The 72,089-nt window shown below is 35.9% G+C and overlaps 1 protein-coding gene and 2 non-coding genes across 3 annotated transcripts; all 3 read right to left on the bottom strand.

Annotated features, from left to right (window-relative positions):
* Positions 1-15,455: 15,455 nt before the first annotated feature.
* Positions 15,456-21,773, bottom strand: LOC133788340 (inactive glucose-6-phosphate 1-dehydrogenase 4, chloroplastic). Its single transcript, XM_062225796.1, has 12 exons — positions 21,528-21,773; positions 20,896-21,148; positions 20,510-20,697; positions 20,209-20,303; positions 18,025-18,139; positions 17,732-17,937; positions 17,487-17,595; positions 17,328-17,365; positions 17,115-17,235; positions 16,849-17,051; positions 15,953-16,153; positions 15,456-15,826 (listed from the first exon to the last, which is right to left on the bottom strand). Exons 1-12 carry the CDS (start codon positions 21,624-21,626, stop codon positions 15,589-15,591), a joined length of 1,866 nt encoding a protein of 621 aa, XP_062081780.1. The 5' UTR covers positions 21,627-21,773; the 3' UTR covers positions 15,456-15,588.
* Positions 21,774-51,297: 29,524 nt separating this feature from the next.
* Positions 51,298-51,404, bottom strand: LOC133792986 (small nucleolar RNA R71). The gene has a single exon (XR_009874451.1). It is a non-coding gene; the product is annotated as a small nucleolar RNA R71 (small nucleolar RNA).
* Positions 51,405-60,093: 8,689 nt separating this feature from the next.
* Positions 60,094-60,200, bottom strand: LOC133792985 (small nucleolar RNA R71). The gene has a single exon (XR_009874450.1). It is a non-coding gene; the product is annotated as a small nucleolar RNA R71 (small nucleolar RNA).
* Positions 60,201-72,089: the final 11,889 nt, after the last annotated feature.

The raw sequence follows: 72,089 nt of genomic DNA, 5'->3' as shown, positions 1-72,089 counted from the left end.
TCTGAGTTCGGATCGTTGGGATTTCAACTTCTATGGGCAACATTGCCTCGCAACCGTATGCTAGAGAGAACGGGGTATGTCCTGTCGAGGTTCGAGCCGTTGTCTTGTATCCCCAAAGGACTTGGGGCAATTCTTCGGGCCACCGTCCCTTTGCTTCCTCCAACTTTTTATTTAGAGAACTCTTGAGAGTTTTGTTCATAGCTTCGACCTAGCCATTCGCTTGAGGGTGGGCCACTGATGAAAAACTCTTTATTATACCGTTCTTTTCACAAAAATTGGTGAATAGGTCGCAATCGAACTGGGTTCCGTTGTCGGATACGATCTTCCTCGGCACTCCGTATCGGCACACGATGCTCTTTACAACGAAATCAAGGATCTTCTTTGAGGTTATAGTTGCCAGCGGTTCAGCCTCCGTCCATTTTGTGAAGTAATCCACGGCGACTACAGCATATTTCACTCCGCCTTTGCCAGTCGGGAGAGAGCCTATGAGGTCGATGCCCCATACCGCGAAAGGCCATGGGGATGTCAACATGGTCAGCTTGGATGGTGGGGATCGAGATATCGTGGCGAATCTCTGGCATTTGTCGCATTTCTTCACATACTCGAAAGAATCCGCTTTAATGGTTGGCCAGAAATATCACTGGCGTATGATCTTCTTGGACAGGCTGTGCCCCCCAGTGTGATCTCCACAGAACCCTTCATGAATTTCTTCAATGACTTTCTTAGCTTCGGGAGGGGTTACGCACCTGAGTAACGGCATGGAATATCCCCTTCGGTACAACCTTCCATCCAAGATTGTGTAACGGGGAAGTTGATACATCAACTTTCGAGCTTGGTTCCGATCTTTTGGAAGAACTCCATTTTCGAGATAATCAACTATCGGGGTCATCCAGGTCAGCTCTGTTTCGATCATACACACATCTTCCTCTTCTGGCTCGTTAATGCTAGGCGTTGATAGGTGTTCTATGGGTATGACATTCAGCTCTTCATTTTCGGCGGACGTAGCGAGTCGAGCTAAGGCATCTGCGTTTGAATTCTGCTCGCGGGGAACCTGTTCGATTGTATAGAATTCGAAACACTCTAACGCTAATTTTTCCTTCTCCAAATAAGCTGCCATTCTCGTGCCGCGAGCCTGGTATTCACCCAAGATTTGATTAACCACTAGCTGGGAGTCACTGTAGCAATGTATAGCTTTAGCTTTGAGCTCCTTAGCTATACAAAGTCCCGCGAGTAAAGCCTCGTATTCGGCCTCATTATTTGACGCTTTGAAGTCAAATCTTAGGGCAGAATGAAATCTGCTTCCCGCGGGGGTAACTAAAATGACCCCTGCCCCCGCTCCATTTTCATTTGATGAGCCGTCGACGTAAAGTTTCCACAGCTCGTGGGCCGTGGTTATTACCTCGTCGTCGGCTATACCAGTACATTCCACTATAAAGTCCGCCAATGCCTGTGCCTTAATGGTCGTTCTCGGGTGGTAGGTGATCTCGAACTGTCCGAGCTCAACAGCCCATTTAAGAAGCCGACCTGAAGCTTCTAGTTTAGACAGGACTTGCCTAAGTGGTTGATCATTCAGTACATGGATGGGATGTGCCTGAAAGTAGGGGCAGAGCTTACGGGATGAATGAATTAGACTGAGCGCGAGTTTCTCCATCAATGGGTACCTTGACTCTGCCCCCAGTAATCTTTTACTAATGTAATAAACGGGTCTTTGCACCCTCTCTTCTTCTCGGACGAGCACCGCACTTATCGCGTGTTCGGTAGTTGAAAGGTATAGGTACAGTATTTCTCCCATTTCAGGTTTTGACAGGATGGGTGGTTCCGCAAGGTGCTTTTTGAGCTCCTGAAAGGCCAGCTCGCATTCCTCTGTACATTCAAATTTCTTACCTTCTCTCAGTAAGTTGAAAAATGGAAGACCACGATTTGTAGATTTCGAGATGAATCTGCTTAGGGCTGCCATCCTGCTAGTCAGACTTTGGACATCTTTGTGCCTTCGAGGCGAGGGCATGTCAATCAGGGCCTTGATCTTGTCGGGGTTAGCCTCGATTCCTCGAGAGTTCACAATAAAGCCCAGGAATTTTCCTGAAGATACCCCAAAAGTGCACTTCTGAGGATTTAGCTTCATGTTATACTTCCTGAGCACGCCGAAGCACTCTTCGAGGTCATTAACATGGTTCTTGTTGAGTTGAGACTTTACAAGCATGTCATCAACATAAACCTCCATGTTGTTCCCTATTTTCTCTGAAAACATCATGTTTACGAGCTGCTGGTATGTGGCTCCAGCATTCTTGAGCCCGAATGGCATGACATTATAGCAATATAGCCCTTTATCCGTGATGAAGCTCGTGTGTTCTTGGTCGGGGGCATGCATGGGAATCTGGTTATATCCAGAATAGGCATCCATGAACGACATCAGGCCATGCCCCGCCGTGGCATCTACGAGCTGGTCAATCCTTGGTAACGGAAAACAGTCTTTTGGGCAAGCTTTGTTGAGATCTGAGTAGTCAATACAGGTTCTCCACGTCCCATTGGGCTTTGGGACCAACACCGGATTGGCTACCCAGTCAGGTTAAAAGGCATCCCTAATGAATTGGTTTGCCTTTAACCTGTCAACCTCCTCTTTTAACGCCTTCTTTCTGTCTTCATCCAATTGTCTTCGCTTTTGTTGCTTCGGGGGAAAGCTTTTGTCTATGTTTAGTGCGTGGCTTGCTACATTTGGGCTTATCCCCACCATGTCTGAGTGCGACCATGCGAAGACATCCTGGTTTTTCTTCAAAAAACAGATTAATTGCTATTTGGCCTCGTCTTGGAGGTGTTTTCCAACCTTCACCTTCTTCGAGGGATCATCTTCCTCGAGCTGAACCTCTTCGAGCTCCTCTAAAGGTTCGAGGTCAACCTTCTCCTCAATCCTCGGATCGATCTCTTCGTCAACCTCTAAGACCGTTCCGTCTTTGTTTTGTATGATGACGAGTGCTTGAGCGTTCGTTTGTTTCTTTCCTCTCATGGAGATGCTATAGCATTCCCTCCCTGCCAATTGGTCTCCTTTCAACGTCCCGACTCCGCTAGGGGTCGGGAACTTAAGGGCCAGATGCCTTACTGATGAAACTGCCCCCAGCCCGACCAGGGCGGGTCTCCCGAGCAGCACATTGTAGGCAGATGGTAAATCTACTACTACGAACTCCATTATCTTGGTCACCGAGACTGGATAGTCTCCCAAGGTTATGGGGAGCTCAATGGATCCCATACAGGCAATTCCTTCTCCTGAAAAACCGTACAAAGTAGTTGCACATTCTTTCAGGTCGCGAAGGGAGAGTCCCATCTTCTTGAGGGTTGCTTTATAGAGGATGTTGACTGAGCTCCCATTATCTATGAGAACTCGGTGGACCCTTTTATTGGCCAACTAAAGAGTAATAACCAGCGGATCATGATGAGGGAATTGAACATGGGAGGCGTCTTCCTCGGTGAAGGTTATTGGTTGCGTTTCAATCCTCTGGCTTTTTGGTGCCCTGGGTTCGGGTTCATAAGGAGACCCGTCCCCTGTCTTCAACTCGTTAACATACCTCTTTTGGGCATTCTTGCCCCCTCCTGCGAGATGAGGCCCTCCCGAGATGGTTATTACATCCTCTCCATCTATCGGCGGGGGCCTATCTTCTTCCCGAGATCGGGAGTTATTGTTTTGTGTGGTCGGAGGCGCAGCTACTCTCTGGCCCGCGGCCGCCTAACCAGTATTCTGGTTTTTTACATAATGCCGGAAGTAACCTCTCAAGATCAACCCTTCGATCTCGTCCTTCAGTTGTCAACATTCATCGGTTGTATGTCCGGTGTCTCTGTGGAACCGACAATATTTACTGGAATCCCTCTTGGATTTTTGATTTCTCATCGGGTCCGGACGCCTAAAGGGGACCTGGTTTTCATTAGCTAGATATATGTTCTCCCGAGACTCATTGAGCTTGGTGTATACTTTATACACGGAGAAATACCTCTCCCCTTTCTTTTTCTTTCCTCCCTCAGCTTCGGGGTTACTTCCTTCATTCTTTTTCCTCTTGGATGGGTTCTCCGAGGCAGGCTTTGGTGTTGCTGGGTCCACCGAGGTTGAGGCAGAGTTGATGTTTATCGTTGTAGTTTCGGACTGGGAGGTCGCTTTGAGCGTCGACCTCGCTTCCTCTACATTGACAAACCTCTGCGCTCGTCTGTTAAACTCGGTTATTGACCTTACCGGTTTCCCTTGCATGTCGTCCCAAAGGGCACTTCCCGGTAATATGCCAGCTCGGATAGCCATGAGGTGTCCACTGTCATCCACATCCCGAGCTCGGGCTACTTCCAGATTAAATCTTGTTAAGTAACTCTTCAATGTTTCGCTCGGTTGCTGCCGGACGTTAGTTAAGGTGGATGCTTCTGGTCTGACCCCTATCATTGCTCTGAACTGCTTCTTAAAGTCTTTAGACAATTGCTCCCATGAGGTTATTGAGTGTCTCTTATACTTTTCGAACCAACTTTTGGCAGGTCCTGCCAATGATGTTGGAAACAACATGCACCTGAGCTCGTAACCCACGTTACTGGCTCTCATGATAGTGTTGAACGTGCTCAGGTGACTACACAGGTCGGTCTTTCCTTCAAACGTAGGGACGTGGGGAATCCGAAAACCTTGAGGAAATTGAGTGTCAGAAATATGGGGAGCAAACGGCTCAAGCTCCTCATCAGAGTCCTCATATTGACCATTTCCTCGTTCATTCTTTAAAAGCCTAAAGGCTCTTTCGAGCTGATCGATTCTTTCTTGGACTGGGACAGTAGGAGGTGCTGTCTGGAATTGACTGTCATTGATAGTGATTCTAGGCTCGCGTCTCTGCAAGGGATCTCTACGTTTATTCAAGCGATCCCTCAGGTCTGGATTTGTTTGATCTCCATTCCCCCGACTCTGATTCAGATGATTTCGCAGGTCGGGACGATTCTTGCGACTTCCAGTATTCTTACGACCTCGGTCGTGTTTACTGACGGACCTGGTCTCTCCAGACTCATCACTGGTGAAACTCATTGCTCGGTTATTTCGCGATGGATTCTTTCCACGTTGCCTCGTCTCCGCAGTGCGAGACTGAGACGTCTGACTTCTCTCAGATGGAGCGCCTCTTCGCTCCTGGAAAGTCTCTCTGTTTCCTTGTCTTTCCCCCGCACGCCCTTGATCCTGATCTCGAACAGGTTGAGCGTTTCTGTGTGGGGGCGAAGGATATCTTATGGGTGACGGAGGGAACCGTATAGGCGACAGTGGCTGCCACCCTTGTCGCGGCCTAGAGGGTCCAGAATTTGCCCGAGATGGGTCAGTCGCATTCGGTGCGCTCCCAGGTACCTGAGTCCGAGCCTCTGCAGGGGTTCGGTTATTTTCAGCTCCTGCAGGCACTTCTACAGGCGGGTTAGCCGGGGCCCGAGCTCGAGTACTCCTCTGGGGCCTAGGTGGAGCGTATGGCTCTGCTGGTGCCGGAGGTTGAGTCGGCCTCCTTGTGGCAGCATCCTTTCGCGGACGCCCACGAGGCCTCCGGGGAGGAACATGTACGTCCCTTGGAGGAGGGACTTGGTTTTCGCGCGGAGGCGGGGGCTGAACCACCTGCGCCTCTGCGGCTATCCTTGTCAACTCCTCATTCCGTTTGTTGGCTTCTGCCAACAGCTGCTTCAGTTGTCGGTTTTCAAGTTCCACAATAGGAACGTACCGCTCAGGATTGTAGTACATATCCTCATCTCTTGGTGGAGGAGGTGGTCCCCGGGAATCAGAGGACCCACTTCTCTCTTCAACATCTGGGTTCTCCATTGGTTGTTTTCCAGGACGTCTTGGGTAATTTTCCTCAGGGGTGTTCTGATTGTTTGTGGCCATGATTTTCTCAGGGATGAATGCTTAAGGCTCTCAATGAAAGCACCAAACTGTTGACGCCGTTTTTCGTCAAACAATGAAAGAAGAGCACATAAACAATAACTGATGATGGCCAATTGAAGTAAGACAACTCAAACACACGATTTTTACGTGGTTCAGCAGTTAAATCTGCTTAGTCCACGAGTCTCTGTTATTAAGCTCAAGATTATCTCTGAAAAATTCTTCAGCATGAATTCTTCAGAGTTTTCTCTCCAGGTTCAAAATTTCGGTCCTTTACAATGGTGCATGGCCTCTCTATTTATAGAGAAGATCGAAGAATACTATCCCACATATTTTGGGTAGTTACTCTTTTTGTGTAAATCAAATAAATGGCTTTAAATGCCTATAATCAGATATAAAAGGAAACGTTCCCTGAAGACCAGGGGACGTATAACTGACCAAATAATATCCTACGATTCTAGGGGATTTACAATAATAAATGAGGATTACATTTCGTATAGACATCACTTATATATATTCAAGGTGGTTATCAGGTATCTCCAAGGCTTTAACTTCCCAGGTTTCCCATCATCTTTCGAGATCGTATGTGCGTCGAGCTCGGGACCTCTGATCCGGGGTCATCCCTGAAGGTGGATGCGTCTCCGGAGCTACCTTTTCGAGATCATGAACACTCCGAGGTCACCATATTCGAGGTCGTCTATGTCCTGCAGGCTCGATATTTAATCCTGGAGCATATTTCCAACCTTATGAGTCCACTTGTTTGCGAATCCAAATTTCGAGGTCATATTTAACATAGCTCGAAATCTGAGTGTAACACTTCTATATAAAAAGTGTGTTAGATAACGGAGATTTTGGTTTTAACGGTTTTTTATTTTTTTCCGTTAACTTTAACAGAATATTCTTATATTTAACGGTAGGTTGTGAGCATGACTTAAACTTAAATAAAATTAAATAAATGAATAATTAAACAAATTAAAATAGAATATTTTTTAGATATTTTACAATGATAATTATTCAAAAACAATAAAACCATATATTTTACAACTTAAATAAAATTTAATTAAACTTAAACTTAATATTATATTAAATGTATAATATATATAATATTTTGTTGTTACTGTCAAATTCAAAAACTAGAACAAGCATAAACTTAAACAAAAGAAAATTAATTAATTAAAATAAGATGTTTTTAATATATTTTATAATAATTTAAATAATTAAATCATATTTATTTAAAAATAATAAAGACATGCATATTATTTTTTTTATCTTATAAATTTGTGTAATAGTTTATTTTTTATCAAGTGATTGGATCTCTTTTTCTTCATCAAATTTACCAAAGAACATTGTGAGATACATTAGAAACTAAAAATAGTTTATGCATGTATATTTCTGTCTACTACTATCGACACTGACTTTTTCTATTCTTATTTTATTTCTAATATTAACTTCTTTTTAAATATTATTGTATTTTATATATATATATATATATATCATATAGCCATATAAATATATATTTATGACAACGTTGTGTTTAAATGTCATATATGTAGAGATTATTAATATAAATATTTATATATTCTGTAGATCTATAATTCATTATATTATATATATATATAAATAGTGAACTAATTTTTATTAAAATTATAGACAATGTTTACAACTTTAAAATTAAGCAAACGTACATTGCATGTTGCTTCTAAACACGTATATATATTATTTTATACCACTTGAATAATAATAATAATAATTTATAATATTTGAATTTATATTAATATAATTAGTAAAAATTTAGGATAATATATTATTATCATAATAATATTTTATAACATTTAAATTTATATTAATATAATTATTAAATATCTATTTTTATATTATATATAATTATAATAATCATATTTTATAACTTTTGAATTTGAATTTGAATTTAAATTTATATTAATATAATTATTATATATATAATTTTATATTAAATATTATTATAATAATAATATTTTATAATATTTAAATATATATTAATATAATTGATAAATATTTATTTGTAAGTTAATTTTAAAAATATATTAAGTTAAATTTAACAAAACAAACTTATGCTATGTTACGTTATCTGCACACTTTTTATATAGAGGACATATAATCAGCATGGTTACAATAAGTCATAAAAGCATAGTACTCAAATATTGGCTAAGATATTTTACAATTCAGAACTCATCAGAAGCCTATCGTAAAGTTAAATTTGTCAATTCTGTATTGTTAAGGATTGTGACATTTGAGGACTGTAACATGTCAGCATCACCAAAATTGAAGATAAGTTGTTAGTTTGTTATTATGCGCTCATATGAATAATCAGTTATGGTACATGCAGTTGTAACATTCACGTCATAATTTGACAAAATTAAATATCCACCACTTTCAGACTTTTATTTAAATACTATTAAAGAATGGCATCTGCAAGGTACTTGCTAAATTTAGTTTCTAATTACAGTATAAATGTTATAGGAAATTCTTCTCTATTGGCATTAAAAACGCTATTAGCATAAGGGTATTTTCATTGTTTTTATTTTAAGCCCAATGGCATAACGGAGAGTGCATAACGGAGAGTGCAATGCACTCTTGCACTAGGCGCATGTGTGCGCCACACGCGAAGGAGAAAGAGAGTGGAGATGAGAGCTGATTTAGTGGGGCCAGGCGCAGAGAAAGGAATTGACATTTGTGTGCGACACGTGTCACGAGCTGAAGCATTGACATCTCTTGGGCTGTATGGGCCTGGTTGGTATTCTTTGGACTTTGAGGTTACACAAATGCTAATTTTTATGGTTTGGATCTCAAAAATGTCATTTTCTTTATTTCTTTTTCAATTTTGATTCTTTTCTGATTCTTATTTTCCAAATTGTCACAAATGCACTATTTTCCTAAAAAAAATAGTCATAAATTATATAAGAATTAAATATTTTTATTTATAAATATTAACACATATTTATTACTATTATTTAGCATTTATTACTCTTAGGGGTTGTTTGGTATATGGTAAAATAAATGTGGGAATGAGAATTTAAATCTCTTCTTATGTTTGGTTCAAATTTTAAGTGAGTAAAGTTAATAATTTGTGTGAACCCTACATATATTTTAAGGGTAAAGTGGACCATTTTGTACACAAGAGTTTAATATTACCTCCATCCTAAGTCCCTCTACACTTTCCAAGACAATTCAACTACTCAAAACAAACACTCCCTTAGTTGTTTCGGTTATATTCACTAAGACTATAAACGTATTACATTTAAGATATTTGTTCTTAATAGTATATTTAAGATCTTAATAGTTTAGGTTTAGTTTCTCACCATATTGTAGGCATAATTGTTTTTATTTAAAGTGGTTTATGGCAGAACAAATAATGTCTATTTTATTCTATTATACTGATTGTGACTTCATTATTATGGTTCTTTTTTTTAGCAAAGTTAGAAGATTTTAGATAATTTTAATGAGTTTATCTCACTTTTTTTAATCAATTTTAGAGCGAAGAGTCTCATCATATATCTTCCTTAACAACACTTTTTACCTCCATACTTTTTTTTTGTTTACATTTATTTAGTTCTTTTGAGTTTTATTTTCACCAGTTATAGTTTATACTTTAATTAGGCACAATTAAGATTGGAGAATTTACATCTCCTATGATTTTTTTCCATTTGTTTATTAATTTGGGATTTGTAATTTGTTATTGTTGCTATGGCTTTTTTTTTTAATCTTTTGAAATATGTGGCTTTTTCTTTCCCATGTAATTAAAAGTTTTGGAAAATAAACTATAGTTATAAGTTAGTGACTTATTTAAGCTGTAATATGTTTAATGGTAGTTGATTTATTGTTATATTTTTTATTTGTTTAAACACATATTCAAATTATGTTTATATTTTTCACAATTTTTTATATTCAGTTAAAAATTTTAATTTAATCAATGAAGTTTTTTTTTTTTTTTAAATTACATGTTTTTCTCAAAAAAAATGAAAATTCAAACATTTTATTTTGTTATTTTTCCCACTTGTTTTACCCATTTTCTTAAACTTTGTTATAATGTCATATTTCTACAAAGTAAAAAAAATGTTCAAAAATGTTTTTACCCATCATTACATCACATAAGTAAAAAAAAATTGCCCAAATGTATAATTATACCACAAATTATTTGTTATGCCGAATTCCATAATTTGTAATTATTCTTGAGGAAAATTTCTCAATCACGAAAGCATATTTTATAATGTAGACACACAATTGAATTTGAAGTCTAATACATACAAAATAGCTGTATGAGGAGCAACTCTATACTGCATTTCCTCAAAATAAATTATTTAATTTACATGACAAAAAAAATACTTGAGAAATATAATAAATTTGATAAATAAATTTGTACCTTTGGAAAATGCAAAAAAAAATATATTAGGCTTTCATTTCACTGGATTGTGTTCAACTTCCTCTTCATTCCATTGGTATACTAAACACATACATGTAGGCATAAGCTTTGAGTAGAAAATTTATTACAAAGTTATTTCTTAAGAAATAAGTTACTAATGAAAAAGAGATAGAGCAATAAAAATGTTAGAGAAACTTAAGAATTTAATATTATGAGACCCATTTGTATTATTATGTGTGTTACTTAACACTTGTGAGACAAACTAGTTAAATACAATATTAAAATCATTTAATTAATTGATGTTATTATTTTTATTATCTTGTTACTGTAACCAGTTACCTTTTTACAGTGGTCACCAATTACAAAGATTCTTAGTTTGAGAGTGATAATGGGTTAGAAGTCTGGAACTAAAAAAAATCGTAGACTTATAACCCGTTATTGCTCTCGAAATGAGAAACGTTGTAATTGGTTACAAGTTACTACTTTTTTCATTGTAACTAGTTACGGTGACATGATTTCAATATATATATATATTTAAAATGACTATTTCATATTTAAATTCAACTTAGAAATCAATTGTCAATCTCAATTATTTTAATAGAATTGTATAATGACTAATAATGATATTGGGTAATATAAAATTAATCAATTACAATATTTCTTAGTTTGAGAGTGATTATGAGTTACAAGTCTAGAGCCAAAAGAAAAAAAAGTTTTTGTAGACTTGTATATCTTTATTATTAGAGTCCATAATACAAACAATATCAAAAAACCTCTAAAGTATAAAGTTTCAACTCCAATATTCTTCACAAGTATTGGAAAAAAATTTAGGAACCTCGACCGATGTGTCTACAACAACAATTTTCAACGCGGTAATATGTGTGTGCAGTTTGCAACCAAACACCACCTTAAAACCTTAAAAGACAAGTTTAAAATGAAAAGTTGAAATTAATAGATATAGAAAATCCCTCGAAATTAAGGGTAATTGTTGAAAATCTTAGTTTAATTATAAGGTATATTTATGTTCCCTCTATGAGAAAAACCAAAGTTAATACTATAGTTGGAAATCTTTTACCAATAAATATACTTAAATACAATAATACAAAAAACTACTAAAATATAATTAATATAAATAAAATGGCTTTAAAACATATTGAATAAAGAAAGGTTAGGAATTTTAATTGTGCCTAATAAAGTATAAATTATAACTGGTAAAAATAACATGAACTAAATAAATGTAAAAAAAAAAGTGAGGAGGTAAAAGGTGTTGCTAAGGAATATATATGATAAAAAAGTGAGAGAAACTCATTAAAAGGATCTAAAACCTGCCAACTTTACTAAAACATAACCATAATAATGAAGTCACAATCACTACCATAGAAAAAAAATAAGACGTTATTTGTTCTGCCATAAACCACATTAAATAAAAATAATTAAGCCTGCAATATGTTGAGAAACTAAGCCTAAACTATTAAAATCTTCAATATACTATTAAAAAGATAAATATCTTAAATGTAAAATATTTATAGTCTTAGTAAATATAACTGAAACAACTAAGAGTAATAAATGCCAAATAATAATAATAAATATGTATTAATATTTATAAATAAAAATATTTAATTCTCATATAATTTATGAATTTTTTTTTAGAGAAATAATGTATTTTTTACAATTTGGAAAATAAGAATAAGATAAGAATCAAAATTGAAAAAGAAATAAAGAAATGACATTTTTGAGACCCAAAACATAGAAATTAGCATTATTGTAACCGCAAAGCTCAAAGATTACCAATCAGGCCCATACGGCCCAAGAGACGCCAATAGGTTGCGACACGTGTCACACAAATGTCAATTCCTTTCTCTAAGCCTGGCCCCACTAAATCAACTCCTCTCTCCACTCTCTTTCTCTTGCGCTTGTAGTGCACACATCGGCCTAGTGCAACAGTGCATTGCACTATCCATTACACTACTTGGCTTCAAATAAAAACAATGAAAATGCGCCAATACTAATGGCATTTTTAACGCCAAGAGAAGAATTTCCCAAAAATTTATTAATCCGTATGCTAAGTTATCAGACAGATTTTTTAATAATACAAAAATGTACATATCATCAATCTTCTATTAAACTTATAATTTATTGAAAATATTTTAATAAGTTTAAAATATTGAATATATTATCATCTTGTTTAAATATTTATCATTAGTAATAAAAAAACAATCTGTATATTACAATTGACATTTCTTATTTTGTTGATTGTATTGGATCATGCAAATGAAGGTTGTTTTTAAAAATATAAATATTACTGCTCATATTTCAATGTTTAATTTTTTTCTAATAATTTTTTTGATGTATTCTTGAATTGTTTTTGTAAAATAGTATTTCAAGATTTCTTATTTTAATTTTTGTTACATATTCTTCTCATAAAAAATAACTACAAAAAAATATTTTCATGTGAATAATTTTATGTGTTATTACCGTATTTCTATTAAAAAAATTAATATTATAAAACTCATGTAAGTCGTATATTATTATTTTTTTCATCTCATACGCCAATAAATAACTCTAGGATATTAATTTTAAATGAATGAAATTATTTCTAAGAAATAAATATTGAGTAAATTAGAATCTTATAATATTTATTAACTTAAATTAATTCAAAGACTATATGTATATGTTTTTTTATACATTCTCATCTCTTTTTTAATGATAATAAATAAACAAATTATTAAAAATGTGGAAGAGTTTTGGAATATGTAGGAATTTTTTATTTATTTTTTATTTAAAAAAACAAATGTGAAAATTCACTTATATATGTGGTTTTACAAAGTAAAAACAAAATTAAATAGATATATTATTTAAAAAAAACTTCATATGTATATATGTGTACAAACTAAAAACAAAATACAAATTTAATTATTGTTTGGAAACAGATAAAAAAAAGAACCGAATAGTACAAAAAGAAGAAGGGGTATTTGGCAAGAAGGAAATTTGGTACTTGGGCAAAATGCTTGCAAAAAAAAAAAAAAAAAAAAAACAGAACAATCCAAAACAAAAAAAAAAAATTATAAATATACTAAATTTAACATTATATATTTTTATTAAAACATAAAAAGTAAAGGTTTTTTTCCTTCATAAATATACTTTTTTTTTGTTTTTTTACTTTATTACGATCCTGATTTTTTTTCTTCAAAAATACTACTTAAGTTTTCAAAATCAATTTTTAAAGTTTTTTATTTATAGAAATACGATGTCAAAAAAAGCAATTAAAAAACAACTAGACATCAGCTCACTGCACACTAATACATTCAAAAATAACAATTGGACAACAACTAAAAGTCACCTATTGCACACTAACACATTTAAAAAAAAAATTCAAAATATATTTAAAAACAACTAAACATCAATTAGACATCAACGTAACAATAGAATAACTATACATAAACTTAAACAACTAAAAAAGAATATAAAAACAACTATACATATACCTAAACAACTAAAAAAACAACACAAAAACAACAAAAAACAAGCAAAATCCTAAAAATGTAAAAAATTTCTTAAAATCGTAAAATTGAAAAGAAAAAAACTTGCCAGTCCATAAAAATGTAATTTTTTTGGCGAAATTAAGTGTATTATGTAAACTTCTCAAAAGTAAAATATAAAAAAAGAAAAATGATAAAAAGAGAAGAAAAAGTGAACCAAACTCACACTTATTATATTTAGTAAGTATATATATAGAGGACAATTCTTCTATAGGAGCTTCACTTTAAGCCCTACCAGTAGGGCTTTCAGGGTTTCTCGACCCGTGAACAGTTTTCGGCGCGACTTTTTTTTTTATGACCGTGTATATTGTAGCTATTTAGAACATCCTGCAATTTAGAAAATTTCGAATAGTTTACAGTACCGAAAACTAGGTTCAAACATGTTGTTTTCCACGCGCATAAATTTTTTTTGTCACGTGTGCAACATGTTTGAACCTAGTTTTCGGTACTGTAAACTATTCGAAATTTTCTGAAAATTTGCAGGATGCTCTAAATAGCTACAATATACACGGTCATAAAAAAAAATCGCGCCGAAAAATGTTCACAGGTTGTAAACACTGAGAGCCCTACCGGTAGGGCTTAAAGTGAAGATCTTATAGGAGAATTCCCTTATATATATATTTATATAGATACACCACACAAAAAAAAGGTCTATGTTAATTACTAAAAGAGTAATGATATGTGCACCAAAATTATCCACCAAAACATTACACCAATTAACGTGTCATTATTTTTTAAAATAGTGAGTCCCGTCTAAAACAAATGTAATTGGTTAAAAAAAACTGTCACGTCAGTTGGTGTAATGTTTTGGTGCACATATCATTACTCTTATTAAAATTATACCCTAAGGGCATCTCTAATGGAGTGCCAAAAAGTTGGTGCAATACCATATTTAGAAGTATGACTCCAATAGTGTTCCAAAAAGTATGCTAAATTTGACACATGCTAAAAGTTGTGTCAAATTTAGCACAAAATATAGCATGGACCAAATTTGGCACATCATTAAATGTTATTTTTTTTATTTAGCATATTACCACTAATTACTATAATTTAGTAGTTGATAATTAATGACTAACCATATATCATTATTTTTGGAGTACATAATTTGAATAATACAAAATAATAATAAAACAAAAATTTGTATGTTATCAATAAATATTGAATGAATTATTAGTTTTTTTTTTGTGTTAATTTGTATCTTGTGCATTGGAGCGCATTTACAAATATTGGGCAAAATATAACATTAAATTATTTTTTTTTTGCTAAATTTGTCACAAAATTTAGATGTTGCAGTGAGGATGTTCTAATAATAATTGGATGGACTTGTTATGGAGATGGTCTAATAATAATTGGATGGACTTGTTGTATTAGCGTGCTGCGTGAGAGAGTGATTGTCTAATTTCATTCCAAGGTTGGTACTTTCTTTTTTTCCTCAAACCATGGTTGGTATATCATGGGAAAGCATTTCTTTGAGTTTTCATTGAGGATAGGGTCTCTTTAAATTCACTTTGACTTGAGCTCGTAACATAAATGGCAGGGACCAAGTTCACAAATGGGGCCAATTTTGCAATTGCGGTTCCTAAATATGTTCCATTTTCTTTTAATATTCAGCTTATCTATTTCAAAGATAGCTACGATTCTTGGACTTGTTACAGCAAGCAAATGAGTTGAATCAGTGGTTTCAATTTATTTAAATAGATAATGTAGTTTATTTGTTTTCTGGCAAGGAACTTTATCAACTTCATGATGTAATATTGTAGTTCCATGGATTTAGTTGCTCTTCAAAAAAAATAACGCTAGTCCTCTGCCCACCGAACTCCATGTTTTGCCCACAAATAGTATGCACCAATTGGACCTCTTCCCCCCAATTCATACAGCTCTGGTACTATATTGTTCTTGTCTATTTCCTGGATGACTGGACTTAGAATATTCCACGCAGCTGCAACCTCGTCGCTTCTCATGAACAGATGATTGTCACCGTGGATGGCATCAAGAAGAAGATGCTCGTATGAATCGGGTATGTCAACATTGTACCTGCATAGTTAATGAACAGATAATTAAGTACCTGGATGAAGCTAAATAGAAAAAACGCATTGGCATTGTTGTGCAGATATCATTTTTGAGGGAGTGGTTGCAAACTATCTGCACTCATGAGCTTACTTGTCCTTGTAAAGCAAATTCAATTCTGGGGAATCCAAGTACAACCCCAGTCCTGGGATCTTATTATTGACCCTGATGAGGATGGCTTCATCTGGAGCATCTCGTAAAATCAGCTCGTTGGTAACAAGGTCAATATTATGCCCCATTCGCTCTCGATAAATGTTTCCTGGGACATGATGAAACTGTATACGTATCTCCACCCTGCATAGTATAGATCAGTTATGAGAAGATTTTGTATGGTTTCTACATTTGTTGAGATCATAGTACTTTTGTGGCCATTGATTATGAAATCAATGTTTTGAAATGGATGCATGCTCCAAAACCTATCATACACGTTAACAGCTTGTTTTCAATGAAATTCTGAATGAATCACCAAGTCATTTGTCTTGTAACTACAATCCCCATTGACTAGTGAAAGAATTCGAATAAGATTCATGCTAAGCATTGTCAATTCATCTTCATCCAAGTTCCAATCCTTGATGGGTAAGTCAACTGGTCAAACTCATAGAAGAATTCCACGAGGTCTGGGATCCGATTTCTTATGAAGACTACCTAGCACTATGCTAAAGTTTCCTACCTCTCCAAAACTAAATGGTTCAGAGGACATAGTAATAAAAGAATAATTTTCATCATCGACCGTAGCTCTATCTCCCTAGAAAATTCATTCTACATTTGTTGACTACTAGAAACATTCTTAGACAAAGAGAGCATAAAAATAAAGCTCAACTCTCATACAAAAACTTCTTCGGCAGTTCCAACTACCCGGAAAATTCTAGTGTGTTCATCCTAAGAAAATCTTTGAAGAAATTATGATATCGGTGCAATTAAGGAATCATAAAAGTTTTGACGGATATGTACAATATGCTAACAGAAAAGGTTCATAAAATATATCTCACCTGTGTTCAATGAGTCCTATTCCAGTTTTAATCAAAAAAGGCACACCATCCCAGCGTGCATTGTCAATATACATTGCAGCAGCAAAATATGTGGGTGTCAGACTGTCTGTATACACATCAACTTTATCCTCCCTGCCTGCTTTGTATTGCCCAAGTATAACATCACTAGGTTCCAATTTGCGGATCGACCTCATAACCTTGACCTGGAAAAGAGCTATTTAGCAGAGCAACTATAGTTTTAAAATTTCCATGACAAGTAGATATACCTTTTCGTTTCGAATATCTTCACCATCAAGACTTATAGGAGGTTCCATGGCAAGCAATGCTATTGTTTGGAGTATATGACTATGTACTATGTCTCGAATTATCCCATAACCCTCAAAATACCTGTGGAAAAGAACAAGAACACAAGTTATCCTATTAATTCTCTGCTATTGTATTTGACCCTATGCAGCAACCACAACGTAGCACATAATTACCTTGATGCGTACACACACAGGTCTTCTGATAAGACAATCTGAAAAATGTTTCAATGATACAGCATATACTGTAAGGATCTCGTATAAGGCACAGTAGATTGCAATATAGATAAAATTAATAAAAACAATAGTTATAATAAATAAATAAAATATAAGTACCTGTACATTTCTTATGTATTTATGACTCCATAGTGGCTCAAAAACTAGATTGGAAAATCTTAAAACTGTAAGATTTTCAATAAGGTTCCTGCCTAGGAGATGATCAATCCTGAAATAAGATTGATCAGCATTGTATGCATATGATTCAATTATTTCTTTTCACAAATCTATAGTATAATGTATAATTCAGCTGTACTTTTGTGTTTGCATGTATTATAGAGGTAAATAATAGTGTGGCCAAACACCTGTATATTTGCCTCTCCTTAAACTTGGAAAGAAGAGACTGTGTCAACCGAAGAGATGATAGTAAATTGAAGCCAAATGGTTTCTCAGTTATTATACGGTTCCAGCCCTTGATGGTTTGGGCATAATCGGCAAGAGAAGAAGCAACATCTATAAGTGCTTCTTGTGGCACCGAAAGGTAAAATATTCTGTTCGCTGCAGATCCCCCCTGAGGTAAGTAAGTTGTTTCCTTCAGGATCAAGTACCACAAGTAGAAAAAACTTTTATTGATAGTTTTGAGTTATTTTCATTTTACCTCAACATGCTCCATTAGGGCATTAAGCTTTAGCATCCCTTCTCTGTTATCATAACCGCCATTAATGTAATATGTCCTACTCAGAAAAGTATCCATTTTGTCTCCACAGTCTTCTCTGAAATTTGTTAGTTAGTTTGAAGGTTTATTCAAACTTCAATGTTTTGGTTGCATAAAAACCTTATGGATATTGGAAACATGCATAAATGCCGCATTGTATTGTATAATTCACAAAAATCTCATGCAATGCATCATTCCAACTGAAGTTTTCAATCAGCTTTTGGGCATCCTAGTTAAATAACTTCAATAATTACATGCATATGAACTGTACCTATTATAAGGAAAACTATACAAACCTTTATATGGATTGTGGAAAGAAAAGAATGCGGTGCGTTAGCCTCACTAATCAATACCTTCTTTAAGGCCTGGGATAATTAATCTAATGGAAATGGTGGGCAATATTGCATGGTTTATATCACAATACGCTGATCTGTCTCGGACTAAGCAGATAACCGTGGAATCTAACTTCAGAATTGATTGGCATACCCTAAACATTGCCAAAAAGGATTTCCAAGTAAACCTTGGAACTAAGGTGGGTAACAAAAGGGACCCTGACTATGATAATAACAATGTTTGGGTAGACACACATCCTAAGGATGTAATAGACATCGATGGTCAATTTTTCGTAGGGGGTAAGGAAGGTGCCGAGGTCAACATAGAAAGGGGTTGATAGTCCCGTCTGCTAGGCTTTTCCGAACTTCCCTTCGCCTTTCTGCCCGTGAAATCCTTTTCTTTTGCTTTTTTGCAACGATATATCCCCATTCTTTAGTATTGAAGCATATATTAGTTCTAGAGAATCATCCGAACATTCTGGGATACGGTTGTCAAATGGGGGAAGAGGAACGAGAGGTGTCCCTAAGCTTTCCGGCTCACTAGTAGGTGACGAGGGGATTTCTAAAAAAGGGATAATTTCATCTGCCGATGCATTTGTTCGTTCGGATACATTCTTCCTTCTTCACCTTTTCAACCCACCCAACCTAAAAAAGCGAATTTGCCTCCTCCTGGTAATGAATTGAGCGGCAGCGAGGGGGTCCGATTCCATAGTGATTTCGTCTGCTTTTGGAACTTCGATTCCTGGGGACAAAGAAAGTGACTTCGGAGTTTTGAATTCTCAGAACCTCCTACTTCCAACAGATGGGGGTAGGCATCTCTCTTCGAGCGGCAGTGCAAGCTTGGATGGTGTTAGCGCTGGCAGAAGGTCCTGGATTAGTTTGTACCGGTGTAGGTTCCTGAGTAGTGACTTGCCCCCCTTGATGTTGTGGCATTGGATTAGTATAGATCCCCATATTAGTAGCTTCAGTAACATTGGCGGCTTTAATTAAGGTATGCCTTAACTTCGTTCCAATTGATACGATTTTAATCATTCATGTCATAGATGACATTACGCAAAGTAGGACACTCTTCGATGGTATGGCCTGCGTATCGGTGAAATTGACAGATTTTGAAATAGTCGAGACCAGGAGGCCAGGGGAGTGGTTTCTCTCTGGGCAGAGAAATGGCTTTCCAGGCCAGAAGGATGGAGAATAGGGTAGGAATGGATAGGGGGTAATGGCGGATAGCGAGCTCTATTAGGTCCCCAGGGTCGCTTGGGAGCACCTTGTTGCTACTGAGGATCATAATTGGCCGGAGGCGCTGCGTTGTTATAAGCGGGTCTGGGCGGAGCTTGCGCTGGGTTTTGCGGTAGCGATTGGGTAAGGAGGGTTTTGAGATTTTTGAGTGGGTTGCCCCTTGGATGGCTTGCTGATTTTGGGTGCTCTGTTGTCTCTGTGCATTCAGCTGTGCTTGAACTGCATGAATTAGATCCGGAGGTAACCTCTTGAGTTGGTTGTATGCAAAGCTAATCTATGAGCAACTAAAAAAATATACTCATAAAAGTTCTCTCTTCTCTTAATACTTATTTTCGCTTTCCCTAAATAAGAATTGGAATATATAAGCTCAAGTGGTTCTTTGTCAAACACATAGTAATCTGCTTCTACGAGTGATAACTTAAACAGTCTGCTTACATAGTAGGGCGTGCAATCCATGCGAAGATTGTACTACATAGTTCAACAAACTAAGAACTTTCTATCTTAAACTTTTGAAGTGGAAGAAAGAAATCAGCAATCAAAAGTAATAAAAGAGTCATACTGATGATCAACACGGCAAGTCAGAGTTGAAGCTATTATTGATCTTAGATCTTCATCTGTCAAATTCTTTCTCGAATAACCAAATATTCCAATATTCTGCACCCAAGGACAGAAATTTAAGAGATGTGTTGGATCAAATTTTGTAGACACCAAATGGCCCAAATTCATTTGTAAAACATTACCAAACTAGATTATCAATTTAACTGAGATTGTTGCTTCTTTTTCATAAATAAGCATAAGAGTAGGAAAATAGTAAGCAATTCACTGAAACCCACTGAGAAATGATGTAAACGTATCCTTACCTCAGGAAGAAACCCAGTGTAATACAGAGCAAATAGTGCTGGAAAGATCTTTCTCCTTGCCAACTCACCAGTAGCTCCTATGACAGCTATGCACAGTGATGGACCTGATGGTCGTCCAGCAACATCACTTGGGAAATCAGAGGAATGTGTTTGTGGTAAAGATGTAGGAGATTGCATAGAAGTGGACACTTCACATAAACACCAGATTAGATGTTAGGCAAAGAACTTTCTTCAAGTTGTGAAGTTAATGTCTCATAATCTTAGACTCTAACAAACCACCATTTCGAATTCCAAACACACATTTAATGCTTTATCATCTTCTTTCAGAATGAAAGGAAAGAAAAGACATAGGTATCGAGTTTCAACAAAATATAGTTAATGCTAACCATGCCCCAACTCAATTGTTGTTCCATCAGAGGCTTGTTCTTCAAATGATGAAGTTGTTTCAATATGAATTGATGAATGATCTTTGTCTTGATTTTTTATAATCTTCAACTCATGTTTAGGACCAAATTTTCCCTTGGGCTGCCGTAGGTTAAGGCTCTCAAGTATCCATAATTTAAAGCCACAAAATCCATGGAAGAAGCTGGCTCCTCCATAAAAACCACTTGATCGAGGATGAGATTTGTTTGTTGGAGCCTAAATACCATGAATACAAAGTAAATGCTACTACTTTCATTTTTAAACTCAAACCCAATATTTGAACAAATCTACTACGACTGAAGTTTAAAATCTACAAACCAAAGCAAACCATAAACAATTTTTCGTCTAAATTCACACTGAATTATCATTAAAAGAAAATTAATCGGTGAAACAAAATATTTTGATCAGTTGATCTTCACCACTTTTTTCTAACTCAAATTTGTGGGATTTTAGAAACCAACACTCTAAACTCAACTCGAACAGTTTTCGCCACAGTGCATTTTCTCACTCCAAAATGAAAAACAGAGAAAGAAACCCATTAGAATAAGCTTAAGCGAGACGATCGATACACATAAAATAGTGATAAAAGACTCACCGTGAAGCTACGAACATGAGAGTTAGAGAGATAAAACACTGGTGTTGAAGTTGAGTACTTGGAAAAGGGTACCAAGAAAGCTGAAGACGCCGCAGACATCTTCGAGGGGCTTACACTTCCAGGTAACGATCCACGGGTTTAAGGTGGCAACTGGTATTTTGGTGAGGTTCGTGAATGTCTATTGTAATATTCAAATAAAATCAAATTAATTATTTAAAAAAAAAAGAAAAGAAGAAGAAGCAAGAAGTTGGTTCTCTGTCAGTGTCGGCTGTCGTGTGGAGCCTTGGTTTAAGAAGACAGAGTGCAAAAAATATTCGTGGATTTGAGTGCAGCTGATAAAATCTATTGGAGTCGTGTGTGGGCTTGTTGAATCAGCACCGTTCATTAAGCTGACAACATCTTGTGATTTACAATGCAATATTGGACAAAGCAGCCTTGGTAGTTTTTCTTTTTAAGGAAGAGCAAGAGTTCTAGTTGGAGTGTTCTAGATGTCAAATGGTCATAAATACACCAACACACTACATATTCATTCATTCATCATCAGTACAACATCACCCCAATGTTCTCCGCATGGCATCCGAGTATTATTTGAAGCGATAATTGCGGCCAAAGTCCTAAGTAGTTTATTTTGTAACATTTAACTAAAATATTTGGCAGCAAATTTCCTTGCACTTAAGCATTTGTTAAATTCTCGCTACTTAGTGTTAAGTCAAGTATTAAGTTTGACTAAAATAAGACATGTGGTAGCATTATATTGTTAAAAAATAGTTTAATTTATTAAAAATAAATGAAAATATATTTAAAAAAATTAAATAATTTAAAAATGAGCTAATTTAAAAAAAAATTAAATAAAAAATTAGATTTTTATTTAATGCGGGATCTAAAATTTTGGAAATAAAAATTAAAGGGAAATTACCCTAAATACATTTTTTTTTTCATTTTAACCTTCTATTTTAGTTTGTTTCAATTTTATATATGTTTTTTTTCTTTCAATTTTACATTAATTTTATCTTTTAATTTCAGATTTACCTCTTATACAAAAAAAAAAATCTCTCCCACTTCCTCTCCTTCTCTTCCACTATGTTCCCATGCCCATCATTGAGTTCCACAATGTTCTAGCAATCTTGGATGGAAAAACTATTAAGTTGTTTTTAGAGAATGAGAATGATTTCACAATAATAGTAGATAATCATTTTACTGATTTAGTGCATAAGATAAATAAGAGGAAAATCTGTAAAAGTGAAATTCAGAATGCTCTTGTTCAAATAGGAGTTGAGATAGACGTTGTTCCTAAATAGTTCACTTTTAATTCATTCATTGTCTTCTTATTGGATATATGATTTCAAACACCTATATTAAATTAGCTATAAATGAATGGTTGGTTTTCTTAGCAGAACTTAAACCCAACAAAAAAAGGGGATTACGTAAGCCAATAATGATGCATAAGACTTCTCGTTGTATTTTATGTTCTAGTTTTAAAATCCCATTTCAATGCTGGTTGACAATAAAACTTGGTTATCTTCAATTCGCTATAATAAATTATTTGACCCGTTTTAGAAAGACTTAAAGAATATACTCAACTTAAGAAGACAATAGGATGAAATTGGCATACAAGTTTTCAAGTTATATAGGGTTGCATGAGGTTGCAGTGGGTTACATAAGTTGCAATAGAATAAAATTAGCATATGAGTTTCTAAGTTTTCATGGGTTGTATTGAGTTGCATGAACTTGCATTTGATGTTGTAGTGAGTAGTATGAGTTGCATAATGATGAAATTAGCATATACGTTTTTAAGTTGTCATGAGTTTGTATAAGGTTGCATTAGCTTGCATTTGAAGTTGCAGTGAGTTGCCTAAAGATAAAATTAGCATTGAGTTGCATGATCTTGTATTTAAGGTTGCACTGGGTAGCATGAGTTGCATCAAGATGAAATTAACCTATAAGTTTAGAAGTTGTCATAGGTTGCATGAGGTTGCATTGGGTTATATAGGATCACATCTGAGGTTGTAATAAATTGCATGAGTTTCATAAAAATGAAATTAACATGTGAGTTTTTAAGTTGTTATAGGTTGCATGAACTTACATAGCAATAAGATGCATAATGATGAAATTAACATATGAGTTTTTAAGCATTCATAAGTTGCATTGGATTGTATTAGATTATCCCAGATTGTATTGGATTGCATGGGCCTGCTATGATGAAACTATAAACTTTATTATAAAATTGTGTTAGGAGAGAGAAAGAAAACTCATCTCGCCCTAGAAAATTGTTCATTTTTATGATAAGTTTCAATTATTGTTTATGAGAGCATTGATAAGTATTTATCTCGTGTAAGTTGATGGCATGGGTATGATTAATAGTAGACATATTTATCCTTCATGCTATGTTTTGTTACACTTCATTCATATTCGATATATTGATAAATGTATACCCTTCTCTTCTTGCTAAATGGGCAATTTATTCGTTTTTATACCAATTCCCAATGATCCAATTATCATTTAAATTTTTTTTTTTATCAAAAATGAAATAACAAGTACACCTATGAATGATCATAAAGAACATGAAGCAAAGCCTGGTAGAAAACATTAACGCATAATGGCTTCTTAAAAACCGTAATTTTGAAAATATAAATTTTAGTATATATATTAATGAAACAAACTCTAAATTACCGTATAAATGAAAAAAAAAAAGTTTTTCTTAAATACATTAATGAAAAAGTCCCAAAATTAAACCAAATTTTTATAAATAATTTTTAAAATAGAATAAAACTTAAATTAATTTAAAAGTAATTGAAAATAATCCTAATAAGTGATTTATATATATATATATGTGCACTCTTGGTTACTACCCATAGATGGTTACTTTGATATTAACCATTGGATTAAGATCAATGGTCTATATTTATAGTTTTTAATTAAAATTTCTAAAAATAAATTGTGATTTTTTCAAATTTTTAGAAGAGTGACCTGATAACATGTCGGTCACATAATTATTAAATTAAATAATTAAAAAAAATGTATCTAAACATTATATAGGAAATTTGCATTATAAATAAGCACTATATATATATAACTCATCACTTTTAAGTAAATGTGACAAAAAGAAAAGGGGGGAAGGATCTTGTTTAAAATCACAAAAAAGCAACATTAATATAAAATATATTAATTATGTTAGTACGTTAATATATATTATCATTGAGTTGTTAGAATAATTGAGAGATAGAAACACATGCATGCTAGCTCTTTATTTGTTGTCCACCAAGCTTTCATCATTTTGAATTAAAAAAGAATATGCTTAAGGTTTTTGTATTTTTATTTTTTTCACAACTTGGAGTTCATATATAAATTAAATATTTTGATCACATGTTAAAAGTTTGTTAGAACTGGTTTGTAAGTTATCTTGAGAAGTTGTTTTTCCTGTTTTAACAAGTTTAGATCCCCAAAAATTTAAGCAAGATATTCTATTGTGCAACTTCAGGTTTGGTCCATTCTTCATGTACATGAACATCATCATCCTCAGTACCTTCTATATGCAAACCCTCCGCATCAACTTCCACTTCATGTTCAGACGATGCATTTTCAGTATCTTTTTTTTCATTTTGCACATAATGTTCGTAACTAGCCATTGTTGAAAGCCAAATTTTCTTGTAGATTTAGAATGTGCATGAAGGATAAATGAACTATAGTTATGTCAAAAGTCAATCCAATAAGAAGAAGATAATATATTTGGAAACAAGATAATTATAATAAAAATTTATTATAATAAACTCAATTACACCTGTGTAACATGTTTTAATTTCCATATATAATTTATAATTTTAATATTAATATTAATGTGTACGTATATTTATTATTTTAAAATTTTAATTGATGAAAAATTATAATATTATTGGTTTATTCAATATTATTCAGTAGTTAATGAAAAATTATAATTCTATTTGTTTCCAAAAATAAAAATAGTAATTGATATATTTAATAGCTTGAAATATACATAAAAAAAAATTATTCATTAGCATAGTATATAATATAATATTTATTAAAAAATATTTTTGTTATTTTGAGTTTTTATTAAAAAAAATCAATATATTTTTAATAATAGGTTTTTTCTATAATAAAAAATTAAATAATAAAATATACATAAATATTCATTTGAAATAAACTATCACTTAATTTTTTTTTTAACAAAACACAATGTTGACCCTGATTTTGGTCAACTGACACGGAGTCAAAATACGCTTGATGTAGATGAATGCGTTGAAATGAACGTAATAGCGAAAATAATAAGAACACGATATTTTATAGTGGTTCGGCCCTAGAGTCTGGTAATAACCTACGTCCACTTAGATTGTTATTGATATGAGAGTCAAAGGAGTGATCAAAGAATTAGGGTTCAATGAGTTTCACTGACCTCTGAAGAATAATACAATATCTCAGATAGAATTACTCTAGTCTCAAATAATTTGAAAGCCAAAAAGTCCCTTCCTTGAGCTTTCTTTCTCTATTTATAGGCCCAAGGGGGATTACATGAATTTGTTACAGATATTCTCTTCTAAATAATCGGATATTTAGGAGATTGTGGGAGTCAATTTCGGGATTTGTAAAGATCTTTATGGAAACATCACGTTGCATGCGGAACCATCGACCAAACTGGTCGCAGGTAAAACTAAGCCGCCTACTGCCCATAATGTGCCTTCTGGTCGATATCCCAGCAGAGTTCCTCCAAGTGTCCGCCACGTGTCCTGAATCATTTGCCACGTCATCTATGCCAGTTTTTTGGATAACATTTGCCCCCCAAGTTTATTTATTACGAGCAATAAATAAACTTTTGAGGAAACGACCCTTCGGTGACCCCGCCATACGTGTCAGAACCCTTCGTGTGTTCTTGGAAAAAGCAACCTACTCTTGTCTAATCATGTCTTTTCGCTTCCCCAGTAATAATTCGACGGCTATCCCGCTTCCCCATACTTCAAAAAAGGGGAAACTGATGATTAATCCTTTTTAATGCCACAGACAAACTTATATATAACATCTCCAAAGTTCCCTTTTTCTTTTTACACACGCCATTACTCTTTCAAGAAACCCTAAAACCAGAGCTTCCGTTTTCTTCTGGAGACCGTCTCTTTGCGTTCTCAGTCCGAGAGTTCACTGATCTCCGAAAACTCTTGTCAATCTTCTCGACCTTCTTTCTGGTAAATCTTTGAATCTTTATGTTTCGCATTATTGTAATGCATGTTCCTGTATGTTTAACTGTTGAGTTTATCTACTTCTGGGTTGAGATGGTTGTCAGTAGAGTGTCTTGTGGGTGAAAAAATGTTACGAGTTAGTTTGATAGTTAAGATCATACTTTTTAGGACGTAAAACCGAAGTAAAGATTCGATTTTTAGGCTAGCCGGAAAAATAAGTTTTTCCTGCCCTAAGGGGATTTGAAAAAGCTTTTTGCTTTCACCCTTTGATTTGTTTTTCAAACTGTTCGTGTGGAAAATTTTAGCTTTTTGTTAGAATGCTGCTGTATAAAAGCTTAACTTTTATACTCGACCAGCGTTATTTTAAAAAGCCTTAAAAATTCTATATCCTCACCTCCCCATTCTTCTATTTGCAGACTTTAATGCCAGATTTGTGGGGAGGTGAACGACCCATCGACGACGATCTTCTTACCCAGCTGCTCGAAGGCGAAGAACAACCGACCGACAGAATTCACGAGATCCCTTTCTCACGATCTTCTCCTAGACCTCGCCCATCTCCTCATCAAATGGCCCGTTCTAAATCCTTAGGCAAGAAAAAACCTGACTCCGAAGATAGCCCAAACTCTCCTGCCCAACCTGATCCACAGGCTAGGGTTCCTTCGACCAGCGGTCGAGAAAATCCTGTTCCTGACCCTAATATCCAAACTAGAGCCCACCCTCGTCATCAGAATCTGCCTGATGTCGAGTGGTATCTCTCCCCGACCAGCCAAGTCACTCCTCGGATGCTTGCCAACTACCTTAGGAAGTATCCTCTCACAGGGGTCAATCTCAAGATTCCTGCTGCAAACCAAAGGGCTAACCTTCCCGGAGGTGTTTATAGTGCTTGGTCTAGGTATCATATAGAGGCAGGGGCTACCCTCCCTCTACATCCTTTTTATCAGGGGGTGACCAACTATTTTGGTGTCACCCCCTTCCAAATTACTCCGAATGGATATAGAATGCTGGCCGCACTCTATATCCTGTATAAACTTAAAAAATGGCCAGAACCTACCCCCCATGAGGTCAACTATCTCTTCGACCTCAAGTCCAACCCTCAACAGTATGGGACGGGCTTCTTCCACCTTTGTCACCAGGAGACAAATCGGACGTTCCTGAGTGACACCACACACATATCCAACGTGGGGCAGTACAACAGGGAGTACTTCCTTACTCCGGACATGACCAACAACAACCTGGCCTTCGCCCGAGGAGGTAAATGCTGGTTTTACTGGTCGATACTTTCCATCAGCGAATTTCCTTTCATTTTTCTTAAAGTATACTTTGTCTTTCAGGCCCATGGTTACGTCCGACCCCAACACCAGTCTTGGTGTTGAGGTCCACCGCGTTGGCCAGGATGACAGACTCAGAAAAAAGCGTCAAGTCCCTGGTTACTGATGAAAATTTGAGGTTGTCTGGCCTCCTGGCTCCTCGCCATGAAACAAGAGGACCCGTGGTAGCCGATGCCACTGCCGAGGGGGTTCCCGAGCAGCAACCTCCTGCGTCCCCTCCGCGAAGGAGGCCGACGGGGGTTACAATCAGGGAACCCACTGGCAATCCTTTCGCAGAAAGGCCTTCTGCACCCCAAGGCAAGGGGAAACAAAAGGCAACAGAATTCGTTGTGGACTTGGGGGAATCCTCCGATGAAAACGGTACATTTATTTCGCTTTTAAATAGCTTGCCAATTCCCTGTCACTTGTTTGACTGGGAGGGCAACTTTACGTATACTCCAAATCTAGGGCTAGACTTCTTCGTGCCAGATAGTGAGTGTGTGACTAATAGAGTCAATAGTATAGCGACCAGTAGTTGTAGCTCGGGTATTAAACTTTGTGACCTCTTTTCTGTTTTATAAAGAGTCTTCATCTGCCTTTATCTTATCATTTGCATATGTTTACTTGTGTGCAGACATGGCCACTCCCAACGTCTTCGATTTATATCAGGCCGAGGAGGAAGAAGAAGTTCCCCTGGTTCGGCAAAAGACGTCCAGGAGGCACAATGGTGAATCAAGCCAAGGACCTCCTGCCAAGAAGAGTCGAACAGAAGATCCTCCCAAGGATGCGCCAACTGGGCAAACGTCTGCCCAACCTTCTGCTCCTGTCGAGAAGGAAACCCCACCTGCTACGACGAACCCTCCTCCTACAGCCGCCAAAGAACAAACCCAGCGGGACGAAGCTCTTGGGGCTAAACTCTCGAATCGTGCCTTGCGAGCAACAAAGGACTGCCTTGCACACATCATGAAGTACGATCGTTGTAAGGATGCGATGGCCGAGGCAGAGAAAATGGGGGTCGACCAAATTCTGAACAGGGCCCTAAACGAAATGGCCAGCGTAAGTGCTTCTTATCTCTTTGACCTTAGTCTTTTATTCTTTGCAACAGACTTTGACTTTATCCTTTGTCTACAGGCCTTGTTGACCGTAACTGCTGCTCGTACCCGTGCCCAGGCTACCATCAACCAGGTTCGGGCAAAGGCCATCGAGAGGTACCAAGCGAAAGCTGCGGAGGAGCTTCAGGCTGCAGAAGCCAGGCATGCCGGAGAGTTGGAGGCGGTCACCCAGCAGAAGGACGCTGCAGTGGCAAAGCTGGCGGAGGTCAAAGCTTCAAAGGCAGCTTTGAGGAAGCAGAGGGAGGAGTACCAGGAGGGAGGAGTACCAGGAGGCCAGCCGAGTCCAATATGGCGAATGCAAGAGACTTAAAGAGGAGAATCTTGCCAAGGACAAGGTCGTGGCTGATCTTGAGGGTCAAATAGAGCAACTAAAGCTTGAAAATTCCAAGAATCTGGAAAGGTATAAGAATGCGACGTTTTGGTGCTTCTATAACTTCTGGAAACACAACCAGGGCGCCAACTTCGACTACCTTTCAGAGGATATCAGGAATGCTGAACTGGCCCGCTGCACTGCTCGATTGGCCGAAGAAGAGGAAAGAGCAATGATCCCTGCCTCCCCAAGCATCCAGCCAGCCGCTGGCGCAGAGGAAGGAGGAGTTGTTGAAGATGAGGCCAACCAGACTGCTGAGCAAGACCCTCCTGCTCCTGCTGCTCCTTAAACTTATTTTCTTTTTATTTTTCTTTAATTACACGACCTACGGGTCGTGATGTAAAGACTATCTTTTTTGGATTTGCTACATGGGCAGCAAACTTTCCTTTTATTTGAACAGTTACATCCAAGCAGTGATGCTTGCGGTGTAAAAGATTGCATTATAATGTTATAATATTTTCATTTACTATAACATCTGTTCGTATGACCGAACTTAGCATAGTACTTTGGTTTGATTTAATAAAATATGAATTTTGAAAAATACTCTAAGTACCCTAACATGCTTTCACTTATTTTGTTCATGTGTTTACATACCTCATGGTACGCTTTGTTATCGATGTGCCTTATATGCCCCCCAAGTGATCGAGGAGCTTTAGGTCCTAGGTCACTTGCCTTGACCACGACCTGTTCAAACATTTCTGCTCGGTAGGAAACGTAATACTTGTAATACAGAAAAACAATACACGTAATGAACAAATACTTGTAAAAATAAATTTACAAAGGTTGGCAAGAATGACTGGCTGCGCACAGTCCCTTATAATCTCGTATTAAAAATGGACTAAACATGTCTTTACGAGTGATCCTAAAAAAAGGATCTTACATATATAAGCGATTAGCCATACAACGTGGCTAACCCTTTTTGCGAAACTTGTAAAAAGTAAAATTTAATACAAGCCAGTCCTTTAAAAAGGACTGTTCACTGATAATACTTGCGCAGGTGTTCTCCATTCCAATAACGTGGAACGAGATTTCCGTTTAGGCGTGCAAGTTTATAGGTGCCCGGATGAAGGACTTCTTCAATCTGGTAAGGTCCTTCCCAATTATGTCCGAGTACTCCAGCAGTGGGGTCGCGGGTATTCAAGAAAACTCGTCGTAGCACCAAGTCTCCGACGTTGAATTTTCTTTCTTTTACTTTTGAGTTAAAGTACCGGGCGACCTTTTGCTGGTATGCAGCAACTCGGAAGCGTGATCTCCACAGAAGCCTTCATGCACCTCTTTCATTAGTTCCTTAGCCTTTTCTGGTGTAACGCAGTTGAGTAGTGGCATTGAATATCCTCTCCGGTACATAACACCATCGACCAGTATGTACCTAGCGGCCTGCCTTTGTAGGATTCTGGCTTTGTTTCTATTTGCTCGTAGCACACCGTTTGTCAGATACTCCAAGTAAGGTGCCATCCATGTATCCTCCATTCAAATTTCCATACTAGCTTCAACCGCTTGTATGCTCGGCTCACTCAATCTTTCTACTGGCACAATGTTTAAAGTGTCAGCATCTTTCGCACTTGCGAGTTTGGCTAAGGCGTCTGCGTTTGAATTCTGATCCATCGGTATTTGCAGGAGGGTATACTTCGTGAACTGGGCTAGCAGGTCTTTATTTTTATTCAAGTAGGCCACCATTTTTAAGCCCCGCGCTTGATATTCCCCTAGAACTTGATTCACCACCAGCTATGAATCGCTGTAAATATCAAGCGTCTTTATGCCCATGTCTTTGGCCATTCTCAGTCCAGCAAGGAGGGCTTCATATTCGGCTTCATTATTTGACACGGTGAAGTCGAACCTAATGGCGCAGTGAAATCGATGCCCTTCCGGTGTTATCAATATCACTCCCGCTCCTGCGTGGGATTCATTGGATGATCCATCTGTGAATAACTTCTGTTATATTATTTTATAATATAATGTTTTAGATTAAATAAATGTGACATAGAGTGTCACATATTGTAACATATAATAGAGAGTTACATTATTTGGATATATGTGAAATATCCAAACATGTAACATATTTGGTGTTACAAATTCATCACAAATTTGTAACTCCTTAATATCACCCATTATTGTGTAGATTTGTTGTTACACAATATTGAGATGAATTTCTTAAAGCCATATGAGAAATGGCTGATAGAGATGTGATTTTAACTCCCATATTGTGTATGGAAGTTACAAAATCAAGTGGGAATAAATTGGAACGTTTTGGAAAAAACTGAAAAAATGTGTTGCTGAAATTGACTGAGGGCCGCGGCGCCTGGAACAAGCGCCGCGGCCCTAATGGCTGACAGCTTCATATAATTTCAGTTTTTATCCAATTTTGAACGATTCCAACTGCCAAGTAACTCCCAAGTCTCTATTTTAATTCCATAAAACACCCAATTAATCATTGGTAACAGCCATGGGGTTGGTGGAATTTGAAATTCAAAGGGTGTCTCTAAACTCTATAAATATGAGCCTAATGCTCACTTGTAAGACACACCATTTTTCTATCCACTAGAGCACTTGGCTAGAAACACCTTGAGGCTTGATTATTCCAGAAAGCATTTCCAAAAATCTGAGAGAGATCCCTTAGTGCTTGAGTTAGGGGGAAATAAGCTTTTGGACAAAGGTTTTAAACCTTGTTCAAGTTGGTGATCCCCAATCCTCTTCACTTAGGTTGTGTAAGTGAGAGTTTGTTTGTGGTTTATGTTCTTCCTTTTATTCTATTGTTCTTCTTCTTATTCTCTTGTTTTATTTACTTGTATATTTTGTTTAAGAGTTGTAATCTCTTCATTTGGTCCAAACACTTTATTTTATTTGTAACTTTTGTTTTGAGTTGTATTTTACTATTCTCTTCTTCTTCATCATCTTCTTCATTTCCTTTGTTTTATTTGTATTTTCAGTTATAGAGTTGTAACACTTTATTTAATCAATCTTGTCCATTGTAATATTTTGCATAGAGTTGTAACATTATCTTACCATTTCCATTGAGGCAATATTATTTTTCATAACAACTTCCACGAAGGAGCTTTCTCTTGAGGCTCAGGCGCACTAGGCTGTTCGCACTGTTCGTTGTCTGGGAGTTCGGTGAACTCTGCAATAAGATCAGCCAAGACTTGTCCTTTTACTGCTGCTCGCGGTGAATACGTGATATCGAACTGCCCTAGTTCGACTGCCTATTTTAATAAGCGCCCAGCCGCCTCTGGCTTTTGGAGGACTTTCCGAAGGGGCTGGTTGGTTAGTACTGTGATAGGATGGGCCTGAAAGTAAGGACGCAGCTTCCTTGAGGCCAGGATTAAGCAATATGCTAACCTTTCAATGGGCGGATATCTCAGTTCTGCCCCAATCAGCCTCTTGCTAACATAGTAGACCGCTTTTTGTACGCCTTCTTCCTCGCGTACTAGTACCGCACTAGCAGCAACTTCCGTGATCGCCAGGTAAATGAACAAAGTTTCCCCCTCGATTGGCTTGGATAAAATGGGAGGCTATGCCATGTGAGTCTTCAAGGCCTGGAAATCTTTCTCGCAGTCTCCTGTCCATTCAAACTTCTTATTGCCCCTAAGTAGATTAAAAAAAGGGACACATTTGTCCATTGACTTCAAAATAAATCTACTCAGGGCTGCGATTCTCCCGGTTAGACTTTGCACATCTTTGATTCTCTCTGGCGATTTCATGTCAATCAGGGCTCTTATTTTGTCGGGGTTGGCCTCGATTCCTCTTGAATTTACAATGAACCCCAAAAACTTCCCTGATCCAACTCCGAAGGAACATTTGAGAGGATTTAGTTTCATCTGGTACTTGTTCAATACATCAAAACATTCTTGTAAATCCTTCACATGTCCTTTTGCCTTTTTAGACTTTACCAGCATGTTGTCCACGTACACCTCCATGTTTACTCCGATCAGCTCTTTAAACATGTGGTTGACTAGCCGCTGGTAAGTCGCACCTGCGTTTTTCAGTCCGAAGGGCATTACTTTATAACAGTATAAGCCCGTATCGTTCCAAAAACTGGTGTGATCCTCGTCAAGGGGATGCATTCTAATATGATTTTAGCCCAAATATGCATCCATGAACGAGAGGATCTATTGTCTTGCAGTAGCATCGACCAGCTGGTCAATCCTTGGGAGTGGGAAGCAATCCTTTGGGTAGGCTTTATTGAGGTCTGTAAAATCCACGCAGGTTCGCCATTTGCCGTTAGGCTTGGGAACCAGCACTGGATTGGAGACCCATGATGGATAAAATGCCACCCTGATGAACCCATTCTCCTTTAATCTTTCAACTTCTTCTTTTAAGGCTCTCGACCGATCCTTATCGAGCAGCCTTCTTTTTTGTTGTATGGGTGGAAAAGTCTTGTCTATGTTTAGGACATGGCTGATAACGGCAGGGTTTATCCCAGACATGTCTTTGTGCGACCAGGCAAAGACTTCCTGGTTCTTCTGCAAAAATTCCACCAGTGTATGCTTCGTGGTTGGCTCTAGGTTTTTCCCGACCTTCACGACTCTGGTCAGGTCTTTTTCGTCGAGTTGGACCTCTTCCAGGTCCTCGACGGGTCCAACGTTCTCTTCAAAATCCCCAAAGCGAGGATCTAGATCTCTATCCTTACTTTGGGCAACACCCTATTTGGTGACCTCCTCACCGGATTGGGCTTGTGTATCAATTGCCATTTGCAACCTATCTGAGGTAGTGCTCTTTGATTTTCCCTTTTTCGCCTTCGTGACTGAGGCGTTGTAGCACTCTCTGGCTTCCCTCTGGTTCCCCAACACGCGTCCTACCCCTGCGTCTGTTGGGAACTTCATGGCTTAGTGCCACATAGAGATGACGGCCTGTAGATCAACCAGTATAGGTCTCCCAATGACGGCATTGTACGCCGAAGGACAATCGACTACCACAAAAGTAGCGAGTAATGTCCTAGTAGCAGGCGCTATACCTGTCGTCACTGGTAGTCTGATTGATCCGGCGGGGGCGAGTCCCTCACCAAAGAAGCCGTATATTGTTTGGTTGCAAGGCTCCAGGTCCTTAACGGACAATTTCATGCGTTCCATCGAAGACTTATACAGGATATTCACCGAACTTCCTATATCGACTAGCACTCTCTTCACCATCATGTTGGCCATTTGGATATCCATGACCAGCGGATCTGAATTTGGGAACCGGACATATTGGGCATCGCTATCAGAGAAGGTTATCTCGCCCTTTTCTGATCAAGCCTTTTTTGGTGCGCGGTCCTCCACAGTCATCATCTCGATGTCCTGGTCGTGGCACAGGGTCCGAGCGTATCGTTCCCTGGCCTTTCCACTATTTCCCGCGAGGTGCGGGCCTTCACAAATGGTTAACAGTGGCAGGCTGCAAAGGTGGCGAGCGCTGGCGTGAGGGCGCTTGCTCGTTGCCACCTGGAGCTTCTCGTTGGGAATTTCCCGAGGCCCGTACGTATCTTCTCAAGTGTCCTTGTCTAATAAGGAACTCGATTTCATCTTTCAACTGGTTGCATTCATTGGTGTCATGTCCGTAGTCGTTATGATAACGACAGAACTTGGTAGTGTCTCTTTTCGAAATATCCTTTCGAATGGGGGCAGGCTTCTTATAAGGCACACTGGAACTCGTGGCCTGATAAACCTCTCCCCGAGACTCAACAAGAGCAGTGTAGTTAGTGAATCGAGGTTCATAATGGTTACCCTTGGCTCGTTTATTGTCGGAGGTGGAAGGCTCATTGTGTGGCCGTTTTCCACCATTCTTGCCATTGCCGTTGCCGTGTCCGTTGCCCTTGCCGTTAGGTTTGGACCCATTGGCGGCTTTGGCGGGCTCGGCAGCCTTCTTATCCTTGCCTGAAGACTTTCCATCGTCGGCTATGGCATCTTCGAGCTTGATGTAACGATCAGGCCGATCCAAGAATTCCTGGGTAGTTCTAACCCCATCTTTGCGGAGGCTCTTCCAGAGGGGGGAGCAATGCTTAACCCCTGCGGTTATGGCCATCATTTTGCCTTCGTCCCCCACTATTTTCGCTCTAGCCGCTGCTCGCATAAAGCGCTGGATGAAGTCTTTTAGTGATTCCCCATCCTGCTGGCGAATTTCAACCAGCTGGTTCGCCTCGGTCGGATGCACATGACCCGCGTAGAACTGTCCGTAAAACTCCCTTACGAACATCTCCCAGGAAACTATACTTGCAGGGGGGAACTTAAAAAACCACTCCTGTGCGGCATCAGAAAGTGTTGTAGGGAAGATCCTGCACCGAGCATTTTCGGACACTTTCTGAATGTCCATTTGTATCTCAAACTTATTGACGTGAGATACCGGGTCACCGTACCCATCAAATTTTGGAAGCGTAGGCATTTTAAACTTGCTAGGAGTTTCTGCCATCGCTATCCTCTGGACGAAAGGAGTGCCTTTCCTCCTGTCGTGGTCGATATGAGATGTTCTTCCCCCGACCAGCTGTTGCACCGCCTGGTTGAGGGCATCTATCTGGGCTTGCATAGCGATAGGAATTGATGTGGCCTCTGTTGCTGGGGGGATGTTCTCGCCATGCCGCTCGCGGCGATCGTTGAGCACATCTCTCAAGTCCTTGTCTCTTCTCCGCTGCTCGATAGCTCCGAGCTGGTTGAAGACGTTATTCTGTCTGGATTGCCCCCCAGCGTCTCGTCTGCTGGGTTGGTCATCCTGAGGTGGCTGATTCCTGTTTCCACCTCTTTTGTCATTCCTCCAACTGGCATTTCCTTTGCCTGAGTCGGCTTCATTATACCCATGGCCATCTCTGAATCTTGATTGGCTATGGTGGGATCGACTGTTCCCTCGATTTCCATCCCAGGCTGAAACGTCCCGAACGTTAGAGGGTGTCCTGCGTTGGTCGTTAGGTACCCGTGCATTATCATGCCGTGGGGGACCTCGGACTGCAGAGCCTAACTCTGAGTTCCTCCTGTTGCCAGGGGGATTCTGACCTCTGTTCGGGAGGTTTGGCTCATCGCCCCTATGGCGTTTAGGACTACAAGGCTGATTCTCGGTCCTATTCTACCTCTGATGCGGGGGATTGCCGCGACCAGCTTGGGATGGAGGCTGTGCCTTAAGGTCCTGTGGGACATCGTCATGAGGCACCTGAGGCTGCTTGGGCCTTTGTGAGCTCGAGGGTTGGATAGGCGGGCTAGGATTGGGACCCCTGTGGGGTGGCCCATTCGCAGGTTGATCAGGCTGCGAGACAGGTGCGACCTGATTCCTAGCCAATTGCAAGGCTGCCTCGAGGGCTGCCATGGCTTCGCTCTGGCGTCGGTCCATCTCCGCTTGCCTTTCACTTAATTCCGCGCGTTGCCATTCAATCTCTTGCTGCTGCCGCGCCATGATTTCGGCAGCACTTTCCTGACTGGCCCTCAGATTGGCCAGCTCTTCATGCAACGCCCCTAGAGTACTCTTTAGCGTCACATCATCCATTTCCTCTTCCTCAAAGTCCAAATGTGGCTCATCCTCAGCCACGCTTGCAGGAGGAGGAGGAGGCGGGTTTGATGGTGCAGCGGGGGCCGCCTGTCCAGTTTTCCTTGTAGTTTTCGCCATTGGTTTTCTCAACGGTGATATATCAAGCTCTTAATGAAAGCACCAGAATGTTGACCCTGGTTTTGGTCAACAGACATGGAGTCAAAATACGCTTGATGTAGATGAATGCGTTGAAATGAACGTAATAGCGAAAATAATAAGAACACGATATTTTATAGTGATTCGGCCCCAGAGTCTGGTAATAACCTACGTCCACTTAGATTGTTATTGATATGAGAGTCAAAGGAGTGATAAAAAAACTAGGGTTCAATGAGTTTCACTGACCTCTGAAGAACAATACAATATCTCAGATAGAATTACTCTAGTCTCAAATAATTCGAAAGCCAAAAAGTCCCTTCCTTGAGCTTTCTTTCTCTATTTATAGGCCCAAGGGGGATTACATGAATTTGTTACAGATATTCTCTCCTAAATAATCGGATATTTAGGAGATTGTGGGAGTCAATTTCGGGATTTGTAAAGATCTTTATGGAAACATCACGTTGCATGCGGAACCATCGACCAAACTGGTCGCAGGTAAGACTAAGCCGCCTACTGCCCATAACGTGCCTTCTGGTCGATATCCTAGCAGAGTTCCTCCAAGTGTCAGCCACGTGTCCTGAATCACTTGCCACGTCATCTATGCCAGTTTTTTGGATAACACACAATAAAAAAAACTGTCACATATTTATATTTATAGAACCTATTCCTTATTTTTACCATCCAAATAAAATTATTTTTACAGTGACCAATAAAAAACACAATTTATTTAAATAATCATTGAAAAAAAATATCAAAGAATAGTAAAAAAGAACATAATACTTTTAAATATCTTTTCATAATTCATAAATCTCTCACAATTACGTAAACTTAAAAATTTTCATTTTATTTATTAATAATATTAGGAAGATTTTATATTTTATAATAATTGAAACTATTATAATCTCTATATATTGTGAGTATTTTTTATTTTGAAATATCAATTAATTTTATATTTTAGAATTTATTTTATAATCTTATATCTCTCTATTTAAGATATAGATTTTGCACTTTCAATTTTTTGTAAGAAGCGTCTTGAATTATAATTTTATTGTATATTCAAAGTAAATAACTTAAAATATGTTTATTGATTCACTTGTTATTTTTGGTAATAAATACTATTAGATTTTTGTTTAATGACCAAAGAGTATTAAATAATCAAGTTATCAAGACCATCTAATCTAAAATAATCTGATGGTGCAAATTGAAAGTAAAAATTGATGTGAAAATTAGTGTCCATAGAACCTATCCCCCATTTTTTACATCAATTTTTAAACTTATTTTTAACCATTACATTAATTCAGATCTAATGTTATGGATTGTTTGGGTATTTTTAATAGCCTATAATAAATATATAAAAAAACTATAATTCTATTGTTTCCATATATAAATACAGTAATTTTTTTTTACATTTGTAATATATTTATTTATTAGAGGTTATTCATTGAAAAGTAATTACATTATTTTTAAAAAAAAATTAATTAATTATGTTTTTTTAGTGGACATTATTTTTAATAACACCATAACTTTTTTTTTTTTTTATAGGAAAAGAACATATGACTGAATTTTTTTTATAAGATCATTGTAGTGATAGTCTCCAAATAATTTATTTCATAAAAAAATATTAAAATAAAGGTGCCAAATAGGAAAAAAAACTTAAGCTTCCATTAATATAGATTATTTAAACAAAAACATAATATAAAATGATGAAATATTATAAATAACACCAAACAATAATGACACATATGCTAAAAAAATACAATTAAACTCATAAAAAAACATATTTTAAAAAAACACATTGAATCTTCATAAAAAATTTATTCATTCTTCTTCATCTTCTTCTCACTCAACTGTTTTCCTTTCTTTACTTTCATTTTCACTTATTCCTCAAAAAAAAATTGATTAACACAATTTTCTAGCACACTGGAAAACTTTGCAACCTCTTCAAAAAGTCCATCCATGAACTTATTAATTTCAATCATACGACCGATACCGTAATCAAAATCTTTAAAAAAGAGATTAAAGTCTAGGTCGTCGCCAAGAGAAACATCACACGGTTTGACATCTTTCTCATCATCACTAATTGGCTCAATCTTCATCTTCTTCAGTGGGGACTCTACTTCATCGTCATTACACATGTCACAAAGTAACACATCACAAACTCTGTCTTGATCATTGGAATGAGAAGATGGAGAGGTTTCTTTATTTTTGGAATAGGTTGTATCATAAATGTTGATCATAGACATGGTTGATGATTGTGGATGAAACTTTTTTCTTAGTAAAATAATATAGAATCTCGGTTTTGTGTGAGTGTGTGTGTGTGTGTTTTTTTTTGAGAGATCGGGGAGTATTTATAGCATAAAACAATTTAATTATTAAAAAAAATGAACACATAATATTGAATTCATGCAATTGTAACTTTCCAAATTAATCAAGTACTATGTGTTATTACAATTTATGTTATTTCATACTTCTTTTTCTTAGCCGCGCCTTCGACGACACAAAACAATAGTTCCCGAGCTCGGGAAGAAGACAGGCCCCCGCCGATAGATGGAGAGGATGTAATAACCATCTCGGGAGGGCCTCATCTCGCAGGAGTGGGCAGGAACGCCCAAAAGAGATATGTTAACGAGCTGAAGACTGGGGACGGGTCTCCTGATGAACCCGAACCTAGGGCTCCAAAAAGCCAGAGGATTGAGACACAACCAATAACCCTTACCGAGGAAGACGCATCCCATGTTCAGTTTCCTCACCACGATCCGCTGGTCATTACTCTTCAGCTGGCCAACAAAAGGGTCCACCGAGTTCTCATAGATAATGGGAGCTCAGTCAACATTCTTTACAAAGCAACCCTCGAGAAGATGGGACTCTCCCTTCGCGACCTGAAAGCGTGTGCAACTACTTTGTATGGCTTTTCAGGAGAAGGAACAGCCTGCATGGGATCCATCGAGCTCCCCGTGACCTTGGGAGACTACCCAGTCTCGGCAACCAAGATGATGGAGTTCGTGGTAGTAGACTTACCATCAGCCTACAATGTGCTGCTCAGGAGACCCGCCCTGGTCGGGCTGGGGGAAGTTTCATCAGTAAGGCATCTGGCCCTTAAGTTCCCAACCCCTAGCGGGGTCGGGACATTGAAAGGAGACCAATTAGCAGGGAGAGAATGCTACAGCATCTCCTTGAGAGGAAAGAAACAGACGAGTGCACAAGCACTCGTCATCGTACAAAACAAAGACGGAACGGTCTTAGAGATTGACGAAGAGATTGATCCAAGGATTGAGGAGAAAGTTGACCTCGAACCTTTAGAGGAGCTCGAAGAAATTCAACTCGAGGAAGTTGATCCCTCGAAGAAGGTGAAGGTCGGAAAACACCTCCAAGATGAGGCAAAATAGCAATTAATTTGCTTTTTGAAGAAAAACCAGGATGTCTTCGCGTGGTCATACTCAGACATGGTGGGGATAAGCCCGAATGTAGCAAGCCATGCACCTAACATAGACAAAAGCTTTCCCCCGAAGCAACAAAAGCGAAGACAGCTGGACGAAGACAGAAAGAAAGCACTGAAGGAGGAGGTTGACAGGTTAAAGGCAAACCGATTCATTATGGATGCCTTTTACCCCGACTGGGTATCCAATCTGGTGTTGGTCCCAAAGCCCAATGGGACGTGGCGAACCTGTATTGATTACTCAGACCTCAACAAAGCTTGCCCAAAAGACTGTTTTCCGTTACCAAGGATTGACCAGCTCGTGGATGCCACGGCGGGGCATGGCCTGATGTCATTCATGGATGCTTATTCTGGATATAACCAGATTCCCATGCATGCCCCCGACCAAGAACATACGAGCTTCATCACGGATAAAGGGCTATACTGCTATAATGTCATGCCATTCGGGCTCAAGAATGCTGGAGCCACATACCAGCGGCTCGTAAACATGATGTTTTCAAAACAAATAGGGAACAACATGGAGGTTTATGTTGATGACATGCTTGTCAAGTCTCAACTCAACAAGAACCATGTTGATGACCTCGAAGAGTGCTTCGGCGTGCTTAGGAAGTATAACATGAAGCTAAATCCTCAGAAGTGCACTTTTGGGGTGTCTTCAGGAAAATTTCTGGGCTTTATTGTAAACTCTCGTGGAATCGAGGCTAACCCCGACAAGATCAAGGCCCTGATTGACATGCCCTCACCTCGGAGGCACAAAGATGTCCAAAGCTTGACTGGCAGGATGGCAGCCCTAAGCAGATTCATCTCGAAATCTACAGACCGTGGTCTTCCATTTTTTAACTTATTAAGGGGAGGTAAGAAATTTGAATGGACGAAGGAATGCGAGCTAGCTTTTCAGGAGCTCAAAAAGCACCTTGCAGAACCACCCATCCTGTCGAACACCCGATAAGCGCGGTGCTCGTTCGAGAAGAAGAGAAGGTGCAAAGACCTGTTTACTACATCAGTAAAAGATTACTGGGGGCAGAGTCAAGATACCCATTGATGGAGAAACTCGCGCTCAGTTTAATTCATTCATCTCGTAAACTCCGCCCCTACTTTCAGGCGCATCCCATCCATGTGTTGACTGATCAACCGCTTAGACATGTCTTGTCTAAACCAGAAGCTTCAGGTCGACTTCTTAAATGGGTTGTTGAGCTCGGACAGTTCGAGATCACCTACCACGCAAGAACGACCATTAAGGCACAGGCATTAGCGGACTTTATAGTGGAATGTACTGGAATAGCCGACGACGAGGTAATAACCACGGCCCACGAGTTGTGGAAACTTTACGTCGACGGCTCATCAAATGAAAATGGAGCGGGGGCAGGGGTCATTCTGGTTACCCCCGCAGGGAGTAGATTTCATTCTGCCTTACGATTTGGCTTTAAAGCGTCGAATAATGAGGCCGAATACGAGGCTTTACTCGCGGGACTTCGTATAGCAAAGGAGCTCAAAGCTAAAGCTATACATTGCTATAGTGACTCCCAGCTCGTGGTTAATCAAATCCTAGGAGAATACCAGGCTCATGGCACAAGAATGGCAGCTTATTTGGAGAAGGCAAAATCCGCATTGGAGTATTTCGAGTTTTACGCAATCGAACAGGTTCCCCGAGAACGAAACTCAAATGCAGATGCCTTAGCTCGACTCGCCACATCCACCGAAAATGAAGAGCTGAATGTTGTACCCATAGAACACCTATCAACACCTAGCATTAACGAGCCAGAAGAGGAAGATGTGTGTATGATCGAAACAGAGCCGACCTGGATGACCCCAATAGTTGATTATCTCGAAAATGGAGTCCTTCCAAAAGATCGGAACCAGGCTCGAAAGTTGATGTATCAACTTCCCTGTTACACCATTTTGGATGGAAAGCTATACAGAAGGGGATATTCCATGCCGTTACTTAGGTGCGTAACCCCTCCTGAAGCTAAGAAGATCATTGAAGAAATTCATGAAGGATTTTGCGGAGATCACACCGGGGGGCATAGCCTGTCCAAGAAGATCATACGCCAAGGATATTTCTGGCCAACCATCAAAACGGATTCTTTCGAATACGTGAAGAAATGCGACAAATGCCAGAGATTCGCCATGATACCCCAAGCTCCACCATCCGAGCTGACCATGTTGACTTCCCCATGGCCTTTCGCGGTATGGGGCATCGACCTCATAGGCTCTCTCCCGACCGGCAAGGGCGGAATAAAATATGTTGTGGTCGCCGTGGATTACTTCACAAAGTGGACGGAGGCTGAACCATTGGCGACTATAACTTCAAAAAAGATCCTTGATTTCGTGGTAAAAAGCATCGTGTGCCGATATGGGGTACCAAGGAAGATCGTATCTGACAATGGAACCCAGTTCGATTGCGACTTGTTCACCAAATTTTGTGAAAAGAATAGCATAATAAAGAGTTTCTCATCAGTAGCCCACCCTCAAGCAAATGGCCAGGTCGAGGCTGTAAACAAAACTCTCAAAAGTTCTCTGAAGAAAAAGTTGGAGGAAGCGAAGGGACGGTGGCCCGAAGAATTGCCCTATGTCCTTTGGAGATATAGGACCACAGCTCGAACATCAACAGGGCATACCCCGTTCTCTCTAGCATACGGCTGCGAGGCAATGTTGCCCATCGAGGTCGAAATCCTAATGATCCGAACTCAGATTTACGATCAAAGTTCAAACCATACTCAGCTCGAGGAAACCTTAGACTTGATTGAAGAAAAGAGAGAAGAGGCTCAGCTGAGAAACGCTGCTTACCAGCAACGAACTACCAGGTATTTCAACAAGAGGGTTTGAGATCGAAAATTCGGAATGGGAGATCTGGTGTTGAGACGCGTATTCTTGGCAACGCGAGATTCAGCAGCTGGGGTGCTGGGGCGAATTGGGAAGGACCATACTAGATAGAGTCAATCATCCGTCCCGGTGTGTACAAACTTGCGAGATTGGACGAAAGCCTGGTACCACGAGCATGGAATGGCGAACACCTTAGACCTTACTATCAGTAGTGTAGGAAAAGTGTTGCCTATAACCATGAGTTTCTATCTATATTAGTTTGTTTGCTTTTTGACTTCCATCAAGTAAAGATTTATTTCGTTCAGTATATTATCTCTTTTTATTTTTTATTTTTGCAATCTCTCTTAATTTAATAACCTATGGTCACACTCATAGGATATTAAGGGGGCATCATTGGTATATATACCATCAGCTTAAAAAATAAAAAATATATAAAGTATTTGGATATAACCAGATACGCGAGCTTAGATAGTTCGGACGTAACTGAATTATCAAAAACATGAAGTATTTGGATATAACCAGATGCGCGAGCTTAGATAGTTCGGACGTAACCGAATTATCAAAAACATGAAGTATTTGGATATAACCAGATGCGCAAGCTTAGATAGTTCGGACGTAACCGAATTATCAAAAACATGAAGTATTTGGATATAACCAAATGCGCGAGCTTAGATAGTTCGGACGTAACCGAATTATCAAAAACATGAAGTATTTGGATATAACCAAATGCGCGAGCTTAGATAGTTCAGACATAACCGAATTATCAAAAACATAAAGTATTTGGATATAACCAGATACGCGAGCTTAGATAGTTCGGACACAACCGAATTATCAAAAACAGAAAACGTTTGGAGTTAACCAGATGTGAAAACTTAATAGGTTTGGAACAAACCAGCCAAAAAACTAATCGATGATAATTAGGAACCTAAACCTACTTCGGGATAGGTCGAGATCGAGGCTGGAATATCTTAAAGAAAAATAGTTTCAAACTCTTAACCTTGGAGTAAAAACCGAGGACGAGGAAAAATAACTAAGCAAAGAAAAAAAATATAACCAAACCATTCACATTACATACCATATAAGTACTTTCGGGTTCGTGGTTAAAGTAACATCCGACTTTGATGAATAACGAGGTCGGGAGCGGATAATTTGAACAAACTATGCATGAATGCATCGAGTTTCGAGCCTAAATCCACACTATGTTTGTATGAATAAATAAACATAAATGATTCATCAATATAAAATGTGCAAAATATTTCGAGCAGAGAAATGTAAAGCATAAGAGAAATTGTATTAGCCCCGTGGGCATAAATTAAAATAATTACAAAAATAAGGGGACGCAGCCCCAATAGTTGATTTCCCCAAGATCAGATTTAAGAAGGAGGAGTCTCCTTGGCCTTCTCAGTATCAGCAGCACCGGACTCCTCAGGACGAATAGCATGACTATCCTCCTGGGCTCCCTCCGAAACGGCCTCCCGAGCAGCCTCTTCCTTCTCGAGCCGAGCAGCCTCTTCCTTCTCGAGCCGAGCATTCCACATGTCAAGAAGTGTCGCCTCATGAGGACCTAAGAAGCTGGTATCCAGATCTTCGTTGTTGGCCCACATTCGGTACATGGCCGAGTCAACCGCCTGATCCTTCTTCTCTTTGTACTCAGCAAGGAGACGAGCTTTTTCATCCTCCATGATGTCAAAGGTGGCGGCCTTTTCATCTTCAAGCTTCTTTTTGGCCTCCTGGAGCCGAGTGACCTCCTTCTTAAGATATGCGAGCTCGGCATTCTCCTTCTCAAGCTCCTCGAGCTTGGCTTTCAGCTTCCCAAGCTCGGAGGCCATGCCCTCACGTTCCTTAGCTCCTGCATCCAGCTTTGCATTGGCTGCCTTCAGATCATCGCTTCCTTTGAGGTGGAGATCCTTTGCCTCCTGAGCATGAGACTTGCTCGAGTGGATCTCGTGGTTCAACTTATAGTTGAGCTGGGCAGTAAAGGCAAGAGACTGGCAAAGGAAGAAACTATCATTAGCTCCAGGTCAGTGTGTTTATAACCAAGAAGTAAGACTGTAGGACACTTACCGCGGCGGCGAGCTCGATACTCTTCTCATAAAGGACAGTGCAGTCTTGGGTGTCGTTCAAGCATTGCAATTGGGGAGCTTCGAGACTGCCAAAGCTCTGGCCGATCCGGGACATAACATCCGAGACTAGCGTAGACCCATGAGACCTAGCGGCATTGTCAACCACATATGCGTCCATATGGGTGGAAATCGACAACTTTTGAGCTTGAGAAGTAGAAGGCTTCCTAGAAGGTGGACCAAGTGTCGATCGAACCACTGCAGGAAGTTAGGGCTCGACCGTGTTAGAGGCATCGATCTCCAAAGTCAATACCACAGTTGCGGCACCGACCTGCGAAGACGGCACCGTGATGAAGCTGGTAACAGGAGGAGCTGGGGGAGGAGGTGTCTTCTCGGTCCTTTTGGGAACCTTGGCGAGCCGGTCCACCCTTCGCGATGGTGCCCTGGGACGCTTGGTCCTTTTGGCACCACCGTTCTCGATGATATTGTCAAGGTCGGAGTCCATGGCACCTGCACAGTTCCAATCAGAGTTAGACATAATGATAATAAGCTTGGAAAATAAAAAAAAAAACCAAGTGAAGAAAAGACCTAACTGGAACTCTTCCCCGAACTAGAGCTCGGGGACCATGAAATTCCCCCATCTTCAGAAGAAGCAGGGGGAGTACCTTCCCTATAGGTGGGTGATAACCTCGAAAGGTCCCTATAATCGTTGGTCCCGTATTGGACAGCTATCCCGTTCCACACCTCGTCCAAAGTATACATGGTGTCATACTTCCCGAGCCCACTATCAAACCTATGAACACAATCGTCTACCCAACTCCATATGTAGAAGTGGTATCTATCATGTGGGCATGAGACTAACCTATTGGGCTTATGCCTTAGTAAGGTGGGGGATCACATTCTCGAAGTATGGAGGGCTTTACCTTCATCCGAGTATGAGCTCGAGGCTTCATCATTAGCCTCGTTCCCCGACGGCGGACTCCTTATGCGAACTGGAAGTGGGGGCCTCACCTCTCTCCTCGGAGGGAGGACGCTTGTGGGCAGAGGCACCTGCTCCCAGTGTTCATACTTTTTATTGGACCAGTCAGAGGTAGACTGGCCCTCCCCCAAAAGTGCGCATTTTCGGAGCTTATCCTCATGTAAAAGGTACATGAGAGACCTCCTACCATGAGGGAGTTGGAGTAGGGTCTCCTTATGTCCCTTCATTGTCTCGTCAGGAGTGGGACACTAAAGATTGGCTGAAAGACAAGACATATTTCAACTAAGTACGGATCTAAAAGCTAAAATCCCGAGCACAAAGATAAAGAAAACTGGAATACTTACGAATCCGCCTGAACGAGTAGTGTCGAGACGGGGACAGACCGTCTGTCCAGAAGAAGGCCTTTTTGAAATCAGGTGAATGATTTGGAAGATCTTCAAAGACCTTCTTCTCTTTGGGATAGCTCGAAAGATAATAAAAGCCATCTCCTCCCCGAGCTCGGGAGGGGTTGCTTTTCAGAAAAAAGAGATATAAAATCTCTTGAGGCGAAGGCTCTTCCCATGTCAGCTCGTGGTATAGCGACCTCAGGGCAGACAGCACCCTGTAAGAATTGGTGTTGAGCTGGAACGGAGCCAACCCAACGAAATCCGTGAAGTCCTTGAAAAAAGACTTCAAAGGCAACAGTGCCCCCGCCCTCATGTGTTCCTGGCTCCGTGCCGCGTATTTCAGCTTGGCATCGCGGCCCCCAGGGGCGAAACAGCTTCGTTCGTGATCGGCTGGAGCTCGACACTTCAAAGAACCTAACAAGCTGAGGCCATGGAGGGCCAAGATGTCAGTTATCTAACTAGTCGAGGTAACCGAGCTCCAATAGTGCTCGGCCTCGAACATTTCTTTCCTCGGCTGTGAGGAAGAAGGTTCCCCCATTAGTGAAAATTGAAGTTCTCCTGGATTGTATGCGACAGTGACCTTTAGTGCAGGGTCGAGGGGAATCGGCCTAGGCCCTGAATTGGATTCTGGATAAAGGGCCTCCCGAAGAGTTCTCCTCTTCTTCTCTATAACCTTGTCTATCTGACGGCGATAATGAGCTCGAATATCCTCCTGCTCGCGCGCAAGCTCGTAGTCCCGAATCCGGCGTTGATTCCGAGCGAACAGCGACTCCGGGCTCGGGGTTTTTGGCGAGTAAGGGATTGCCAGCAACAACCCCCACCGTTTTTCCAGATTCTGTGACATCTAGCGAGAAAGAAAAAATGGTGAGGGCCATGCATGCAAGAATTACGAGTTCGATAGAGCGAGCTCGGAGTTTAGGAACAAAACAAGCTCGATACTAAAACCCAATAAAAAAGTCAGAACGTGTATTCTACGGGAAAAAGGAGGAGAGTGGACATAACTTTTTGAAAATCCCGAAGTATCAAGGAAAAAAGGTGGCGGTTATTCAGAAAAGGTAGCGTGGGGTATCGTGCATTCTTTAAAAACCAAGATTGTGTACCCAAATATCTTGGTGTGCAAGATACATTTTTTAAGTTTTGAAAACCCAAAAATGAAGAAACCATGTTTGGGTTCGTTCTACACAAAAATTGGATTTGAAACCAGAGATTCAACACCTAATATGGGAATGTAAATGTAGAAGCCTATTGATCAAAAATTTCCTAGCATATAATACTAAGGAAATATATCAGCGCATTCCCAGAAATAACAAGAACACTATGGATAGAAACTGGCAAAAGGGAAAATAAAAACTGCACACTTACACAATAATGGCGAATGCAGAGAGATCGTTGACTGAAGGAGAGGCTGCAAATAAGAGCTCACGGATGATAACTCTACAAAATAGAGTTATTTTACCATGTTTTACATGCTAATTGTTGCTTAGTTCATGAGTTTTTAATTAACTTATTAAGTTTTTATGTAATTTTTAATTTATTAGTCTTATTGTAGTTTTCTAGATTTTTATATGTTTTTATAGATATGTTATTATAATATGTTGTAGTTTAATTATTTAAAATTAGTATTGTTAGTTTGAATGCTAAAAATATGATTTTATTGAAATTAAATGTTATGTAAATTAAATTTTAATTAATGTTTTCATGGGAGTTATATGATATATTTTATTAATGAAAATATTTAATTTTAATTTAGTTTATAATTTATTGTGTAGGAAAATTATTGCCCTTGAAAAGCAAGAAAATCAAAGGAAAGATGGTAATTTTGAAAGAAAGTAACAAGAAAAATGGTGTTTCTCCAAAAGCCCAACCACGTGAGGCCCACTCTAGGCCCAACCCGTGGCCCCCCCTCCAACACCCAACCACCACATTGCTGCCATTTCCCTTATTGAGCCCAACAAAAATGCATTTTGTCCCTTTGTCCCCTATGACAAAAATGCCAACTTTTTACCCTTTTTCCTACACATTTTCACCACAACATCATCATTACACCCTATAATTTACCTCTACATACCATATTTATTTTATTTAATTAATCTAATCAATTTAATTAATTTAAATTGATTATTTTAATAAACTCACTTTGGCTATAAATATGGACTTTCAAGACCATTTTTGGGGTGCTTAATTTTTTGGTTACCATCTTTTTCTCTCATTTTCTCTCTACCATTCTCTCTTCCATTTGGGTTTTTCAAGAGCATTTTGCAAGTATGTATGTCATTTATTTTGTAATTTCTATTCTAGTTATGTGCTTCTAATCTTTTTCATAAGATTATTAAGATCATGATGAAGCAACTTGTAACTAGGTAATATTTATGTTGTATGTTGATTTCCCTTGTAATGCAACAAAGTCTATGGATTTTTCTTCTTCATATATTTCTTTCATCTTAAATATCTTGTATTTTAGATTGTTAGAACATTTTTACACTTTGTTCTTCATTAGTGCATAAACATAATATTCTTTGTGTAAGATGTGTCATTAAATTGTACACATCCATGCTTAGAACAAAAATATTATGTTTTGCCTTATAAATAATGTTCATTGATTTATTTGTTATTTCATTAAATTGATTTACACTAAATGCTTTGAAATTATAATTTTGAAAAGTGAAGAAAAATCCTATCTTTTTATAAGAAAATTGTGCTTAAAATTATAAATATTTTTGGAAAATGATAGTTTAAATTATTTTAACTATCACTAAAACTTGGGAATCAATATACTAATAAATATTATTAAACTTACATTTTGTGGATTCTAGTATCTTAATAATCTTTTCTTTTAATACTTATTTTCAACTCATTATTGGTTTATTTTCATTATCTTAAAAAGCTTTATTTTTCAATATTTCATTTTATGTTCATACTATTAAAACTCATCAATCTTTGGAACTAGGTTAGAATTTATTACTTTTGATTTAAAATAGTTTCATTTTCGATTTTAGACAACTCCTTTGGGTTCGACATCCTTGCTTACGATCACTATTCTATATGGACGATTCGTGCGCTTGCGATATATAAATTTTTAAACATACCCGTTTAGGGTCCATCAAGTTTTTGGCGCCGTTGCCGGGGAGTTGCAAGAGAAAAGAAACGAAAATTATCTCAAGGTTAGTAAATTCTTCTACTAGTTATTTTAATTTTTGCACTTAAAAAAAAAACTAAAAAATATATATACTATAAAAAAAAAAGATAAGAAGAAAATTTGGGACGGTTCAACCACCCATAAAAAATATATACTTATATTTCTATATTTATTGTTTTTTTTATTTAGTTGACGGCACTTGTGCCTCCTATCTATCCTTTTAAATTTTTATAGTCGATGGCACTTGTGCCTCCTAATTTTGTTGTAATTTTATTTCTTTTATATCTTTGTTAGTTGACGGCAATTTTTGCCTCCTAACCTTTGTGTAATTTTCTTTATTTACTTTGTTGTATTTTTATTTTATTTAAATTCCGCAAATTACTAGTTGATGGCAATGTTGCCTCCTAGCTAGTTGATGGCAATTTTTGCCTCCTAGTCATCTATCTTATGTTTAAGTTGATGGCACTTGTGCCTCCTAGTTTTTACCTTAATTTTGTTATGGTTGATGGCATGCTATGCCTCCCTACTCTTGCTTAAATTTTAGTCTTATTTAATTTTTGCCTTATTTTTCTTTGTCTTCTTTAATATTTTAGCGTAATATTGTGAAAAATACTTGAAAAAAAAAAAAAGAGAAACCTAAATCTTGTCCTTTCACCATAAGCAATTCTTGCTTAAAGGAAATTTGACCAAAATTCCCATCCGCCTCTACTAATTAACCTCGGGGAGTTGTTAGTAGTGCGCGAGTAAGTGGAATCAAATAGGCCTGGGGACAAGTAAACCATAAGAATTATTGTTGTGAAATCTCTAAAAATTCTAAGTATGCTCTGTGGTTGCGGTTTTAACTGATCTTCCACATCAGAAAATTGCTTGTTTGAGATTATCATTGTTGCCTTGTTTGTGAAAATTGTATGCATCATTGGGAACGTAACTCTAAAAAACGATTAGTAAAAAGACGTTTATCTTTGTTTGAAATTGAAAGTGTTAGTAAAAATTTGAGCATCATGGAACCTATTGCTAATATTGTTGATGAAAATGCTGTGCCTGAAAAAACTTTGCTTGAATACTTTGCACCTATTTCATCTAATGCTCCTTCATGCATTGTTTTACCTACAACTTCTGCTACTCATTTTGAGCTTAAACCAGCAATCATTCAATTGTTGCCATCTTTTTATGGGTTAGATAGAGAGGATCCTTACATGCATGTCAAAGATTTCTTAGAAATTTGCTCAACATTTAAATTTCAAAATTTTTCTGATGAGTCGGTCAAACTAAGATTGTTTCCTTTTTCATTAAAAGACAAATCAAAAGCTTGGTTAAATTCCCTTCCCACTGGGTCTATAACTACTTGGGATCAACTTTATAATAAATTCTTGTTGAAATTTTTTCCAATGTCTAAAACTGATAGTCTAAGGAGAGAAATCTCTGAGTTTTTTCAAAAAGATAATGAAGAGTTTTATGAATGTTGGGAAAGATTTAAAGATTTATTATTAAAATGTCCTCATCATGGTTTTGAAAAATGGAGACTTGTAAAATATTTTTATGATGGTTTGACTCCCTCTAATCGTCAAATGATTCAATCTATGCATACTGGAAAATTTTTAAAATTTCAAGGACAAGAGGCGTGGGACGCCCTTGAAGATTTATCTGTCAATTCACAACAATGGAATTATTTTGATCCTAGGTCTAGGTCAACTAATTCACCAAAAAGAGGAGGAAGGTATGAAGTAAAAGAAGAATTAGACTTAAGAACATCCTTAGATAAATTAGCGAGAAAAGTAGAAGCTTTAGCCATAAGCCAAACTATAAACTCTCCAATTCAACCTAGAAAAGATGTTTGTTCTATATGTTCTAGTCCTTGCCATAATGCCCAATCATGCCCTTCCTACCAAGAAGCCTTTTCTGAGGAGGCCAATGCACTTCATACTTATGGGAAACCAAATGATAGCCCATTTTCGTCCACCTACAATCCAAATTGGAGAAACCATCCGAACTTTTCATGGAGACAAAACCAACCCCAAATGAATCAAGGGCACCAATACAACACACAAAACCAAGCTCATGCCCCACAAAATCAACCATATCCGCAACAAAGAAAACCTTCCTTAGAAGATACTTTACAACAATTTATGCAATCCACCCAACAAATCCTACAAAATCAATCTCAATCTATTACCAAACTTGAGACACAAGTAGGACAACTCGCCACTGCTTTAGCTGATAGAGAAAAAGGAACATTCCCTAGTCAACCTATCCCTAATCCAAAAGGTCAATATGAGATAGGAAAGTCTAGTCATAATGGAGAAGTCAAATCAATTTCAACTCTTAGGTCTGGAAAGAAAATTGTCAAACCCGATTACATACCCGAGGTTGAAAATGAAAAAGAAAAAGAAAAGAGTCAGCCTCCTAGTTCTAATCTCAATGACTCATCAAACAAAGAAACTCCAATCCATCCTTTCATTCCAAAAGCCCCATTCCCACAAAGATTACTTCCAATTAAAAAAGGCAGCCAATATAATGACATCTTAGAAGTTTTTAAACAAGTTAGTATCAATATTCCTTTCTTAGATGCCATTAAACAAATTCCTGCCTACTCTAAATTTTTAAAGGATCTTTGTACTGTTAAAAGAAACACTAATGTTCCTAAAAAGGCGTTTTTAACTGAACAAGCTAGTTCCATTATTCAATATAAGAGTCTTGTTAAATATAAAGATCCTGGGTGTCCCACAATTTCATGCATTATTGGTGATCATTTTATTAACAAAGCTTTACTTGATTTGGGTGCTAGTGTAAATTTATTGCCTTATTCTGTTTATAAGCAACTTGGTCTTGGTGAGCTAAAACCTACCTCTATAACTCTTCAATTAGCCGATCGTTCTGTAAAAATTCCTAGAGGCATTATAGAGGATGTTTTGATAAAAGTTGATAAATTTTATTTTCCTGTTGACTTCATTGTTCTTGATACTCAACCTGTGGAAAATATGCATGCTCAAATTCCTATCATTTTAGGTAGACCATTCTTAGCTACATCTAATGCAATCATAAATTGTCGTAATGGTGTTTTGAAATTATCTTTTGGAAATATGACTGTTGAATTGAATGTTTTTAATGTGGTTAAATCTGTTGAGTGTGAAGAAGTGCATGAAGTTAACATGATAGATAGTATTTGTGAAAATGATGGAAATGACTTATTTGATTTTTGTGAAAAATACTTTGGTATGAACTTGCATGTTGATGACTCTAATGATGATGTGAATTCTTTGGTAGAGCCTATACCCTTAAATGAAACCAAAGTTGAACCTTTTTCACCCTTAGGTCATGTTCAATCAATTTCTGAGTCTCCAAAGTTAGACCTTAAACCTTTGCCAGAAAATTTAAAATATGCTTTTCTAGGAGAGTCTGAAACCTTACCTGTTATCATAGCATCCGCTTTAGATAAAGAACAAGAAGGTAAATTGTTAGATGTCCTTAGAAAACATAAAGAAGCCATAGGTTGGACCATTGGAGACATTAAAGGAATTAGCCCATCCATATGTATGCATAGAATCCATCTAGAAGAGAATGCTAAAACCTCTCGGGAATGTCAAAGAAGATTAAATCCAAATATGAAAGAAGTAGTTAGAGAAGAGGTCATAAAATTGTTAGACGTAGGTATCATTTACCCTATTTCTGATAGTCAATGGGTTAGTCCAGTTCAAGTTGTGCCTAAGAAGTCTGGGATCACAGTTGTTGAAAATGAGAAAAATGAATTAATCCCTACTAGAGTACAAACAGGGTGGAGAGTGTGCATAGATTATAGAAAGTTGAATAATGTTACTAGAAAAGACCATTTTCCATTGCCTTTTATTGATCAAATGCTTGAACGATTAGCTGGCCATGCATATTATTGTTTTCTTGATGGGTATTCGGGGTATAACCAAATCCCCATCGCCCCAGAAGATCAAGAAAAGACTACTTTTACATGCCCTTTTGGAACTTTTGCATATCGTCGCATGCCCTTTGGATTATGTAATGCACCTGCGACTTTTCAAAGATGTATGATTTCGATTTTTTCTGACATGGTTGAAAGATTTCTTGAAGTATTTATGGATGATTTTTCTATGTTTGGTTCCTCTTTTGATGAATGTTTGCACCATCTTTCACTTGTTTTAATTCGTTGCAAAGAGAAAAACCTTGTGCTTAACTGGGAAAAATGTCATTTTATGGTTAAAAAAGGAATTGTTTTAGGTCATGTAATCTCATCTGATGGAATAGAAGTTGATAAAGCTAAAGTTGACCTTATTTCAAAACTTCCCCCACCTAAAACTGTGAAAGAAATTAGATCATTCTTAGGCCATGCCGGTTTTTATAGAAGATTTATAAAAGACTTTAGCAAAATTTCTCGGCCTTTATGCCATTTACTTGGAAAAGAAAATGCTTTTGTCTTTGATAGTAATTGCCATGTTGCCTTTGAAAAATTAAAAAATTTGTTGACTACTGCACCCATTATTCGACCTCCTGATTGGAAAATACCTTTTGAAATAATGTGTGATGCTTCTGATTATGCTATAGGTGCTGTCTTAGGACAAAGACTTGAAAAAATACCTCATGTAATTTACTATGCTAGCAAAACTTTAAATGATGCTCAATTAAATTACTCCACAACCGAAAAAGAATTGCTTGCTGTTGTTTTTGCATTGGAGAAATTTAGATCTTATTTGTTAGGATCTAAAATTATTGTCTATTCTGATCATGCTGCATTAAAATATCTCTTATCGAAAAAAGATGCTAAGTCTCGTTTGATCCGTTGGATCCTGCTTTTACAAGAATTCGACTTAGAAATACGTGATAAAAAAGGATCTGAAAATGTTGTTGCTGATCATTTATCTAGACTAGTTGTTGAAACTATACATGATTCCACTCCTATCACTGAAACTTTTCCTGATGAACAATTAATGCATATTTCTTCATTACCTTGGTATGCTGATATTGTTAATTATTTGGTCACTAAAGAAATACCATCTCATTGGTCTAAGCATGATAAATCTAAATTTTATTCTGAGGTGAAAAACTTTATTTGGGATGATCCTTACTTGTTTAAATACTGCCCTGATCAAATAATTAGAAGATGCATTCCAAACTGTGATCAGTCTAAAATCATATCTTTTTGTCATGATCATGCATGTGGAGGACATTTTAGTGGTAAGAAAACAGCTGCTAAAGTTTTACAATGTGGTTTTTATTGGCCTACTATCTTTCATGATACATATGTTTATTGTAAAGCTTGTGAACGTTGCCAAAAGTTAGGAAGTTTAACTAAAAGAAACATGATGCCTTTAAATCCTATTCTTATTATTGACATATTTGATGTTTGGGGCATTGATTTTATGGGACCATTTCCTAACTCTTTTGGTAATCTTTATATTCTTGTTGGAGTCGATTATGTATCTAAATGGGTTGAAGCTATTGCATGCCACACTAATGACCACAAAGTTGTGCTTCGTTTTTTGAAAGAAAATATATTTTCCCGTTTTGGTTCACCACGTGCTATAATTAGTGATAACGGTACTCACTTTTGTAATAAGCCATTTGAACATTTGATGAAACAATATGGCATTACACATAAAGTCTCAACACCATATCACCCACAAACTAGTGGTCAAGTTGAAGTGTCTAATAGGGAAGTTAAGCACATTTTAGAAAAAACTGTGAATCCAACTAGGAAAGATTGGTCCTTAAGACTCATTGATGCATTATGGGCGTATCGTACCGCGTACAAAACGCCCATTGGCATGTCACCCTACAGACTTGTGTATGGGAAGGCGTGCCATTTACCTGTTGAGTTAGAACATAGAGCCTTCTGGGCAATTAAGCAGTTAAATTTTTCTTTAGACAAAGCAGGTGAGAAACGAAAGCTTCAACTCAATGAACTAGACGAAATTAGGAATGATGCATATGACTATTCAAAAAAGTATAAGGATCGCATGAAATTTTACCATGATAAAAATATTTTGAGAAAAGATTTTTATCCAGGTCAGAAAGTCCTTTTATACAACTCTCGTTTGCATTTATTCCCGGGAAAGTTACGCTCTAGGTGGTCTGGTCCTTACATTGTTCGTATTGTTTTTTCACATGGAGCTATTGAAATTGAAAATCCTAAAAATGGTGATATATTTAAAGTTAATGGACAAAAATTAAAACCATTTTTGGAATTAAAAACTGATGAAGTGGATGAGATACTCCTTGAGGACCCTGTTTACCATGCTCTTTGATTCCTGTGTGATCTTGATAACTTGTGTTTTATTTGTATTGTTGTTTTATGTGCGATTTAATTTTTGTTAGTTGTATCCTGTTCTATCTTGTTCTATCTTCGCAATGCACAATATCGAGGTACGACCATTCTAAACTTTACACTCTTGTCAATTTTAATTTATATTTATATTTTGACACATTGAGGACAATGCTTAAATTAAGTTTGGGGGTATCGAGTTTTATTGTGTTTGTTTTGTGTTTTATTTATGTTTGCTTTGCATTGTTTTTAATGTTTTGTGTTTTATTTTATGTATGCTTGTTTGAAAAGAAAAAAAATGTTTGTTTGAATTTTTTTTTATTTATTTATATGTTGTGGTTTTGTTAATTTTTTTTTTTTATTTGTTCATTTTCATAAAAATTCAAAAAAAAAAAAAATTAAAAAAATTATTTACAAAAAAAAAAAAAAAATTTGGTGATATTTTTCATTTTCAATGATAAAAATTCTGATTGAGTTTGAAATTAATTCTCTTAAAAATATGAATAATTTTTAAGCTTTGTTTTTAATTATAGGGTCAATTTTGCTTGTAACAAAAATTACATTTTTCATAAAAACTCTTATTTCCTATAAGTTTAAGTGAAAAATAATTTTAATAAAAACATATTTTCTAAAAGCAAAATTGACAATTTAATTAATTATATAAGCTTAACTTTTATTCATAATAATTTCTGAGAGTTATTTTCATTGTGCAATTTTTGAGAAAATCATTTTTATATCACCAATAAAAAATATATATATATATATGTGTATTTTAATTTTTCTTTTGCTTGAGGACTAGCAAAAATTTAAGTTTGGGGGTGTGATAACTCTACAAAATAGAGTTATTTTACCATGTTTTACATGCTAATTGTTGCTTAGTTCATGAGTTTTTAATTAACTTATTAAGTTTTTATGTAATTTTTAATTTATTAGTCTTATTGTAGTTTTCTAGATTTTTATATGTTTTTATAGATATGTTATTATAATATGTTGTAGTTTAATTATTTAAAATTAGTATTGTTAGTTTGAATGCTAAAAATATGATTTTATTGAAATTAAATGTTATGTAAATTAAATTTTAATTAATGTTTTCATGGGAGTTATATGATATATTTTATTAATGAAAATATTTAATTTTAATTTAGTTTATAATTTATTGTGTAGGAAAATTATTGCCCTTGAAAAGCAAGAAAATCAAAGGAAAGATGGTAATTTTGAAAGAAAGTAACAAGAAAAATGGTGTTTCTCCAAAAGCCCAACCACGTGAGGCCCACTCTAGGCCCAACCCGTGGCCCCCCCTCCAACACCCAACCACCACATTGCTGCCATTTCCCTTATTGAGCCCAACAAAAATGCATTTTGTCCCTTTGTCCCCTATGACAAAAATGCCAACTTTTTACCCTTTTTCCTACACATTTTCACCACAACATCATCATTACACCCTATAATTTACCTCTACATACCATATTTATTTTATTTAATTAATCTAATCAATTTAATTAATTTAAATTGATTATTTTAATAAACTCACTTTGGCTATAAATATGGACTTTCAAGACCATTTTTGGGGTGCTTAATTTTTTGGTTACCATCTTTTTCTCTCATTTTCTCTCTACCATTCTCTCTTCCATTTGGGTTTTTCAAGAGCATTTTGCAAGTATGTATGTCATTTATTTTGTAATTTCTATTCTAGTTATGTGCTTCTAATCTTTTTCATAAGATTATTAAGATCATGATGAAGCAACTTGTAACTAGGTAATATTTATGTTGTATGTTGATTTCCCTTGTAATGCAACAAAGTCTATGGATTTTTCTTCTTCATATATTTCTTTCATCTTAAATATCTTGTATTTTAGATTGTTAGAACATTTTTACACTTTGTTCTTCATTAGTGCATAAACATAATATTCTTTGTGTAAGATGTGTCATTAAATTGTACACATCCATGCTTAGAACAAAAATATTATGTTTTGCCTTATAAATAATGTTCATTGATTTATTTGTTATTTCATTAAATTGATTTACACTAAATGCTTTGAAATTATAATTTTGAAAAGTGAAGAAAAATCCTATCTTTTTATAAGAAAATTGTGCTTAAAATTATAAATATTTTTGGAAAATGATAGTTTAAATTATTTTAACTATCACTAAAACTTGGGAATCAATATACTAATAAATATTATTAAACTTACATTTTGTGGATTCTAGTATCTTAATAATCTTTTCTTTTAATACTTATTTTCAACTCATTATTGGTTTATTTTCATTATCTTAAAAAGCTTTATTTTTCAATATTTCATTTTATGTTCATACTATTAAAACTCATCAATCTTTGGAACTAGGTTAGAATTTATTACTTTTGATTTAAAATAGTTTCATTTTCGATTTTAGACAACTCCTTTGGGTTCGACATCCTTGCTTACGATCACTATTCTATATGGACGATTCGTGCGCTTGCGATATATAAATTTTTAAACATACCCGTTTAGGGTCCATCAAGTTTTTGGCGCCGTTGCCGGGGAGTTGCAAGAGAAAAGAAACGAAAATTATCTCAAGGTTAGTAAATTCTTCTACTAGTTATTTTAATTTTTGCACTTAAAAAAAAAACTAAAAAATATATATACTATAAAAAAAAAAGATAAGAAGAAAATTTGGGACGGTTCAACCACCCATAAAAAATATATACTTATATTTCTATATTTATTGTTTTTTTTATTTAGTTGACGGCACTTGTGCCTCCTATCTATCCTTTTAAATTTTTATAGTCGATGGCACTTGTGCCTCCTAATTTTGTTGTAATTTTATTTCTTTTATATCTTTGTTAGTTGACGGCAATTTTTGCCTCCTAACCTTTGTGTAATTTTCTTTATTTACTTTGTTGTATTTTTATTTTATTTAAATTCCGCAAATTACTAGTTGATGGCAATGTTGCCTCCTAGCTAGTTGATGGCAATTTTTGCCTCCTAGTCATCTATCTTATGTTTAAGTTGATGGCACTTGTGCCTCCTAGTTTTTACCTTAATTTTGTTATGGTTGATGGCATGCTATGCCTCCCTACTCTTGCTTAAATTTTAGTCTTATTTAATTTTTGCCTTATTTTTCTTTGTCTTCTTTAATATTTTAGCGTAATATTGTGAAAAATACTTGAAAAAAAAAAAAAGAGAAACCTAAATCTTGTCCTTTCACCATAAGCAATTCTTGCTTAAAGGAAATTTGACCAAAATTCCCATCCGCCTCTACTAATTAACCTCGGGGAGTTGTTAGTAGTGCGCGAGTAAGTGGAATCAAATAGGCCTGGGGACAAGTAAACCATAAGAATTATTGTTGTGAAATCTCTAAAAATTCTAAGTATGCTCTGTGGTTGCGGTTTTAACTGATCTTCCACATCAGAAAATTGCTTGTTTGAGATTATCATTGTTGCCTTGTTTGTGAAAATTGTATGCATCATTGGGAACGTAACTCTAAAAAACGATTAGTAAAAAGACGTTTATCTTTGTTTGAAATTGAAAGTGTTAGTAAAAATTTGAGCATCATGGAACCTATTGCTAATATTGTTGATGAAAATGCTGTGCCTGAAAAAACTTTGCTTGAATACTTTGCACCTATTTCATCTAATGCTCCTTCATGCATTGTTTTACCTACAACTTCTGCTACTCATTTTGAGCTTAAACCAGCAATCATTCAATTGTTGCCATCTTTTTATGGGTTAGATAGAGAGGATCCTTACATGCATGTCAAAGATTTCTTAGAAATTTGCTCAACATTTAAATTTCAAAATTTTTCTGATGAGTCGGTCAAACTAAGATTGTTTCCTTTTTCATTAAAAGACAAATCAAAAGCTTGGTTAAATTCCCTTCCCACTGGGTCTATAACTACTTGGGATCAACTTTATAATAAATTCTTGTTGAAATTTTTTCCAATGTCTAAAACTGATAGTCTAAGGAGAGAAATCTCTGAGTTTTTTCAAAAAGATAATGAAGAGTTTTATGAATGTTGGGAAAGATTTAAAGATTTATTATTAAAATGTCCTCATCATGGTTTTGAAAAATGGAGACTTGTAAAATATTTTTATGATGGTTTGACTCCCTCTAATCGTCAAATGATTCAATCTATGCATACTGGAAAATTTTTAAAATTTCAAGGACAAGAGGCGTGGGACGCCCTTGAAGATTTATCTGTCAATTCACAACAATGGAATTATTTTGATCCTAGGTCTAGGTCAACTAATTCACCAAAAAGAGGAGGAAGGTATGAAGTAAAAGAAGAATTAGACTTAAGAACATCCTTAGATAAATTAGCGAGAAAAGTAGAAGCTTTAGCCATAAGCCAAACTATAAACTCTCCAATTCAACCTAGAAAAGATGTTTGTTCTATATGTTCTAGTCCTTGCCATAATGCCCAATCATGCCCTTCCTACCAAGAAGCCTTTTCTGAGGAGGCCAATGCACTTCATACTTATGGGAAACCAAATGATAGCCCATTTTCGTCCACCTACAATCCAAATTGGAGAAACCATCCGAACTTTTCATGGAGACAAAACCAACCCCAAATGAATCAAGGGCACCAATACAACACACAAAACCAAGCTCATGCCCCACAAAATCAACCATATCCGCAACAAAGAAAACCTTCCTTAGAAGATACTTTACAACAATTTATGCAATCCACCCAACAAATCCTACAAAATCAATCTCAATCTATTACCAAACTTGAGACACAAGTAGGACAACTCGCCACTGCTTTAGCTGATAGAGAAAAAGGAACATTCCCTAGTCAACCTATCCCTAATCCAAAAGGTCAATATGAGATAGGAAAGTCTAGTCATAATGGAGAAGTCAAATCAATTTCAACTCTTAGGTCTGGAAAGAAAATTGTCAAACCCGATTACATACCCGAGGTTGAAAATGAAAAAGAAAAAGAAAAGAGTCAGCCTCCTAGTTCTAATCTCAATGACTCATCAAACAAAGAAACTCCAATCCATCCTTTCATTCCAAAAGCCCCATTCCCACAAAGATTACTTCCAATTAAAAAAGGCAGCCAATATAATGACATCTTAGAAGTTTTTAAACAAGTTAGTATCAATATTCCTTTCTTAGATGCCATTAAACAAATTCCTGCCTACTCTAAATTTTTAAAGGATCTTTGTACTGTTAAAAGAAACACTAATGTTCCTAAAAAGGCGTTTTTAACTGAACAAGCTAGTTCCATTATTCAATATAAGAGTCTTGTTAAATATAAAGATCCTGGGTGTCCCACAATTTCATGCATTATTGGTGATCATTTTATTAACAAAGCTTTACTTGATTTGGGTGCTAGTGTAAATTTATTGCCTTATTCTGTTTATAAGCAACTTGGTCTTGGTGAGCTAAAACCTACCTCTATAACTCTTCAATTAGCCGATCGTTCTGTAAAAATTCCTAGAGGCATTATAGAGGATGTTTTGATAAAAGTTGATAAATTTTATTTTCCTGTTGACTTCATTGTTCTTGATACTCAACCTGTGGAAAATATGCATGCTCAAATTCCTATCATTTTAGGTAGACCATTCTTAGCTACATCTAATGCAATCATAAATTGTCGTAATGGTGTTTTGAAATTATCTTTTGGAAATATGACTGTTGAATTGAATGTTTTTAATGTGGTTAAATCTGTTGAGTGTGAAGAAGTGCATGAAGTTAACATGATAGATAGTATTTGTGAAAATGATGGAAATGACTTATTTGATTTTTGTGAAAAATACTTTGGTATGAACTTGCATGTTGATGACTCTAATGATGATGTGAATTCTTTGGTAGAGCCTATACCCTTAAATGAAACCAAAGTTGAACCTTTTTCACCCTTAGGTCATGTTCAATCAATTTCTGAGTCTCCAAAGTTAGACCTTAAACCTTTGCCAGAAAATTTAAAATATGCTTTTCTAGGAGAGTCTGAAACCTTACCTGTTATCATAGCATCCGCTTTAGATAAAGAACAAGAAGGTAAATTGTTAGATGTCCTTAGAAAACATAAAGAAGCCATAGGTTGGACCATTGGAGACATTAAAGGAATTAGCCCATCCATATGTATGCATAGAATCCATCTAGAAGAGAATGCTAAAACCTCTCGGGAATGTCAAAGAAGATTAAATCCAAATATGAAAGAAGTAGTTAGAGAAGAGGTCATAAAATTGTTAGACGTAGGTATCATTTACCCTATTTCTGATAGTCAATGGGTTAGTCCAGTTCAAGTTGTGCCTAAGAAGTCTGGGATCACAGTTGTTGAAAATGAGAAAAATGAATTAATCCCTACTAGAGTACAAACAGGGTGGAGAGTGTGCATAGATTATAGAAAGTTGAATAATGTTACTAGAAAAGACCATTTTCCATTGCCTTTTATTGATCAAATGCTTGAACGATTAGCTGGCCATGCATATTATTGTTTTCTTGATGGGTATTCGGGGTATAACCAAATCCCCATCGCCCCAGAAGATCAAGAAAAGACTACTTTTACATGCCCTTTTGGAACTTTTGCATATCGTCGCATGCCCTTTGGATTATGTAATGCACCTGCGACTTTTCAAAGATGTATGATTTCGATTTTTTCTGACATGGTTGAAAGATTTCTTGAAGTATTTATGGATGATTTTTCTATGTTTGGTTCCTCTTTTGATGAATGTTTGCACCATCTTTCACTTGTTTTAATTCGTTGCAAAGAGAAAAACCTTGTGCTTAACTGGGAAAAATGTCATTTTATGGTTAAAAAAGGAATTGTTTTAGGTCATGTAATCTCATCTGATGGAATAGAAGTTGATAAAGCTAAAGTTGACCTTATTTCAAAACTTCCCCCACCTAAAACTGTGAAAGAAATTAGATCATTCTTAGGCCATGCCGGTTTTTATAGAAGATTTATAAAAGACTTTAGCAAAATTTCTCGGCCTTTATGCCATTTACTTGGAAAAGAAAATGCTTTTGTCTTTGATAGTAATTGCCATGTTGCCTTTGAAAAATTAAAAAATTTGTTGACTACTGCACCCATTATTCGACCTCCTGATTGGAAAATACCTTTTGAAATAATGTGTGATGCTTCTGATTATGCTATAGGTGCTGTCTTAGGACAAAGACTTGAAAAAATACCTCATGTAATTTACTATGCTAGCAAAACTTTAAATGATGCTCAATTAAATTACTCCACAACCGAAAAAGAATTGCTTGCTGTTGTTTTTGCATTGGAGAAATTTAGATCTTATTTGTTAGGATCTAAAATTATTGTCTATTCTGATCATGCTGCATTAAAATATCTCTTATCGAAAAAAGATGCTAAGTCTCGTTTGATCCGTTGGATCCTGCTTTTACAAGAATTCGACTTAGAAATACGTGATAAAAAAGGATCTGAAAATGTTGTTGCTGATCATTTATCTAGACTAGTTGTTGAAACTATACATGATTCCACTCCTATCACTGAAACTTTTCCTGATGAACAATTAATGCATATTTCTTCATTACCTTGGTATGCTGATATTGTTAATTATTTGGTCACTAAAGAAATACCATCTCATTGGTCTAAGCATGATAAATCTAAATTTTATTCTGAGGTGAAAAACTTTATTTGGGATGATCCTTACTTGTTTAAATACTGCCCTGATCAAATAATTAGAAGATGCATTCCAAACTGTGATCAGTCTAAAATCATATCTTTTTGTCATGATCATGCATGTGGAGGACATTTTAGTGGTAAGAAAACAGCTGCTAAAGTTTTACAATGTGGTTTTTATTGGCCTACTATCTTTCATGATACATATGTTTATTGTAAAGCTTGTGAACGTTGCCAAAAGTTAGGAAGTTTAACTAAAAGAAACATGATGCCTTTAAATCCTATTCTTATTATTGACATATTTGATGTTTGGGGCATTGATTTTATGGGACCATTTCCTAACTCTTTTGGTAATCTTTATATTCTTGTTGGAGTCGATTATGTATCTAAATGGGTTGAAGCTATTGCATGCCACACTAATGACCACAAAGTTGTGCTTCGTTTTTTGAAAGAAAATATATTTTCCCGTTTTGGTTCACCACGTGCTATAATTAGTGATAACGGTACTCACTTTTGTAATAAGCCATTTGAACATTTGATGAAACAATATGGCATTACACATAAAGTCTCAACACCATATCACCCACAAACTAGTGGTCAAGTTGAAGTGTCTAATAGGGAAGTTAAGCACATTTTAGAAAAAACTGTGAATCCAACTAGGAAAGATTGGTCCTTAAGACTCATTGATGCATTATGGGCGTATCGTACCGCGTACAAAACGCCCATTGGCATGTCACCCTACAGACTTGTGTATGGGAAGGCGTGCCATTTACCTGTTGAGTTAGAACATAGAGCCTTCTGGGCAATTAAGCAGTTAAATTTTTCTTTAGACAAAGCAGGTGAGAAACGAAAGCTTCAACTCAATGAACTAGACGAAATTAGGAATGATGCATATGACTATTCAAAAAAGTATAAGGATCGCATGAAATTTTACCATGATAAAAATATTTTGAGAAAAGATTTTTATCCAGGTCAGAAAGTCCTTTTATACAACTCTCGTTTGCATTTATTCCCGGGAAAGTTACGCTCTAGGTGGTCTGGTCCTTACATTGTTCGTATTGTTTTTTCACATGGAGCTATTGAAATTGAAAATCCTAAAAATGGTGATATATTTAAAGTTAATGGACAAAAATTAAAACCATTTTTGGAATTAAAAACTGATGAAGTGGATGAGATACTCCTTGAGGACCCTGTTTACCATGCTCTTTGATTCCTGTGTGATCTTGATAACTTGTGTTTTATTTGTATTGTTGTTTTATGTGCGATTTAATTTTTGTTAGTTGTATCCTGTTCTATCTTGTTCTATCTTCGCAATGCACAATATCGAGGTACGACCATTCTAAACTTTACACTCTTGTCAATTTTAATTTATATTTATATTTTGACACATTGAGGACAATGCTTAAATTAAGTTTGGGGGTATCGAGTTTTATTGTGTTTGTTTTGTGTTTTATTTATGTTTGCTTTGCATTGTTTTTAATGTTTTGTGTTTTATTTTATGTATGCTTGTTTGAAAAGAAAAAAAATGTTTGTTTGAATTTTTTTTTATTTATTTATATGTTGTGGTTTTGTTAATTTTTTTTTTTTATTTGTTCATTTTCATAAAAATTCAAAAAAAAAAAAAATTAAAAAAATTATTTACAAAAAAAAAAAAAAAATTTGGTGATATTTTTCATTTTCAATGATAAAAATTCTGATTGAGTTTGAAATTAATTCTCTTAAAAATATGAATAATTTTTAAGCTTTGTTTTTAATTATAGGGTCAATTTTGCTTGTAACAAAAATTACATTTTTCATAAAAACTCTTATTTCCTATAAGTTTAAGTGAAAAATAATTTTAATAAAAACATATTTTCTAAAAGCAAAATTGACAATTTAATTAATTATATAAGCTTAACTTTTATTCATAATAATTTCTGAGAGTTATTTTCATTGTGCAATTTTTGAGAAAATCATTTTTATATCACCAATAAAAAATATATATATATATATGTGTATTTTAATTTTTCTTTTGCTTGAGGACTAGCAAAAATTTAAGTTTGGGGGTGTGATAACTCTACAAAATAGAGTTATTTTACCATGTTTTACATGCTAATTGTTGCTTAGTTCATGAGTTTTTAATTAACTTATTAAGTTTTTATGTAATTTTTAATTTATTAGTCTTATTGTAGTTTTCTAGATTTTTATATGTTTTTATAGATATGTTATTATAATATGTTGTAGTTTAATTATTTAAAATTAGTATTGTTAGTTTGAATGCTAAAAATATGATTTTATTGAAATTAAATGTTATGTAAATTAAATTTTAATTAATGTTTTCATGGGAGTTATATGATATATTTTATTAATGAAAATATTTAATTTTAATTTAGTTTATAATTTATTGTGTAGGAAAATTATTGCCCTTGAAAAGCAAGAAAATCAAAGGAAAGATGGTAATTTTGAAAGAAAGTAACAAGAAAAATGGTGTTTCTCCAAAAGCCCAACCACGTGAGGCCCACTCTAGGCCCAACCCGTGGCCCCCCCTCCAACACCCAACCACCACATTGCTGCCATTTCCCTTATTGAGCCCAACAAAAATGCATTTTGTCCCTTTGTCCCCTATGACAAAAATGCCAACTTTTTACCCTTTTTCCTACACATTTTCACCACAACATCATCATTACACCCTATAATTTACCTCTACATACCATATTTATTTTATTTAATTAATCTAATCAATTTAATTAATTTAAATTGATTATTTTAATAAACTCACTTTGGCTATAAATATGGACTTTCAAGACCATTTTTGGGGTGCTTAATTTTTTGGTTACCATCTTTTTCTCTCATTTTCTCTCTACCATTCTCTCTTCCATTTGGGTTTTTCAAGAGCATTTTGCAAGTATGTATGTCATTTATTTTGTAATTTCTATTCTAGTTATGTGCTTCTAATCTTTTTCATAAGATTATTAAGATCATGATGAAGCAACTTGTAACTAGGTAATATTTATGTTGTATGTTGATTTCCCTTGTAATGCAACAAAGTCTATGGATTTTTCTTCTTCATATATTTCTTTCATCTTAAATATCTTGTATTTTAGATTGTTAGAACATTTTTACACTTTGTTCTTCATTAGTGCATAAACATAATATTCTTTGTGTAAGATGTGTCATTAAATTGTACACATCCATGCTTAGAACAAAAATATTATGTTTTGCCTTATAAATAATGTTCATTGATTTATTTGTTATTTCATTAAATTGATTTACACTAAATGCTTTGAAATTATAATTTTGAAAAGTGAAGAAAAATCCTATCTTTTTATAAGAAAATTGTGCTTAAAATTATAAATATTTTTGGAAAATGATAGTTTAAATTATTTTAACTATCACTAAAACTTGGGAATCAATATACTAATAAATATTATTAAACTTACATTTTGTGGATTCTAGTATCTTAATAATCTTTTCTTTTAATACTTATTTTCAACTCATTATTGGTTTATTTTCATTATCTTAAAAAGCTTTATTTTTCAATATTTCATTTTATGTTCATACTATTAAAACTCATCAATCTTTGGAACTAGGTTAGAATTTATTACTTTTGATTTAAAATAGTTTCATTTTCGATTTTAGACAACTCCTTTGGGTTCGACATCCTTGCTTACGATCACTATTCTATATGGACGATTCGTGCGCTTGCGATATATAAATTTTTAAACATACCCGTTTAGGGTCCATCAACGGACTCGAACAAACTGGGGGTTCTTTGTTTTTTCGGCTAAGAGAACATGCGCGAGAAGAAAAATTCTCTGAGATGGCCTCTGGTTTCGTCTTTTCCTTTTCTTTGTTTCTGATGCGTGTAAAATGAGAGGAAGAAGAAGGCCTTGAACATATAAAGGAAGAAAAGTGATAAAGAGGATTGATCTGGGCCATTGGCTAGAATCCTCATAAAATCCAACGGTCAGGGGTCAATGACAAGATGGCGCCGAAAAGGTGGCAGACGGATGATCGTGGGCATGTTCCCAAGGTGCTCAAGTACCAAAAATGAGCAATACCCAGCTGACGCGTGTCCATTTTCAAAAGTGTATGATGGTACGGTTCCCGAAGAAAGTAGTTCAAAAGTTTCCTTCTCTTAGGATTCGAACAAATACTTTTGAGGGGGCAAGATGTTATACCCAGATTTCGAGATGTGTTAAATGTAACCTCGAAAGTTGGATTCGCAACGAATGGACTCGTAAAGTTTGAAGTATGCTCTAGGACTAAATATCGAGCCTGCAAGACTCGATATGACCTCGAATGCGGTGGCCTCGAAATATTCACGATCTCGAAGGGTAGCTCCCGAGACGCATCTGTCCTCAGGGAAGACTTCGAACCAAGGGTGCCGAGCCTGACATGCGTGCGACCTCGAAGCCATGTGACCTCGGGAGATGTCATTAGCTCGAAAGCTGATGAGAAACCTGGGAGATTAAGGCCTTGGAGATATATGATAATGACTTTGAATATCTATAAGTGTTGTTTATAAGGGGTGTGTTCTGCATTTATTATTGTAAATCCCATAAAATCATGGGATATTATTCGATTAGTTATACGCCCCCTGGTCTTCAGGGGACGTTTCCTTTTATATCGGATCGCAGGCATTTAAAGCCATTTATTTTATTTACACCAAAAAGAGTAACTACTCACAAAATATGTGGGATAGTATTCTGCATCCTTCTCTATAAATAGAGAAGTCGTGCACCATTGTAAAGGACCGAAATTCTGAACCTTGAGAGAAAACTCTGAAGAATTCATGCTTAAGAATTTTCAGAGATAATCTTGAGTTTAATAACAGAGACTCGTGGACTAGGCAGATTTAACTGCTGAACCACGTAAAAAATCGTGTTTTGTATTGTCATATTTTAGTTGGCCATTACTAGTAATTGTTTACGTGCTCTTCTTTCACTGTTGACGAAAAACGGCGTCAACAAGGAGAAACCATATACATCCTCCACCACCACCACCATCACGTACAGTACCTACATTTCACATTTCAAGCATAATGGTTTTCATAAGTGTGGTGCCTTTAAATATTAAAGTCAGATAAATAAAATTTTGTTCCCTTTTCGATTTCACCATCAAAGACTTAAGATTACATTTTTTTTTTATAAAAATAAATAACAATGACAGTACAAAGCATGACACCTGGACCACCCAACACATGTCAATTTCTATATAAAGATTAATTATGGTAAAAAAATAATAATCATTAAATTCAACATTAACGTACTAAAATAAATTACCTGTTGGTGACTTGTTATACCAAGTCACTATATTGCCACATCATCATAATTGTTAGTACCCATCTATGGATAGTAACCATTGAGAAGTCTTCCATATATATATATATATATATTTAATTTTATTTATTTTTTATTGCTTTTGAAATCATATTAAGTTTAATTCTTTTTTAAGATTATTTATAAATATTTTAATTGATTTTTGTCATTTTAAAAATTATATATAGAGTTTTATTCCCAAAATTCTTCACATTAAAAAAATCTGCTTTTTCATTTAATTTTTTAGTTGTTTTTTTATTATTTAATGTTTTAAAATATATTTTTATAAAAATTATTAAATTAAACTATTTTTGGACCAATATAATGTTACCACGTGTCTCTTATTATGATTTTAGTCAAACTTAAAGCTTGACGTAATAGTAAGGAGTGAGGCTGCAACAAATTCTTAACGGTAGAGAGTATTGCCGCCAAATATTTTATATAGGGAGTTCAGTGTTACAAAATGAACTTCTTAAGGGGCCGTTTGGTATGAGGAGTTCACAGTTTTCATATTACTGGGAAAGTTGAAGAGAGTAATCTAATAGTCTGGAAACTTACATCATTGTGTTTGGTTGTGCACTGTAATCTTATCTATGATTCCTAGGAATATCACTTTCTTTGTTTGATTGTGCATAGGAATCTGTTAAGTTTTCATATTTTCATAAAATTAATATTATAATAATATATTTCATCAAAATAATTTATAAACAATTTTACTCATGAAATATTTTTTTAACAAAATTAAAAAAATACATCTATTGAATACTAGAATCAAGTATAATTTTAAAAATTATAAAAATACCCTTATTTTATTTTTAATAATATTTCATTTGTTATTTTAAACTAAAGTAATGATATAAAGACTTTACAAATCAATTTCTTTAAATAAACAAATATTATTTATCATTTTATAGTTTGATATATGTATATTTGTTTTTATATTATAAGCTTAAAAAATAAAATAAGTTATTAACTAAAAAATTATTGGTTTAAGATTTTTTTAAAATAATAATAATAATAATAATTTTGAAGTGTTTCACATTCCTGGGTATTTGAAAACCACTTGTCAGATGGGTTTCACTTGAACTTAGAATCAGGAAAAGTTAAAACCCCTGGAGTACAGATTCCCGGGTTAGAAAAACTCAAACCCAGTACCAAACATGGGAAAGTGTTCAGATTCTCATTCCCGTGTCCAGATTCCTGCATACCAAACGACCCCTAAGGAGTTTCGCTGCAATTATTACTTATTTTAATTTAAAATAAAATATACATAAGGCTTAATATTTAATTATATTAATTAATAAAAAAATACTATTTTTTAAAGGAAATACCGCACTTTTATTGATACTAGGTTGTGCACGTGCCATAAGTTGAAAATTTATTTGATAATAATTATTAGTTATCTGTAATTTAAAAATTAATATAAAATGACACGTTGTTATTTGAGAATACTCATTCGGTAATTGTAATTTGTTGAGTAAATTTGAGCCAAAGTATTATTTTATACCAATTTTTAAATTAGAAAGTACCTTATGATTATTATTGAAAACGTTAGGGTATCAAAGTTTTATTTTGTTAAAATATAGTATTAAATAAGTATATTCTTTATTTTATGTATTATTGTAACAATAAAAATTGAATATTAATCAAATAAATTAAATATGTATATGATATATACTTTTTAAATTCAAATTGAAATTCTTTTGTATTTCTTTTTTATTAAAAAAATATATAGAGTGCCATATATGGATCATTTGATAAAACAAAAATAATAAAATATTTCAAAGTTATTATTTTTTGTAAAGTTGTATTTTGAAAAATGATAATAGTAAATAATTTTATTGTTCTCAAGATATAAGAATTGATTGATACATTTTAGATAAAGAAAATATAAATAAAATAAATTATTTTATAAATTTTATTATTGAAAATAAAAATAATATAGTATTACATATAAATATGTATTATGTTTATTCAACAAAAAAAAAATCAAAGTTATTATTTTGTAAAGTTGTCTTTTGAAAAATAATAATACTAAATAATTTTATTGTTTTCAAAATATAATAAGTGATTAATTAAAGATTGTATAAATTTTTATTAAATATAGAAAAATATTAAATATGCTTTTGTTTTTAAAGTTTTCCATTCATAATAAAGAGAATAGAAAATAAAATAGATTAAAAACAGATTATTAATAAAATGAGATAATTAAGATATACCTTTACTTTTAATAAAAAGAATAGTGAATAAAATAGATTGTTTTATAAGTTTAATTATTGAAAATAAAAATAATGTTTTTTTATAACATATTTGCAATACTAAAACTTTGACAAATAAATTAAGCTATAATTTAATTATAAAATCATACATATTTAAATGCACATTATACATTAAGAGATATTTTAATTTTAATAAAAAGAATAGTAAATAATATGTTCTTTTATAGGTTTAATTATTGAAAATAAAAATAATATCTCTTATAACATATATAAAAGAGTTACATATTTAGATAAATATTATATATTAAGTGATATATTTAATTATAATAAATAGTATTTCTTATACATTCATCATTTAATACATATTTTAATCAATCATATGATACACATTATATTTAATTGTTGACGCCGTTTTTCGTCAACAGTGAAAGAAGAGCACGTAAACAATAATTAGTAATGACCAATAAAAATATGATAATACAAAACACGATTTTTTACGTGGTTCAGTAGTTAAATCTGCCCAGTCCACGAGTCTTTCTTATTAAGACTTAAGAATATCTCTAAAAATCCTTCAAGGATGAATTCTCCAGAGTTTTCCTTAAGCTCACCAAAGTTCGGTCCTTTACAATGGTACATGACCTCTCTATTTATAGAGAAGATAGCAGAATACTATCCCACATATTTCAGGTAGTTACTCTATATTTGCAAATAGATTAAATGGCATTAAATGCCTGCGATCCGATGAAAAAGGAAACGTCCCCTGAAGACCAGGGGGCGTATAACTGATCAAATAATATCCCTTGATTGTAGGGGATTTATAGTAATAAATGTAGACCGCGTCT

This window comes from Humulus lupulus, chromosome 7 (assembly GCF_963169125.1).
Source record: "Humulus lupulus chromosome 7, drHumLupu1.1, whole genome shotgun sequence".
Taxonomy (NCBI): Eukaryota; Viridiplantae; Streptophyta; class Magnoliopsida; order Rosales; family Cannabaceae; genus Humulus; species Humulus lupulus.
The sequence above is the reverse complement of the archived record's forward strand: the minus strand, read 5'-3'. Positions and strand labels throughout refer to the sequence as shown.

Coding starts and splice junctions, on each gene's coding strand:
- LOC133788340 (XM_062225796.1), bottom strand. CDS start 21,626: ATGTCTGCGGCGTCTTCAGCTTTCTTGGTACCCTTTTCCAAGTACTCA. Junction 20,304..20,509: donor ACACTGGGTTTCTTCCTGAG/GTAAGGATACGT, acceptor CCTTGGGTGCAG/AATATTGGAATATTTGGTTA. Junction 17,596..17,731: donor AAGGAGAGGCAAATATACAG/GTGTTTGGCCAC, acceptor ATCTTATTTCAG/GATTGATCATCTCCTAGGCA.